This window comes from Copadichromis virginalis, linkage group LG22 (assembly GCF_057382275.1).
Source record: "Copadichromis virginalis isolate Kocher_CV1m ecotype Utaka linkage group LG22, C_Virginalis_male_GT1.1, whole genome shotgun sequence".
NCBI classification, from domain to species: Eukaryota; Metazoa; Chordata; class Actinopteri; order Cichliformes; family Cichlidae; genus Copadichromis; species Copadichromis virginalis.
Window position 1 is genome coordinate 7,091,822 of NC_140638.1, and position 72,089 is coordinate 7,163,910.

Here is a 72,089-nt window from a genome sequence, read left to right on the forward strand (position 1 = left end):
CTGGGTGTGCTTGGCAGTGTTTTCTTATGCATGCAGATGGGCCGGTGTCAAAAGGCCTCTCCCTTTACAGTTCTGTTGTTGAGAGTGCGTGCTGATCACTCTGGGTGTGGCTCTGCTACCATTTGCCCCCTCAGGCCTGTTTTCCATTTTCAAAACAAGCTAGATTTCCTCAGATAGAAAACACTTGGCTCTGAAACAACAAATAAGGACGCGAACGGAGCTCCATGTTGGCAAATGGAACAAAAAAATGCAAAAAGTAGGCGAAGGAAAAGCTGGAGCCTTTGCGTCTGAAATGGGTCGCAAACTTTACCTCATCGGCAGCGCAGGGTCATTAACACCTCTAATGGAGTGATAGTGACTCTGGTGATTAATTAGTCCCAATCACTCCACCTATTCACCCATATGTAGCGTCAGCTCTCCTGCTGGGCTTTTGTTGCCATTGCTTTTCACATGCAGTCGCGGTCTGCATCCCCCAACGAGACCACCCTCGACACTGCCTGTTTCATCAACAAACTGCAGCCCAGGTCTAAACGCTCGTCACAGCTCACAGACTGAAATTCTGTGGAAGAAATACTCTTTCACAGACATTTGTTCTCAAAGTCTGTTTTACCTTCTTGTGCTTTTCAGCTGCTTTCTGCAACAAATGACTGAACTGTCCTTGAATTTCTTGCTTGGAGCTTTGCAGATACCCACCGACAGATTTGCATGTAGCATTTGATAGACGGATACATTTTCCACGTTTATTTCCTTAGCCTTGATAAGAGGAGTAACCCCAGCATAGTAATTGTTTGTTTGAAGCTCGTTAAGGGCTTTGAAATATAATTATTCATAGTTTAACAGTTTTCAGCAGTGTACGAGAGCAACTCCTGAATAAATTTCCATTATTTCCATTTACAAAATGTATTATCTTTCTAATTAGACTCATTCATTAGGACCCATCCATCCATGCTTTTGCTTTAGGTTTTCGGGTTTGTTTGCAAAGGTAGGCAGAGTTGTTTGCTCGTGTGCAATCTTCCAACAGCACGTCCCCCAAACAGGGATGATGCTGTGTGTAGACTGAATCCCAAAATATTGCTTCCTTTCACCTGGACGTAGCATTTTCATTGGTGGAAACTTCACCTTCACCCAGCCCAGTACACTGTCTGTCCATCTCCATAACTTTGCACTAATCTGATGGTACTCTATATACAATGATTCTATCTCTTAAATAAGCAGTTTTCACCATTTTCTGGTCTCTGTTGAGAAAATAAAGTTCTCTTTTTTCACATGTACCACCTTAGAAACTTTCTCACCACTGGAAATACTCCACTTGGTTAAGGCGAGGGCAGGATACACCATGTCAAGTCGCTTACTGTGAATTCACCAAACCATTTCCTGCACTGGGGAGCTAGCAGGTTAAAGGATTTGTTGGAAATGTTTATCGGTTTCAAAGCTGCAGCTCATGTGTGAAAAGGCTTTGATGAAGATTAGAATCTGCTAAGTCACAGTGAGTGATGCCCACAGTGAGTATTTAAATTTTTCACACACTAAAGAGCGAACACAAACTACAGATTTTTAACGAAGGAACGAAGGTTTGGTGGGAGGATGTATTTTGATTCATATGGCATGTTGCTTGCCGTGCAGTGGCCTCTCCCCACCTACACAGCTAAATGCATTCTGTGGTTTCTCAGGACTAAAAGCTCACTGGCAAAATGAGAAATAGTTGTTTTTGCATTATATTATAATTCACTTTTCCTTCCAGTAAGCAGGGCAGTTTCTTGTAAATCAAGACACACTGTTAGCTCTGCACAGGGATCTCAAAGCAAAATCTAACTGAATATTTGCTCCTCATTCAAAGGAACCCACGTGGATTCCTTGTTTTTGTGCCGCGCAAACCAGATGCAACAAGACTGTTCACGCTTCACCTTGTTTGTCTTGATGCGTCCTTGGGTTGAACAAAAGTTCAGCAGCAGCAGCAGAGGAGACGCATTAAGCTAAGGGGCAAACTGAGGCGGAAACACTGTGTCATTATTAGGCCTTTCATCACAGCCGGCATTAGTGGGAAGAGCGCAGGTGTTATAAAAACCCCTCAGGATGTCGTGACAGCGAGCTGGACCTCAAATCAGTCAGCAAACATAAATGTTATTATTTACACCAGCTGTGACGTGTGAAAGCCTCACCTTATAAGGTGTTAATGTTTGCTTGTGTTTAACATGATTATTCTCAGAGACATTATTAGAGAAACACACACGGCACTAAAAGAAAGCAAGTGTGGTGTTAGAAGTACAACAGTGGAAAAACAGCCTTTTAACACATTCATTCAGTGGAAAAAACTGAAAATCTTTAAAGCGTTATTTAAATAAAATGAATATCCGCACATTAAAAACTCTCCGACTCTTATTCTCCAAAATACGACTTTAAAAAAATTCTTGTTTCTCACTGAAATTGAAACGTCTACGATCTTTGTCTAAATCTTAATTCAGGATTCTTTGAGTATCAGTTCTCCCTGTTTAACTGAGAATAACTCGCTATCTTGGCTCAACTCCAGTGATAAGGAATATTATATAAAAACAGATATACGCTCACCAGCCACTTCAACAGATACAAGGTTAAACTCCTTTTTGCCATAGATTCAAATAAGGTGCTACAAACTTTCTTTAGGGATTTCATTGCCAAGCGACATGTTAGCGTCGCACAGTCTGTGCAGATATGTTGGCTGCACATCAACGATTTTACTCTAGTTCCACCACATCACAAAGGTGGGCTACTGGATTGAGATCTGGTGATTGCGGAAGCCGTGTGAGTGAAGTGAAGTCAGTGTTGAGATTATTTGAGCCTCGTGACATCGAGTGTTATCCTACATGAAGTGGCTACATGGTCATTGTCAGCAACAATACTCAGGGAGGCTTTGACATTTAAACAATAATCACTTGGTACTAAGTGTGCCAAGAAACTCTCCACCACACCATTACAGCCCCACGCTGAACCATTGATACAAGGCAGGATGGATCCGTGTTGTTTACGCTAAATTCTGGCACCACCATCTGAAAGCAGAACTAAAGACTCATCAGATCAGGTAAAGTGTTAATTGTAACTCCAGTTTCCTGTTCTTAGCTAATGGGAGTCAGTCCTTGTGTTTTCTTCTGCTGCTGTAACCCATCTGCTTAATAGTTCAGTGTGTTGTGCATCCAGAGATGCTCTTCTACACACCTTGGTTGTAACAAGTGTTTATTTGGGTTACTGTTGCCCTTCTCTCAGATTGAAAGCTATTTTTCAGATCGTTCTCTGCAAACCATGGAGATCGTTGTGAGGGAAAATCCCAGCAGATCAGCAGTTTCTGGAAAAACTCAGACTATCACATCTGGCACCAGCAACCACTTTTCACATTCAAAGTGACTTAAATAAGGTTTCTTCCTCATTTTAATGCTCAGGTTGAACTCCAAGAGGTCGTCTTGATCATGCTTACGTGTCAATGCATGCCACAGACTTGCCACCATATTTAATAAGCAGGCCTACCCAGTGTGTGTTTTGGGGGTTTTATTTTTCATTTAACTACATACTGCACAACATTTCGAGATATGACAGGTTTTCAGCTAACAGTTGTCTGGGAATCACCTTTTTGCTGAAAAACTAGTATTTAAATCCTGTCAAACTGTCTTATCTTTGTCATCTGTCAGAGATTCAACTACATAAATGTGTTCCTGCAACAGGTGCTAGGAGAAAATGTAAAATTGGTTCTTTGTTGGGTGTCAAAATGTTCGGGCTAAAAGTGAAAAAGCAGCTAATGTCCAAAGTAAAACTTTGGAAGACCTTCAGAAAGCCTGGAGAACATTTCCTCGAGACCACTTTTAAAAACGATTAGAAGAAAGTCTGGCACCTTGGAAGCAAAACGCAAACAAATGAGGGGGTGACTCCAGACTTTTTCACATTTCACTTTTTTTTTTGTATGGGTGGCTACTTCAGTTTTTTGTATACAGTCTGCAGCTGGCGTTAGTGCGGGATCGTTCTCCTCATCTAACTCCTCACAAGAAAGTGACTCATCGTGGAGGGTTTTTGGGGGCGAAGGTGTTATGAAGCATCACATGGAAGTATTCAGGTAAAAAGATGATGATAATGATGAAGAAGATAAGGAAGTAAAGAGCACTTGAAGGTGAGGGGGAGGAAGAGGAGGAGGAGGTGGAGGAGGAGGGGGGTACATGTAGGCAAAAGTAAAAGTTGATGAGGATGAAGAAGGAGGAGGATGGGGAAGTAAGTCTTAGATGATGAGATGTTTTCTGTTGTACTGCTGATGTTATTATGGCTGTGTGTGTGTGTGACAGTCACCCACAGGATGCCCTTCACGTCCCACACACTGCCACTCAGAGTAAATGAGCAGAGGAGGAACGGAGATGGATGGATGCACGGACGGATGGATGTGAGGAGAAGACAGTGGGATGGCTGATTGGCTGGAAATAAGGCAAAAGAAAAGACCCACACTTTTTGTCTCGCCACTTTATTTCCTTCCACCCGCTCCCTGCTCTCCAGTTCACGCTCTTGAGTAATTACTGCTCCTTTCTTTCAACTCCCTCTCCCTCTGCTGCCTCCTCAGAGCCGATGTAAGTGCTGAAGGGCCCTTCATTAGAGAGGAAGAAAAGAGTGTGGGAGAACAGTGTGTGTGGATGTGTGTTAAGTGTGGCTGTATGAGCAAATAATGCTAATAAGCGCCTGATGGGCTCCAGTTGATGTCCACTTATAATTACAATCTATGTAAATTTCTCACCAGATCCCCGCGGGGAGGCGAAAAGAGCGCCTGTTGCTCGGCCCTTTCCTTCCTTCCCTGCGTGTATAAATAACGGATGGCGGCTCCCTGGCTGCCTCGCTGTCGCAGTTTACAGGTAAACACGGAACCTCTCATGACCCGCGGCGGTGATGGGTCTCCACAGCAACGCCGTGACGCGCCAACCGGGAGAGAGCGGGGCGACAAACTGGAGGCAGAGGCGGAAGCTCCGGGCAGCGATGAGCCGCGGTCCTCTGAGAAGATCGTCTATTAGCACGATGACTCACTCCACATCACCGTCATCTCCCTCTGTGATTCATCTCTGATTGCAGTTACATTAAAACAGAAATATTTATTCATCATTAAAATACGTCATAAGCGCAAATGGAGAATATCTGACGAAAATGTCTTCGGGTTGTTTTCTTGGTACTCAAACGCCACATTTCATTTAATATGTTTGGCTCCTTGGGCTTTGGGACAAACAAAAACATGCGCTGTCAAACATGCGGCCTGCGGACCAAAGTGTGAGCATTTGAAATTCTCTTGAGGGGGGGGTACCAGCATTAATATTACTATATTACTGTTGTTTTATTTCAAATAGTTGTATGTAATACATTATTTTAATGAGATATTTTAGATTTAACTTTGTTTCCCACTATAAAGCTTTGAATGTGTGATTTTGCAGGCTGGGGAGTCCTGACCTACAGTCGCCAATGTGTGAGCTCTAGGTCTGACCGAAAGAATGAGCTCACAGATACAATCAGCGAGAATTAGCTTTCCCCAAGGGGTGGCTGGCTTCTCCCTTAGAGATAAGGGTGAAGAGTTCAGTCATTTGGGGGGGACTCAGAGTAGAGCTGAGGTGGTTCGGGCTTCTGACTAGGATCCCTCCTAGGCGTCTCCTGAGTGGGGTGTTCCAGGCATGTCCTACTGGGATGAGGCCCCGGGGCAGACGCAGGACATGCTGGAGAGATTATATCTCTCAGCTGTCCTGGGAACACCACGGTTTTCCCCTAGATAAGCTGGAGGAGGTGGCTGGGAAGAGGGAAGTCTGAGCTTCTCTGCCTAGCCTGCTGCCCCCCTGCAACCTGGACAAGCAGCAGAAAATGGATGGGTGAATGGGAACCTCTAAGATCAGGAGTAGTAGTGTAGAGTGGGGAAGACAATTGCTCAGAAATAAAGATGCAGTATTGGATTCAAAATTTATTAAATAAATGAGGATATTATGTGTAAAGTTTAAATTTCCAGACTATAAAATTTCACTTGCTGAGCATTCCTGATTCTCGCATCTTCTCTCATCGTCCTGTCGTTCTTGCATCTTTCTCCCGCTCTCAGTGTCAGACAATAACATTTTTTTCTCTGCCAGTTTGATCACATTTGCTGAATTTGCCTTTAAAATGATCTGTCACTTAACAAAAATGTTTTTTGTTTTTTTTTATGCTTGATCCTCAGCTAGCTTCTGAAGTTACATCGATCGTAACTTTATTTACATCTGCACAGTGAACACACCACAGGGATGAGAAGGGAAAAGAAATGTGCTGAGAGTGAAAGCAGACTGTGGGATGTTATTATTTTCCTATTAATGACTTAGCATATCCACGCTGCACCAGGCAGCACAAGAAATTAACTCATTTGTTTGTAATATGCATTAATCTGCTTATCTGGTTTAAATGCTCATTAAATGAAGATGCCAGGATGCAGTTCTGGATTATTTCAGCCCATTTTAATTCCTGTTTGCAAAGTCAGAATTTAAAGTTTGGTAGTTTTAGCAATTTTTGGGGGGCCTAGATATTTTTTTTTAATTTAGATATAGTGAGTCTAAAAATACTCAAATTACCTTCTCTGGGTAAAAAAAAAAAAGTGGAACGTGTCAGAGTGAGTCGTGTGTATACCGTACATAATTGTTCATGCACTTTTTCCCTTGTTTTGTTGTTTCAGATACATTTTTTTTTTCATGTGTCGTTGTCCCACTGAAATATCAGTCTATTTTTTTTCATCTGATCTTTATGGTTGAAACAAGGGCATGTGATATGACAATAATAATGATGATTATTTTGATTATTCTTTCTAAAGGTCTGCAGGGGGCGACTCCTCTGATAGTAAAAAGAATGTAAGACTAAGTAATTGACCTCTGGGCTTATTTATTTAAATGCATTCATTCATTTCTATGATCTCAGAAAACGCTTTCCTGTTGAGTTGGCAGCATGTAGCAGCAGGTCTTAATTAAATACATTTTGTCAAATCCGGCCTCATTAGAGTTACAAGGGATGATAAAGCTGGGCCTGTTTTATGTTGGAGTTACCTTGTGAGTGAAAAGTCGCTGCTTTACATACTGACCCTCAGTTTTTAAGAACCACGCCTCAATCATCATCAAGTAGAAAGCTACAGCCTAAGGCTGCAAGATGTCATCGAAATATGGGTGACATTACAGTGGCCATATCCATGTTTGACATGCAGTCTAAGGTACTTGATCAAACACATTTAACCTCCTAAGACCCGAACTCTTTCATGGCATGCATTTTTTAAATTCTTTTTTAATTTGCTATTTGGGCTGATTGGGACCTGATAAATGTAAAAACAAAGAATTTTGTGTTTTGTTTTGTTTGTTTTTTCCTGATTGTTGTTTCTAAGAAAAATGAGATCCATATGAGGATATTTGCTTTAAAATTCAATAGGATAGTGGCAGTATAATGTCCTTATAAGTGGTTATCAGGCCCTTGTAGAGCAAAACTTTGTATTTTGGTCTAGACAACCAAAAATGTTTTGGTTTTTTTGGGGTTTTTTTTAACTATAGAGCATTATGTTGTCAGGTTGTCTACCAACATGAAATGAAAAGTGATTAAAATAAATAAATAAACGTCACTGTGGCCTAAACAAACATACACACAGTTCAGAAATAATAAGCTAATACACAAGTCACTCAAGATCGGTTCATGAAGTGATTAAAAGTTATAACAGAGATGATACAAGGAGGGGACGTCATAAATAAATCTAAGATTTAAGATTCTTGACTCAGGATTTAAGAATCCTAAATTAAAAACTATGGAAAATGCAGTAATAACATAGGTGGTGGTACTTTTAGACTTTTGATCAGATTTAACTGATGTTTTGTTCTCTTATCAATTGTGACACAGAGACCAGTACACATTTTAATGCAAAGAATATGATTGTATGCAGGTTTTACACTCTGGTGACAATTTATAGTTAGTTTAGATAAATCTTCAAAATTACTTTGCAAATAATAGGTGTTTATGATCACTTCTCCGTTGTATGACTTGCTTGTAGAAGGACAATGTCTAAAATCAGTGACTTATTCACAATGTCCTACCCGTATAGATAATTCTTTGTAATGGACTATAAAATGAGCTCAAGGTTATCATTAACCAAACTGAAACAAAAACTAGGTGTGGCAGATGATTTTAGATGACTGAAACGGAAATAAAAACAAGACTTCTAAAAAAAAAAAAGAACACGCTGAAATATTTTGTAAAGGGGCAAAACTAACTAAAAGAAAATATTCAGCAAATGTGGATTTGGGATATTTACATGATAAACATCCCGAATCCCAAATTATAATATTTTTAAAAAAGGTTAAAACCAATGTTTAAAATAACAAAAACAAATCTAAAACTGGACATTTTCAAATGATAAATGTAAACTGAAAGGTGCAAACCCACACTGGAAGCCGACTGAAACTAAACTAAAGTGAAAATGATGAATCAAAATCAGCATGTTGTATCCACTGTGTCGTATATTTTCTGTTGATACATAAAACGTACGCTGTGCCAGTTTATGTTATGATGTACCGCTCTCATTCCTCTCGTCTGTCCATCACTTTTTCTTAAGAGCAGCGCATCAAGCCTGGGTGGTGTAGTGGGCGCACGTCACTTTTTGCAGGGCATTGTGGGATGTTTTGCACTATATGAGCTATATTAATACTCTGTGCACTGAGTAGCCAAGATCATCGGCAGCTTCTACAGCTGCACTGTGGAGAGCACACTGACTAGCTGCATCACTGCACGGTACAGCAGCACTGGTGCTATGGATCGCAAACGCCTGCAGTGAGTGATAACAGCTGCGGAGAAGATCGTCAGGACTCTGCTGCCCTCTCTGCAGAGCATCTACCATCGCAGAGTCCAGAGGAGAGCTGCCTCCATCCTCAAAGATCCCACACACCCTCAACACAGACTGTTCACCAAAAGGTCGAAAGTCACCATTATTCAGGAGCCAAAGGTTAAATTGAGAGCATGTTTTACTTTTTATCAACTTTGGTGATGCTAATATTCAGTACACACCTTTAAGATGCTTTTAAAGTGTTTGCTACATATAATTCACAGGGGTGTATACAGAGGGGGGTCGTGGGGTGGCACCAACCACTTCTGAAATGTGACTGATGATTAAACTCTTGACGTATATACATACATCACAGATATTATGGAATGCTTTATTCACATTACATTAAAGCTCACTACATTGGATTTTTTTGAAAAACTTATGCTGATTTGAATATTTGATTTGATTTGAATGAGTGGGGAAACCCTTGTAGGCAAGCACAGCAGTAAGATGTTTCTTGTAGTTTGTTACCAGCTTTACACACATCTCATTGTCATGATGAAAGACTCATCCACAGCTCATCTTCAGTGTTCTCCATGAGGGGAGAAGATCCTCATCCAAGATTTTTTGGTACATGGTCCCATTCATTACCAATAGTGTTCTTTGCAACTGTGCTCCCAGCTGCCATCAGATCTTTAACAAGCTCCTCTGGCTGGGTAGTCACTCAATGACATGCAAATAGACTTCTATCAAATACTATCAAATGATTTTATTCCCCCCTGTATATAGAGTGGCTGTGCCTCAGGATGTAGAGAAGGTTAGTGGGTTGACCCTTGGTTCCTCTGAACCTGAACTGTGTATCGGTGTGTGTGAGACAGTTAGACGAGGTGAACATTGAATGAAAAAGCTGTGGTTAGAATGAGGCTTATAGTAAAAAGTGCTTCAGAGCAGAATATTTCTGTTCTAATTCACTACAATGAGAGGTTGTTAAAGCAGTAGGTGTTAAAATACCTGATGTTAGTTTGAACACGAAGCAGCCAAAGTGATAGCATGATGGTTTATATAAGAACAGTTTTATGTTTTATCTAAGTGTCCTCACACACCCATCTATTGCTGTCTCCTTCTGCCCTCGCTCTCTGCCGTTGACCTCCTTCTTTTCTCCTTTCATTAAACAAATTGCTGTATTCTACCAACTGCAGAGGGTCATGTTCGTGTCAGGATATAATTTTTAAGAAAAAATCATTCTCGTAAGTTTATTTCCGTGCTACTTTGATGGTCCATCAGTTGCTATATGGCACGTGAGTAACGTGATCCAGTTTGTGCCACCACATTTAAACAAAAAAAAACGATGGAAACGCCCCTGGCAGGCAGACTTTTTTTTTTTTTTTGCCTCGTCCCACCTTGCAGCTTTTCCTGGAAAAGGTAATCTTCCATAGACATAGACGATCTTCGGCACAAAGTAGGCGTTCAGTTTCTCCCTCCCTCCGTGGGTCAGCGTGGGCGGCCCCGTGTGGCAGGAGCAGAGCGAAACACGACACCCCGCCAAAGGAAGGGGGGCAGAGAGAGAGCACGAAGTGTCTGAGTGAGTGGAAAAAGTCTGAGGGAAGGAGAAAGAACAGGAGTCGGTACTTTTGTTCGCCTCTGAAGCACCGCTGTTGGACTGTTGCTGAGGATGAGGAGGGTGATGATGATGGTGAGGAGGAGGAATCGACCATGCGACATGGCTGCAACAAACGGGATGAACATTTAGACTCGTCACATTCCGTTGCTCCAGCTCTGAGCAGCACGGCTCCTCCAAACTTTGACCTGCGCCATTCAGACCCTGGCGGCTGGATTTCCCCCCCTCCTGAGACTCGGGGCAACTTTTCCGCACCAAAACCCCCGCAAGTGAACGAAAATACTCCGGCGCAAAAGTTTCTGGGCAGGCGTAGATGTGTCGCGTTATACCGCTAAACTCCATGCGAAGTTTGCGGCTGGTTTTCAAGTTGAAAGCGGAGCCCGTAATCGGCGCAGGCTCCTTCTAACAAGCCGCCTGTGAGAACAACACCGGAGGAAGGAGTGGGGGTGTCGCTGCTAACTTCGCTAGCTAACTTTGCTAAGGGCTAGCCAACAAACACTCAAAAGTTGACGGGGAAAGTGAGCGAAGCGGCTGCGGCTCACCGAAGACGACCACAAAGATGAAAACCCCGGCGGACACGGGTGAGTGAGCACCCAAACACACTTAATAATAGTAATAAAAAACTTTTATCACCCGCTACTGTTCTTCAAATGAAAACAACAGGGCTTAGCCTCGGCGGCTAAGGCTGGTTAGCACGCTAACAAACTCTCCGCTCCAGGGAAAGTGTGACAAAATTATGGCGCTAGAGAGAATCCATCCGAGCCTCTTGTTATTGTTTTTAATAACCCCAGAAAGACTCTCACTCATGACCGTTATGTTTACACGTCTAAGAGGATCGAACCATCCCCAAATGAGCTATTTGAAAACTTAAAACATTTAAGGTAAAATGAAGATGAGAGATTTACAGTAAGAGTTAGCCTAATTTTCCGGATCAGTGGTGAGGAGTCGGGGTCAGCGCCGAGGTTCACCGTAACAAGAGCTCTGCATTTGGTTTATTGTTGATGCCACAATAAGATAACCTTTATTAGTCCCACACGTGGGAAATTTGTTAATGCACCCAGTTTCAAATTTAATGAGTTAGTTTGACTACACGGGTCATTAACACTGCATGCATTGGCACTGATAGCGATGCAGCCACAGTTTTCATGCAGCACCTAGTCTGGAAGAGGTTCGCAACGGTAATTATAAGTTTGTTTATCTGCATTGTTGTGGAGGAAAGACACCACCTCGTTGTGGTTGGTGGGCCACATGCAGCCCAGTTTGATCTCCGGGTCCAGACCAGTAATACCGCATAGTAACCTATATTTTAAAGAAACACCCCTTCAGATTTTTCTCTTTTTATGTGTAAGAAATGGACATCTTGACCTTCACCACAGTCGAGGTTTCAGAGGGAAAAAAGAGAGACCCCTTGCTACACAACTAAAATTAACAGAACATATTTCTGATCAATTTTCTGGGTTATCTATAACAAAGGAAAAACATCACATCACAATGGAAACAGAAAACAAATCGCACGTAGTTCGAATTAAGTAACAATGTCGATATATATATATATATATATATGATTCAAACAGTTGGTCTACATTTAGAAATACTTTCTACACACTTTCACTCCTGTGTGGTTAGTGTGGGCATGACCACACAAAGAATAACAGTGAATTTTCACACTCTACAGTGGGCCAAATTGAGCCCTTTTGCTGGGCCACATGTTATGACCCATCTTGCTCCGACAGAGCAGTGCTGAGAAAATAAAGCAACTTTGAATTGAAATGTGTTTGACGCCACTGAAATTGAGATGGGGAATTTCTGTGTAGAGCCATTTAAAATCCAAAGCTTACCGAGCTTTGACCAAACTTTAACGTCAAGGAAGTGATGAAATGCAAACTACTAACCAGGTGTTTTGATTGTTTTAAGCCGAAGCCAGCCCACATTTCTACTTATCACTACATCAAAGCTTGAAGAGGAATGTGAAGAGTGACTACATAATTGGATTGGGAACTTAACTAAGGGTGCAACTGATAAGGGTGACCAGATCCAGACACCGTAAATGTGGGGCAGAGAGAATGTGTGTGAGGGTGATCTGATAAGTCTAAGTAAAGAAACAACACAAAAAACATTGCTGGTAACAGGTTTGGCATTAAGAAATGTCTCTTCAAATTTCTCATCACAAAACAAAACTGAAATGAATAGGTCAGCCTGCAGATCAGGAAGTTGCTTCCAGTGACCAATCTAGCGTCGTCAGTTAGGATTGGGCCGATATATTGGATTGTTGCATATCTAGACCATGCAACTCTTTCAGCCACACATTTCAGTCTAGTTTTAGTCTTTATTTGTTAGGGATCCTTCACAAAACGTCAATCTCATAAGAGATAAGATCGCTTATACCAGCGAATTCCCCAGGTGCACATGATATTACGTAAACTAAAATATCAATGCTGTGTGGGACATTGTTTTAATGTGTGGGATTGAGAGGACATTATTTTTTTACTTATTTTTAAAGTGGGACACCTGGTCACCCTACATAGGAATGAGGTGATTGTTAGCTGAGATATTTTAACTGTCCTGGTTTTGTGTCATTGTTTAGTTTAATGTGCTCTGTGTTTCCTGCAGGGCACTTTGAAAGTAAACCTGTCTGACACGTGAGAATTTGATCCGGTGCGGTTAACACCTTTGCTGGGACTTTAAATGGAGTTTAACCCAGAAATCTCAGGCCCTGCTATTTGAAATTCCTTTCATTTTTCTTCGACATGTTTAGTTTCAGCGAGATTATTATGATTTTCCATTCACAGGTTATGATTTTCTTCCATTGTGCATTTAGGTGCTCTTAAACTCAGTTTAGTCAAAAGTGCTTTGTGGTAATCGAGGGCAGGCGTGGATCCAGCTCCCATAATAGATGTTTGAGTGGGGAATGCCTCACCACAACACAACATCATAATTAGAAATACGACTTTCAGATCTCTTTGTTCCCCCAGATAACTCTTGGATCACAGAGTTATGAATAACGTGAACATTTTTTCCCAGTGGGTGCTCTTTAGCTATATGGATCTGAACATCGTGCTGAAATAAGTTTATGTAATCACAATGAGCAGCCAGTCCACTGCACAAAATGCTCAACAGGTGCAAGAAATGTATTTTTTGGTGCTGAAATTAAAAGTCTTAAACAGTGACCACTTTATTTTTAGAGCAGCATATGTGGCCTATTTCAGATGTCTGAACATTGTAGCCCTCTCTAAAGACTTTAATTATCCAGAGGATCAGATTGCCGAAGCTACATTGCATTTCCTTTTATTTCAAAAGAAGTGGACCAACGACTGTTTGAACCATTCAGCAAAAAGATAGCTACCTTTGTCTGTTTTCTGAATGATTTATTAATTTGGCTCTGCTGATAAGATTGCAAACAGCTTAAAGGAGTTCACACTGGTTGTTGGACTTGTTTTTAAGTTGTTCCTGCTCTTCGGCATTTATGGTCTGATTCATGCTGACTTCCTTTAGTTTCTAGGGATTGGAGTAAAGCTGGGGAATCATGGGTTTAAATGACACTGTCTGTAGCGTTTGCATTGTTATATGATGTAGGTCATTTTAGTCTAAAGGCCTCTTTTTTGTGAGGGAAGAGGGTGTAGTACAATGGGTTTAAGTACCAGAGCACACCTATACAGTTGTTTCCTGTCTGAAGAACCTAGACATACCTGTAAATAAAGTCTATGAGCTTCAGTTTGTATGCGTTCTCCCCGTTGCTGTGTGTCAGCCTTTAGGGTTATCATGACTTTTATCACAGAAAGCCTGAACTTTGTTGTCTATTTTTTTTTTTTTTTACTTAAAAATTACATTCTTGGTATTGGAAATAGTTTTTACCTGCATGAAACAAAACAATAAGAACACTTTGTCTACAAAGCACTTGTTATATATAAAAACCAATCTTCAGGACTTTACAGGACTTTAAAAACAGCAGAGCATTTTTTAGCCCATCCTTTTTTCCCTCAAGTCTAGAAACTCTTGTTTCATGTCTGTCATGATGTTTTCCATTGAAGTCATGGAAAAGTGATTTTGATTTTTTTAATCGTTCACTTCTCAGTGCTCTACCTACATTCTTCCTCCCTTGTATTTACGCGTACAGCCCTTTTCCATTAGTACCTACTTTGATCGGCTTGGTCCAACTCTACTAATTTTCCAGTACGATCGAGTACCACCCAACATACGTGGGGTCATTATAGCATGCGTCCAGAAGTCCCATAGCGCCATTTGTATGTGACATGAACAAAACAACAATGGAGGACATTGAGGCAATGGTATACCTTTTGCTTGGTCTAAGGCATTTTGTCAGACTCGGCGACGACAGTGTTGCTTGTTTGTAATCCTTTTCGCTCATTGCTGGGTTTCAGAAATGGCGGTTTTGAATTTTGTGGTGGAGATTCTCTCATGACTAGTCTGTTGACGTCACGTTTTCGGATCACCTCAGATGCGAGTAAGTACTAGTGGAAAAGGATGTTTTAATATTATCTAATAAATCTCCAAGTTCTTGAGAAATTGTCTCAAATTCACTGAGTCATTTAAAGGTGCTGGTAACTTTCAGGGTACAACGTTTTCTTGATGTGTTAGTTAGCTGGTGTGCTTAATAAGTCAAAGCGCTTTAAATGTCAGTATGACAGCTTTGCCTTTTGAATTTTGCTTTATTGGTTTTCTTGCATGAAATATGATTCACTGATGATTGAATTTTAACCAGATCACTATTATTTCTTCATCTTGAGTGGGGAGTAAGCGGTACAGCATCATTCTAGCACACTTCTGTACCAATGAAGGAGCCCCATGCCAATATTAAAGGCCCCAGATGGGAGCCATGATCTATATATAAATGTATACATGGGCCAACCTCCACTCTCTTCCTATCAGGAAGTCTGAAGTCTGGCCCCACCAGCACCAGCTCCAATTTTCCCGCTTGTGTTACTCGTTATATCAACAACACGCCACATTTGAGACGTCACAGCTGTAGACAGCGAGGACCAGCAGGCCAGCACGCTTTGTTGCACACTCTTATGTGTATATGTGTAGTGAAAGGAGCCATACATGAGCAATTAGCTGGTGTTAAGTCTGGTAAGGGCAGGGCTTCTGTTTATGACTGAGTGTATTTGTGTTTGTGTGTGTGTGTTAATGTGTGTGTATATGTGCCCACATGTCTGTCACTCTGCGGCCGTACCTGACATTAATGTGGTCACAACAAAGTGAGTGTTTGACTTTTACCAGCGTGTCCAAATTGCCCTTGAGGAAGACCATTTGGTTGTGGGCAGTTGACTCAGCTCGTTGTAATTACAGGAAGAACGACTTAGACATTTTTTATGCAGATTGAAATAGCTCTAATAACACTGGTTAGACCGGAGCTAATGAACCACAGGCTCATTTTGCTTTAAAAAAAATGATGCCGTTAGTTTCCTTTGGGAAGGACTCTGTCGTGTTACTGTCTCACCATTATACTGAATTATACTGTTGGCACCAGCACAATTACTGGCAGCACAATTGCACTACAAGTTGAGGCTCAGTTGTTTGTCTCGGGGAAAGTTTGAAAAGAGGAGCTGGCTGCTGATGTATAGCGACGCCGTGGTGCACTTTGAGTCTTAAGACGCCCTGTCTCTGCGGGATTTGTCAGAGGCCGCGCTAGACATTGTATGTCATTTTGACAGACAGGGTCATAAACTTGAATGCTTCTATGGTGAAACGTTTGCAAGAGCATATAGTAAAAAATCCAAATACTTTTTTACCTTTTAAAAAACAACTGAGTCTGTAGCTCTGAGATTCACTCTGTTGACCTGTCAAAGACTCATGTTACTGCTTAACTGTAAGAAATCAGACCATCTATGATGTGTTCTTAGCATTTGAATGATTTAATGTTGTGGTAGAGGCACCATTGGTGCTTTAATTAACTAAATTACAGCCAACTTTCAGACGTCTTTGTCACCGTTTTTAAGAAAGGAAAAAAAATCTCAGTGAATGAGATTTCTGTCACTTACTCCTCGTCCACTGCAGTGTGCTTCAGCTGAAAGAAGTAAGGCACATGGTTTTACGTGGGTGAACCTGTGGAAGGATTTTTAACAGTTGCCTACAGTTGCATTAGTCCTTGGATCACCAAGCGTCTCTCACTTATGGCAGCGTGTGAAGGAAGTGTCAGCTGGCTCTTTGCTTCAGCTCTCTGTCCATCTCCCCTATGTTTCCTGTGCAAGCTTCCCAAGGATCACAAGGCCACAGCAAACTGGGGCCTTTTTGTTTTTTTGCCCCTCTCAGAATAAACACACAGTGACATGGGCTTTACAATCATTTTAATATTAGAGTTCAATTAATTTCACGGTTAAATAATTGCAAGTGATTTCTGCCTGACTTGCTCTTGTGTGACTGATATCGGGCAATAAACTGGATGCCAGTCTCTCCTGTGGATACTAAATAAAAGCAGAATATGTTTTGGAGAGAAATGGCATTACAAAAAAAACCCCAAAACATAAATACTGGTGTGACAGGATGTACCTTTCTCTCATTTTCCTCCCATTATGTGGTTGCTGTGAGTGATCGGGTCGCCCCTTGAGTCGACCTGATCACATTCCTGATTACTGCTGAGCCAAGCCTGGGCAAGCAGACCCTGGAAAAACCACAGCAGAGTGACGTCAACATTTCTCTGGTGTGCTGTCAAGAGGCAGCTCAGGTCAGCTTTGCTGTGATCATCTCTCGATGTTACGGCGGGCCTCTTTTCCTGGAGGTGTGTATGTACAGTGGCTTTAGTGACCCATACAAAGCGTAGATAATAGACAACAGGTTGCTCGAGCTGGGACATGCTGGCCAAACAAACACAGAACGCTCAAACACAGGAAAACCTGACAGTCTGAGAGATGAGCGTTGACAGACATCCATGCCTGAAATAAATTTTTATTGTCCTATTACCTCAGGTTGTGTTTAACTATGCCATTGCTGTACTTTCTGCTCTTTCTGTCTTTGCTTTAGTGGATTTTTTTCCTCTTGTCTCCATGGTTGCACTGTTTGTTTTCCTGTCCTATATTTTACAAATCAAGCAGCTCATTTAAGCATTTTAAGTTTAAACTGCAAATGCATTCGAGCCTTAAACTTGTCTTTGGACTTATCTTGCCTTAATGATGGTAATGTTACCTGTCACTTATCTGTGGACCTGCTCTTTTTCCTTGATAGTTAAAGTAGAGTTACATTTTTAGCTAGTATCCCTCCAAGTGCACATCTTTGAAGCTTGTCTCTGTATGAGAGCGAGAATTTCTGATACAGCAGAGAGCCTCACAGAAAAAGCATGCCAGGTGTCATCCAGGTCAGGTGTCAGTCCACCCCTGCAGCACTGCTGGTGCAAACTTTGGTCAGAACGTTATGAGATCTCTGTAATTGTGAGAATTTACTTCATCGTAAATGCAGGGTTCGATTAAATTTTGTGCAGTAGCTGCAATCCCAAAACGAAATTCCAGCCCTGAGTGGTGAATAAATTGTGGCTGTATCGATCATTTTTTTGATTACGGATGTATACATGAGAGAAAACAGACAAAACAACATCAATCAATATATTGGTCTGCATATTCTTATAGATTTTTTTTTTTGTATCTCAGCAACCAGGCTTAAAGTTTTAGGAGGTTTTTAATTGCTTTGCCTAAGGGCTCGGTGATGGTTGTTGTGTAACAGCTTTATCGTCTAAAAGCCTTATCTATTCTCTTGTACTGTGAAGCCATTTAGGAATCAACAATTTGTAATGTTGCGCTATAAAGGTGACTTTTTTTTAAATAAACACTGATAATTTTCATTCTTTTTTAAACTTCATGTGGACCTCCTTTGATTTCTCCTCCTGCAGGTAATGATCTCCCACAGTTCCCATGCGATTTCTAACAGCACCTGTAGTTCAGTGCTCGAACTTGTAAAGTGCAGCTGTGGGCTGTACATGCTGGCAGGAAAGCTATAACAATCAACCAAACACATTTCCTGTGGAGATGAATAAATTATTGTTGCACCTCCGGGGCTGTTCTGTATTATGTTTTATTGAGGCTACTGACGGAGAAGAAATTGTTCTCTTCTCTTCAGTGATACATTTCTTCCTCAATGTGTGCGGTTTTTTGTTTGTTTGTTTGTTTGTTTTGTTTTTTAACCTTTTTAAACTGGTGTGATTTGAAAGACCCTTCTGTTCTGTGATGGAGAGGCTGATGCTACTATCTGACATATATGTTGAAATTTTATTTGGCTGACTTGTTTTTAGCTTGTCAGATGCTGTTGTTATATTAAAAATATCTTGAGGTGACGCCACAGCATGTTCAGTGGTTGCAGGGAATTGTAAAATGGAGCCCTCCACCAATTATTTTTCTTGACAGTTTTAAGCTTCATGTGAAATTGTAACCTTAGAAAAACACTGAAGTGTTGTCCAATTAATATTAATATCAGAATTTCAGTCAGTGATTGCCACAGACTAGCTTTAATTGGTATATTAACTTAACACCCACCAAGTCGCCAGTGACCCATCAAAGGTTTCCAGTTTAGTTGTTATCAACCTTGTTTTTTTTCTAATTGCTTTAACAGTATAAAAGATGAATGTTGTCACATCACCCGCTGGTTTTGAACTCTACATTATAAATCCTCAGTGTTCGAATTTTGGCTCCAGATATATATTTTTAAGTCAGAAAGAATAATATGTTGAAGAAAGGGTTGAGTTATGAGCTATCAACTATCCATCCAGACCAAAACTCTTTTGTAGAAGGTTGTAAACATGCTTGAATAGTGAAAAGTTCAACATTTCAAAATGTGGATCTGTGGGGATTGATTCACGTTGGGAGTCGACCTCCAGTAGCCACTGGATGAACTGATGTTTTTTGACTTTTTTTTTTTTTTTCCCCTTCACTGGGAAAGAGATGATGTCACTGTTGTGGAAATCTTTGATATCGTTTAACTATTCTCAAGATATTGTAGTCCTGCCGTCGGTCAGAGGGACTCTAACTCCACCTAACAGACCATCATGTGGCGGCAGTGCTAGGTCTTCTCTGGAGATCCGCTGCAACCTAGAAAGTCTATCTAACCAGAACCTGGCTCATCTGTTACTACACAAAGCTCATCAAGGCTTCAGAGCAGATGCCTGCTGTTCAATATAGTGGAGTTGAGACCATCCACAAAGTGAGGAACTGACTGAGGAGAAAAAAAAAAGCATGGCTACACCTTTTGCTTTCATGTGTCTCCTGCTTCCACCAAAAACAGTCTCATTCAGTGAGTTATGGAGCTTTCATCACTAACCTGATTTAGACATGGTGCATGCGTCTCCTGATTTATCAGTGCACATTTGTACAGATAGTATCACATGTTGCTCAAAAGAATGCGCTCATCTCTCAGTCAGCCTCAGTAACCGTAAGCATTTATGATCGAGTGAGTTTGTGTTGCCTCCTTGACAGCTGACCCCCAGTGGGGCAGATGAAAAGACAAAGCAGGTCAAGTGGAACCAACGATTCACTTCACCGAGCAGATAAGAAAGAGTTTTGTAGCAGGACAGCTATCGCTGGAGCACCTGACAGGATACAAGCTTTCCGGCTTCACTCATGTTCTCACATACGCCCGTGAATCTCTTTTGCATAAACTTGAAAACATGCATATAATTCTTTTGGCATTTTATATAGTTTGATTTTGTTTCGGTGTGTGGGTCATTATTCCATAATTAGGCTTCTCATATTTAACATTTAAATTTCCACAGTTCAGTAATTTAATTTTTTTTAATGTTTCTACGCCAACTATTTTAAACCAATGTGAATCAGCTGTGCCATTGCTAAAATAGGTCATTTTAGAAGCTAATCAGTATTTGCAACTAGTTACCAAATGAAAAGCTGATATCTTTTATATATTTATAGCAGTGATATGACTATTTATCTATATAAGTGCAGACAAATCATTTTCCCTTGAAGCTTTTTTGGAGACTGAGAAAGACAGAAGGTGAGGAGGTAGGGATGTGTTTTGTCAGTGGCTGTTTTGGCTGGAGTCATTTCGACTTAAAGAGGTGTGGAGAGTCATGCCGTGTGTTATGGCTATCATCTGTGGTTCGTGGAGAATGAGAGGAATGGGAGGCTTCCCTGGCTGGTTTGGTGTCATTTATGGCCAGAGGGATAGAGGTAGGTCTGCTTTCTGCACACTGCACAAAGGGGACAGACTAGGTGTGGTCCTGTATAGCTCTGTATAATACTGCCAGCATTACCGGTGCCAGTAAAATAGTTACAACCAAGTTGGTGTTGGAGCAAAAATGTCCACCAGATGCCATCTGTTTTTTAGGGAGTCTGTTTTAACAAAGAAGCATGGTTAGAGGTAGCTTGGCAGGTTATGTTCAAGCAATTAGAGTGACCTACAGTGGGTGGCAACATCTATTATTTTACAATAAAGTGGGAGCATTGACATGTATTAAATCCAGCAGTGGCATTCACTGGAAAGGAGCTGTGGTGCCAGCGGAAAGTCTAAAGTAAGGAAAAAAAGAGAAAAGAATCAGTGCTAATTTATAAAGCAGTTGTCAAATGATGTAAAGTAAATGAGACACTTTTTCAGACCACCTTAAGAGCCACCGAGGGAAAAACTCTGCAACAGGTTGCAGTGAGGAAAGAGCTCCATCTGGTTTTGTGGTGTTTGGACTTTGGGTTGATGCAGGCCAGACTTTTCCTGCCCCTTGCCCCTGCTGGTATAGCACCTGATTTTTTTTTTTCTCCTTATCCCACACTGCCTGATTTACAGTGTGACCTATACAGCTTCAGTACTAATCTTATTCATATTCTCACAAATATAAACCCTGGTACTTTTCCCAGTGCTAATCCTACAAACCGGGCTTGTTGGATATGTTTATTAAAAACACCTCCAAAACTCCCGAGTTCTTGTGTGGTGCTTTGCTGAGGTCATTACAGAGGAGCCAGACATTGATTCAAACAGCTGTGCATGGCTCTAACCTCAGAGGTTTGGCACACCCACAAATCAACTATTCAAGACCTCAAGAAAGGGACACTTCTTACTCACACCGCTCAGCAAATGTGGTCTCTTTAAGTTTCTGACCACCCCTGAATGCATCACTAGTATGTTTGCATTCACAGGTTTTTTTTGCAGACATTTGAAGAAATTTAGAAAACTGAGCAAAAATGGTAGAATTTGCAAGAAAGACAGCCTTCTACATGCAGCTCTGTTTCTCTGTTTTAAAGTGCATTTTATAGTATTAGCAGCACATTGCACAGTCTTGTGTTAAGAGCTGAGACTCTTTGTCATAGCTGTGTTCAGACCATTAAACTTTTGTGTGTAGACACCCCCGAAGCCCCATTTTAAGCCAAGAAGTACCCTGATCATGCTGAAGGATTATTAGGGATGCTTTGTCTGATGATCTTAAAAATATGTTGTCTTTTCCAGCTTTTTACAACAAGTGTAAAGAAAAATACATAAAAGTAACAGAGTCAGCATCACAAAATTGTTGATTTGAGATGCATGAGCACCTTCTACAAGAGTGCATGTGCATGGCAAAAAGACAGTGTGGCTGTAGTCTTTATAGTAAACACAGAAATCATTACTTGTAAAAGAGTCACTGTGTTCAGATTAATTAAATCCCAAGCTAAGAAGCATCTGAGCTGGCTCTTGGCTGTGTCTGAAGGACATATTTCTTATGCATGAATGGAACTGTTTCCTCCAGCTGGTCTTTAATGATTTCTTAGCAGCACGTAATGAAAAGGATCGTCTTTACTCACGACAAAGGCAGCAGCGCGTTAGCTGTATGTTGGCTTAGTAGGTATACGAATACTTCTCATCACATTCAGTGTGTTTGTGATAAATACATGCAAAGACAGGCAGCCATCCTTATCCTTATCCCCTACTGTGCATTTTGCAGGTTTTTCTTTTTAATTATTATCATTAAATGTGCAATGAGGTGCCCAACAGTTAGTCCGGGCTTATCCACATTTAAAGTAAACACAGGTTTATGCAGCAATTATCTGCTGTCACGAACCTTGGATTTATTCAGAAACAAGCAGTTATTTTAGATTTCAGTGGCTTTTAGTTGCTTTATTTCTAAGATGTTGTTTACCCCTTTATGTGCAATTTCTATTTATAGTATTTGTCTTTTGTGGTGACAGTCTAGTATAAAACCAATAGTATAAACTAGTATAAAAGCAGCATGGTAAGTTATGGTTTAAAGACAGTGGCTTTTGATTTTACCAGTTTATTGCAGTCGTTGCAGTGTCGCTGTGTGATGAAACAACGGAAAGGAGAGTGGTGTAACATTTTGGCAGCATAAAGTTAAGGTTGTGTCTGACTCCTTCAGACTCTAGAAATCTTTTGGTGAGTGGAGAAAAAAGTGAGCCCGAAAACAAAAGGGAGCGCGAGCAGAGCACAGTCTTACTTTTCCGATGTGTTTGCTTTAGTTATCGGTCTGTTGGGAATCCTGTGGCTTTCTCTCTCTCGCCTGGCTGTCGCTACTTGTCCTGGGAGTCTGTATGTGGAGCATTGATGTTTGATGTGACACTGTGTGAGCTAAAACATATGATGTTTGTGTTGCCTAAAGGCTAATAGCCTGAAAACTTTGTTCGTACTGCACATCACACACGCCCACACAGTGGAGATATACACGCACGCTCTGTCTCTCCCCCTCACCTACATTAAGACGATAACAAAAGTTCACCGAACCTCTATAACAAACATACCTACAGTTTTCTCCATCCCTGCCTCAAATGTGCACAATGTCGGGCTAAAAGGCATTGTGCACACATCTCACCCCTGGCCAGATCAAACCACGGAGAGGTCGATGAAGAGGAGAAGATGTAGGATGAATGATCTGAAGAAGGAGGGGCGAGTTTACTGGCTGCATTATACATGTAACAGAAAGTTTGGCTGAGCAGCCTGATGTAACACTAGCATTCATGCTTGAAGCTTGTTTGTATTTTTATCCGGAATCTGCTGGGATCAAGCACAACAGAGGGCACCTTCTTTTAATCACCCTTTAAAGCCGCATTTAATCACGGTTTTCCTTGCTAACAATGAGTCTTTGGGGCTGACTGTGCACAACAGCAGGATCAGAACAACGTGCATGTGCGCAAATGTTTTTTCCTTTTCCTCTGGCTAAACTCCCAATAGTTTCTCTATGCCTCTAAAACCTTATTACTGTTAAAAGGCTTTCAAGCATTAACTTGTCTTTGGTTGTTTTCACACCTAGTTTGTTAATTAAGTTCATTTATTCTGGTCCAAAGCAGTCACTGAGTTTGTGAACTTGTAGCTTTTTCTGTGATTTTGCTTCTTTTTACACAGAACCAATTCCAAGCAAACTCCCAAGTAAACCAAAATACGTCACTACAAACCAAGTGGCACATTCAGCCTCCTTATTGGTCAGATTTGTGTGGGACAGGAGCAACAAAACTAAATAAAGGAAGAACATGCTGAGTGTCAGACTGAGGCTGGATCGCTCTGGACTTTGCTTGGAACTGGACCGACACCAACTCCTCAAACGGGCTCGGTGCAGTTGTATTAGTCTGCACCTGTGCGATTACCATGTTCACATCTGCACAAGCGAAATGGAGCAGGGGGGAAATGAGTTTGATTTAAACAGACTAAACAGAGGTGTGAAAACAGCCTCACGTTGAGGTTGAATACATTTTAAAAGGTTTAGTCATGTCTCTGAGAATTTCCAGCACACAGTGTTGCTGTTTTCCCTTCATACATGTAGATCACACAAAGCCAAGCATTAAAGTTTGAATAAGCCTGTTCAGCCTTTTTAATTTTTAGGGAGAAGGGGCGTGTATTGTGGTATCAGTGAGCTGATTAAACGGCCTTTAGAGAAAGAGGTCATGGGGACACCAGTTATCTGCCCTTATCTCCCAATCTCCAGCCATCTTCTTCAGCTTCTCCTCAGGGGACACTGAGGTGTTCAAAAGTCACGCAAGACACGTAATCTCTTCATCGTGTCCTCGTGCATCTGGATCTCCTGAGTTGTACATGCCTGAAACACCTCACTGAGGAGGCACCCAGAAGGCATCATAGCGAGCTGCATGAACCACCTCGACCGGCTCAGTTTGATGTTAAGGAGTAGCGGCTCTACTCTGAGCCCCTCCCGAATGTCTGAGTTCCTCACCCTGTCTCTGAAGATAAGGGTGTCTGGACTCATTTCCGCCCCTTGTATCCACCATCTCATTCTTTGTCACTTTCCACTGTTCTTGGTCATAAATGAGGGCAGAACTGCAAATCAAGAAAATCAAGTTCTTCAGCTTCACCACAACGGATCAGTGCAACATCTGCATTTATGCACATTAATGGATATTTAAAATTTTATTCATGTCTGTCCATTCTGCACCCCCCAATCAACAAGACCCTGAGATATTTGAAGACGTTCACTTTGGGCAGCAATTTCTTTCCAACCTGAAAAGGGCAATGTTAACATTTTCCAGATGGGGAAAAATGGCCCTGGAATTGGTCCTAATTCTCATCCCAGCCACTACACATCAAAAAATCTTAAATATCCTCCGCCACCAAGGTTTTGGGTTAGATTGGGTTCTGTTTATTCTGTACACTAGTGAGCTACCAATAGACTGGTGGAAACCCACAAGAAGAAGGCCTTATGGAAATAGGGCCTTCTTATTGGATGTGATTATTGGCTTGAGAATGACTGTTACTCTTGGCAGTCTAACCCATTATCTGGCAATGATAATGTAGCAGAGTGCCCTGTGTGGGGGAAGTGTTTCAAATTTAGGACAAAGTGCTATGATTTGGGACAAAATTCATATTTTTTGGAATAATTTTCCTAAACTTAACCAAATATTTTGACTTTTTTACCACACGGTTCATTTTGAACTGAAACATTTGTTTACTTGGAAAACTTGTTTTTGTTTGGTTTATTTTCTTTTGTCCCTTTTGATTTATATTTTCATTTCAAGTTTGGTTTTAAATTTAGGGTTTTACCTGCATATATAATTGTTGGCTTCCACCACAGAGGTTTTGGCCTCCCATCAGAGGAAAATCACCAGGACTCCACAAAAATCCACCAAAGGTGGTTTAATTTACTTGAACATCATATACACTATCATTTATCAAATGGCCATAAATAACAGGAAAATGAACAAACTTCTGTTATGTAAGATGACACAGACCAGCCCAGTCGAGCTTACATGTGTGATCACCCTCAAAGGCCCATTGTAAGCCAGTAGAAACTGAAATTTCTTGCAAGAGGTATTTAAGAAGTCTTAAATTGAACTTATCTGTAGACACCCTGATAACAGATTTTATTTAACTTTTTCCTATCAGTAGATTATCTTCAGAGCCATTGTGGTTATTAATGTTAAGTATATAAAAGCATGAGTGATTTCAGACATCGTCTTGGCCTCTGTTCAGTTAACAGGTTTGTGCATTTTGAGCTGCCAAAACTTTAAAGGTGAACACAGGGTTGGACTTGTCCCGTTCTCTGTTTCAAAGGTAGACGTTAAATTTTATTGGTGATAAGAAAGGCTCCATTTGATCGGGCCAGTGCCATCGTTAAGGTCATAAACTTTTATAAAGTTTGTTCTTTTTGAGCTTTATCACCAGCAGCACACAAACTCGGTAACCTAAAGCGCAGTTATTTAAAGATCTTGGCAGTCTAAAAGGTTTGTGTATGTTTCCTCAGACAATATAACCAATGAGCCATAATGAAAAGAATGATCTAAGTGAGAAAGAATGCTGACTCATTAACTATCAAATAACAGTATCATTTTTGCATGTAAAATTTATTAGGTTGAAAGTGCTGTCCTTGTTCTTCTGGTAACTCATGTGACCCATTCAGTGTCCCTGAAGGTTGCTCGAAACCCCCGGGGCCACAGGCAGTGATGAATGAGACGGTTTCTGTTTTATTGAGACGTAAAAGTCAGTTAGTCCCTCAGACAGACACTCAGTCATCCCGCCCACTCACAGCATGCACACTTTATTAGGGGGCCTGGACCCCCCACATGCCATGAAAATGGGTGATATCTGGCTTGCATTAACATACGCACACACAGACACACTCTTCTAATTTTCTCACTAAAGCTCGTGAGCATGGCGTGCTCATTTGGGCTGCCATCTCCCTGCGGTGACGCCGTCGTGCCTCTGTCTTTTAATGTTTTTACACAGGGAGCGAGCCACTCTGTCTAGAGACTGGAAGATCCAACTTTAATGCAAAAGAGGAATTAAGACTGCGGTGACTCTGCCAATGAGGAAAGGCTGACTAACCCTCCCAGACGTCACACATGTAGAAAGTCCCATGCTGGCTGTTTTTTTGAGTTTTTTAAGAATTTCACGGACACACTCGTCCAGAGTGAATTACTGTCACTCTGACTGTACTATGAGCCACAAGTGGTAGATAAAGGATGTGAGCCAATGCTGAAGTCTGGGTCTGGCATCGATGTCAAATGTTCATATTCGGGTTAAGAAGAAAATGGAGAAGAACTTTTTCTGTTCAGCAAACTTCTGTATTTGTGTGGCTGAGGTTCAGGAGCAGTTTGAGGTGAATTGGGTAGATTTTCTCCAGACTGTCAGTGCCTGTGATAATATTATCAGAGTAGCTCAAAGTCTTATTTGCATTTAAAACTTTTTAATCTTCATTGACTGTAGTGGATCATAACGCAAGTCCAGCTGAATTTGATTTATATAGCACCAGATCACAGCAACAATCGTATCATGGCGTTGAGATAAAGCTGCTGCAATCAGACAGTCCAACAAGCAGGACGATCATCTACCTCTCAATTTCTGTAACTACATGGAGGTGCTGTGGCACGCACTTCTGAGTCCTGTTGTTGTTTTACTTTATCACAATTTTAATGATATTTGAGCACAGATATCTCTTTGTGCTTGGATAAATGTTACAGAGATCTGGCGGTAGCTCTCTAGGCAGATTTTACACTTGCGGACAAAAAAGTAGTGACACTGAATTGGTGTCCGTGCTGGGTTGATATCAGACAGTGTTTCCTATTGAATTGGATTCTAACCAACATGCCAACTCCAGTCTTGAACAGTGATTAATATACCTGGGTAGCCCACGTAAGTACGCTTTATGTGGGAGATGCCTGTAGATATCCGGACTTGAGGTGTAAAACTGTTGCAGACATGGGCAGCTGGACAGCCAAGCAGTCATTTGTGTTATACTGCTTTGAAGTCTGCTGCATGGAGCATATGCTTAGTTGGTGATGTAATGTAAATTCTCCACGAACAAGTCCATGCGGTCACAAATAACTGAGAAGCATGCGAATGACCGTAATAGAGTAATAGAAGGTTGGTTTGATGTGCAGTTTGGTTTAAATCTCAGTTTTTAATTTATTTGTCCAGTACTGTTTCTTCTGCTCCCGGCTCTCTCTCGGTGTGCATGACACCTGTTGTATAGTAAGTCCAGGACAAGCTTTTCATTTGGGCATGGAAGTTTTTCCTTATCCACATAAGGAGCTTAACCAAGTGTGGCTTAGATCATGTTAAATCTCTTATCGGTAAGAGTGTAGTAAAAATGTATCCCAAGGAGTCGCTATAGAAGCCGACACATGTATAGCTTTGAACTACAGGTGTTAATAATTTTCCAGACATGCACACACATATCTGATTAGCTCTTGGCATCATTATCTACTCCGCAAAGTTTTATGGCTTTAGGGATATTAATATGTTTATTTCAGATGGAAAATCAGAGAGGAGCAGTTTGTTGATTCTTCATTGCTTTATTTTCTTTTTGTCGCATCCATAAAATAAACCTTTAGCATTGTTGTAATCAGCAGTGGAGCCTCCTTGTCTGTATGGAAAGATGCTGAAAGGGAAAGGGGGTGGTTGGGGCTGTGGAAGGAGGAGATGGAGTTTGACTGGCAGGGACTACGAGAATGAGTCACTCATCCGGCTCCCTGAATTTGGAGCTGTAGACCTATTCTGGGCTGCGGTGACACGTGTATGTGTGCGGTTGTGTGCATAGATGCATGCACACTAATGTACACACATGGTCGAGTCCAATAGCTAAAGTCACCAGATTTGTGCTGTTAGCCTTGCCGCGCTCTGTGTGCGTGCGCGTTTGTGTGTTGGAGGAAAATGAAAGTAGTCTGGTGACCAAACCACAACACAGAAGCCAAATTTTAAACAGATATTTATCTTCTCTCTCCCTCCACTGCACTAAATTCCCTTCAGTAACACCACCACCAGTCTGCAAGTGACTCCAGCTCCACTGTGGCCTCCATCGATCGCTTCACATATACGTTTTATAAGTGGTTGAGCAGTCAGGTTCATAAGCATTTCAAAAGTAATGTAACTTTGTACTTTCAGTACACCACCATCACACTGGATTTCAAATGAAGTAAAGGTCAAGGGTTTTTCCTGCATTCAATAAATGTTGGCCTTCCCCCAAAGAAAAACTACCGTAATTGTAATAAAACTGTTATTTTTTTTTTTAATTGTTTTAAGCATCAGCTTATCATCAGTCACATTTTTGTTAATCAGATGACCTAAAATAACAGGAAAATTCAGACTTCTGTTAAGTAAGTAAGATGACTCAGTGTTGTAAGTATATGTGGAACAGCTGGGAAATAAGACTGGTTTAATTGTGAATTTTAGCTTTAGTAAAATAATATAATTATCTAAAATTAGCAAAATGGGCTATTTATTTATTTATTTATTTATTTATTTAAATAACTCACCTAATTTACATGGATTTGTCCGAATGTAAATACGTACATTTACTTGTAGCGGACATTTCAATGAGATTAATTTAATCTGTTTTGATTACTTAATAGGGATTCACTTTTGTTGCATGTTCAATTTCCGCTTCTTTTGATCGATCCCTCTTTCCCCTCTCCCTGAAATGAAAGCAGACCCTTGTGATCTGGCTTGATGACACTCGTTGAGGCACGTTACTTCTTCTTTTCTGTGGTTTACCAGCAAAGCATTCATGCTAAAGGGCAGGTTATTTGTGCATTTTGCCAGCTGACCGCTCAGTTTGATGTTATTAATCAGCAAAGCAACTTCCTGAATGTGATGCTTGCCAGTTTGTTGGGCTTAAGATCAGCTGACTTTCCTTCTGACAGCACAATGTTTCATTCTCCATTTGTAACTCACTGCTATTCGCAGATATTCAAGATGTCCTTCCAAATTCCACAATAACTACAGGAAGAGATCTTCAGTGAAGCAGTCAGGTAGCCAGGTGCTCATCACAGCCAAATGTTTTACAGTGTTGTCATTTTCTGGAAGGAAGGCATGCTCAGACGAGTTTGGGAGCATGCGTGCATGCATTTATGTGTTTTTCCTCTCTGGGAAAATAGGCCTAAGAGTGATAAATCTGCAACCTTGGCTCAGGGGCTGCAGATTAGGAGATAGAAGTTTGAGCTCTGAGATCATCACTGATGTGCCTGTTCAGGATTTTGTTTCTCATTATCACTGCAGTAATAATCATTTCCTGTGAAGATTGCCTACTTTGCTGCTTTTAATCTGTTCAGCCTTTTTTTATTTCCCACTGGCAATCCTAGTAGTTAATTATTTGTCTTAATGAGATTGAAAGGTGCCAAAGATGCAACTGAGGTACCTCAGGAAGACAGTAGTGACATATTTAAATCGGCTGCAGCTTTAAAGGAGCTCCCCCTCACATTAGAGTGTAATAACTGTCTCTTGACTGCACACGTTTAAACCGACCCAGGGCCAGCTTAATCACAGTTTTGGCTGACTTCGAGATAGTTTGGACCTTCAAGACGGGACAGTTTTCTGTCTGGCTGATTCCCAAATTAATGTGCTTTAGCTGTCTCTGCTCTAGTGAAGATGGTCTAAACATTCAAAAGGGTTTTATTAGCTTTACTAATGTGACAAACCTTCAAACTCCATACTTTCTATTGAGATGAGCATTACTAGTCAACCTTTTCGTCTTCTTTTAATAGTATACTGTCAGGTGAAGGCCGTTTGTACAGCCAACATCAGTCAACAAACACAACTTAGCCTATTATCTCCTTCCAGCTCAGCTTGTAGAACATGATTTCAAACTTTGAGTCTTTGGGTCAGCACCCATTTATGATGTTTGGGAATAATAAACAAAAAACACAAACCAGGAGAGGTCATTAAATAAAAACATGCAAAATGACCATCAAATATTTGTGATTAAATATTTACATTTTAAATAGAAACCTGAACTAAATAAAAATAAAGCCTTGGGATTTCAGTTACATGCTTCATTTATTTGACCTTTGTCTGATCTGGCATTTATTTTACATCTTCTCTTCGATGGGAAAAGGGAAGAGTGGCTGCTGGTTAGAAGAATGAAACAGAAATCGCAGAGGAAATGTCAACTAGTTTATTAACAGGAGATCAAAATGAGATAAATGCTATTTTTTTGTGGGAAGGCTGCAAAGTTTTCGCTTTTAAATCAAGTTGTGATATTCCTAAGTTTAGGAATGACATGTCATAAAGCAGATTTGTATTATGCTCATTGTTTAGATTTTTTTTGTTTGTTTGTGTAAGCAGCTTTGCTTCCTCTTTGCTTTTTTTTTTTTTTTTTTTTTTTCTCAGTTCCTCCATACAAAACGTATTCACCCGACCTTTTATATCTCATTTCCTTTATTCTCTCTGATTCTCTCTCTCTCTGGAAAGCTTTTTGGTTTCCTTTGGCGTCATACTACTCTTTTTAGTCTCTTTGTTCCTTGGTGGGGAAATGAACATGTAAGGACACATTTCAGGCTCATATCCGTACCCCATTATAAGATTAGATTAAGGGTTTTTTTCCTTCTACTTCTTTGGTAAATGCTCATCCTGTCTGCATCTCCCCAACACTGACCTCTTCTCTTACAATCTCCTCCTTCCTTATCAGTGTGTTCAGTCGTCTGTCTCTTTATTAACGTTATGTAATGGAGGATCATGTGAGAGCGCAGGGTGAAGGTTCACACTGTGCACCTGCGAATACTCGTCCTCCTTTTCCCTTTGATCTCTGCTGGATTTCTTTCTTTTCTTTCACCTTTCTTCCTCTTCCTCACTCTCTTGTCTGCGTTTCCACCTGATTTCTTCCTTCCTCGTCCCATCCGTTTTCCACGACTCCTCCCTGCCTTTAAGCCGCTGGCTCCTCGATTCTGAACTCCATCCTTTATGGGTAATTATGAGATCAGCTCAGTGAGGAGCGGAGTTTTTAAACAGTAGTTTAAGGCTCAGGACTCCTCATTAGAGCAGAGTTAGACTGTCTGTTGTGTTGAAGAGGGATAGTTAACTTGGTGTGTATCGTTAATAGTCAATCACCTTAAACTCAAGTGATTTAAATTCACTATCCTTTTTAATATAGATTCTCTGCATCATTTAAATCCTTTAATTTGGAGATCCTATAGAGTGGCAGTTAAGTGTTAAGTGAAGTTTAAACTTTATCTTAATTCTTTTCGCATGTGTTTATTTGCGTTTTCCTCCAAAATATGACTTTCTGCAGATGCCAGTGCCGTTAACGCCCAGCAGAGATTCCCCGTTTCCTGCTCTGTACCCATTTGTTTCCTGCCTTTATGTGTTATCCTGATCCCTGCACTGATTTAAAAATAAATAAATAAAAATCCAGATTTCAGCAGTGAGCCAGCCTCCTCAGAGATTTGAGCCTGGTCAGCTACCTCTGTGGGTCTCTCTCCATGGCCCTGGATCATTACCCTGCAGACAGACACACACCGACCTTTCCAGTAGCTAAATATAGGTCCGCCAAAGAATAGGAGGAAGGGAGGGAAAAATAAACGGGGGGATAGATGGATAGAATTAACAGCATGTTAAAGAAACTTGTTGGAGAGAAAGAGGCAGCCTGTGTTTGGGCTCAGCGGCTGCAGGCCTTTTTGGACAATACCCCAGTGATGGTTATCGGTCATTATGAGTACCGTTCCAACTGGAGTGACGTCAGAGTCCGTAAGAAAAGCAGACCTGCGTGTTAAACCCGCTCACCCTGTGATTATTGCTGCACAGATTGTGTGTTTCTCTTGGATGGGAGCACGCAGGTGGCTTGGGACTGCAGGCTAATAGTAAATGAGTTTTAATGCCCTGTACTTGGCTATATATAGACTCCAGCGAGGCCTGAAATCGTGTGCTTCCCCCCTCTGCCCGACAATCAGAAATTCTTCCTGTCTGGAGCAAAGTTTGCCAGATAGTACAAGGGTTTTTTTTCCCTTTGTCTACTTAAGTTTTCACTGACTTGTGGCCTCCTGCGCCATCAGCCGTGGACTAAACCAGAGCAGCCATAAAACAAGCTGCATAATAGCTCAGACATGTTAACACTTTACTTGCTGCTGAGGAGTATTTCTCTAAGCTCGACGAGTTTCACGTGTTGGCATTATGTTTAAAAAAAGATTCCAAATTTTTTTCTTTTTAAGAGTTTCTCTGGAATATGGCGTGTTTACAGTCCCATAACACTTCTCTAACACTTTGTACACAGCTCTAGTGTGAATAAAAACAGCAAAACTGCCAGCAAAAGCACACACAAGACACATTTTCTGCATATGTTTTTACATGCACACTTAACAATAGAGATCAGTAGTGGAGGATCTTTTACTTGAAGTACAAGGCTTTGCTCTTTGGGCATGACTGGTCGGTTGACTTCAGGTTTTTTAAATTTTGGTATTACGTCTCTGAAGTTATACTATCAGGCGTGGCCAGCCGGATAATAAAGTCTATGGGTGCAGCGGAAGCACAAACTTCTTGGAAGGACTGTACCACTCTGAGCAGACACTGATTACTTGTCATTCCCAGTGGCCACGCCCCAAATTCTACGAAACAATTGGATGAGTTGTAAAAACTAATTCATTGCACAGTTTTTTATGAAGGGGGAAACTAAACAAAGGTTTAGTTTTTGTTAGTTCGTTTTTGTTAATATACATTTTAATGCTGTTAAACTGGGCCTAGCATTAGATTTACTTGCTTTTGGAGCCAGCTTCAAGTGGCCACTAGAAGAACTACAGTCAGCCTAAGAGTCTGCAGTAGGCGGCTCTCTAATACTTGCAGTTTGACAGGGTTCTTCCTGCATGCACAATGACATTTTGGTTTTGGCTTTACCAGGACTGTAATAAGTCATTTTAAACAGTTTTAATTGGCTTAAATTGAAAGGAGAAAAAATAACAAAATGCTGAGCAGCTATGGATGTGAAGTCGGCCCTCAAATGGCAATTTTTGAGCCAAAAAACTTTCTTTGTACCGCTATCAGAAGCAATTGTGCTTTTATTACTAGTTACGTGAGGGGGTCTCCTTCATTATTATTTTGAAACCCTAATATTCTTAAACAAGATTAATTAGAAGCGTGTCATAAAGTTTAGGGTGCGCTAGATTCCTAGGGGTGGTCATAGTTTGTATGAGTCAAAGTTTTATTGCTTCTCTAGTCTTTTTGATCTCCACCTCTCTGGCTTTTAGCCTCAGTGTGTGTTTTTACTCGCACTGCGGTAACCACCAGCTGTAACAGATGCACCTCCAACTGGACCCTCATTGGTGCATCTGTTGAAATGCTGCACCATCAGCGGTGCTTGCTGTCTGGCTTTCTGGGTCCGTCTGTGTTGCTTCTGAATCAGTTTAGGAGGCGTGAATGAACAGGTCTTGTGTCTCTTTTGAACTGAGATGTAAACTGTGTACAGTACTTTTAATGCAGATTTATCGTTGTGATGGTAAAAGCGTGCCTCTACAGTGCTTTCAGGACAGGCCAACGTGTGTTTTGTAAACACGGCGTGACAGTGAAGCAGGGCTCTTCTGGCCAAGCGGCTTTAGACAGATCACACCCTCACGCTGCAGCTCTCTGACTCTGCGCTGCAAACTCAAAACTCTTTTGGCAAGTTTCAGTAATCGAATCATATTTTGTCTTGTTTGTCGTGACTCGGCCATTTATTTTTAGAGCTAAAAGCTTTTGTTGCTAGGAGACTGTGTGTCTTAGAGGCTGAGTGAGGGAGGGAGGGAGGGACAGTATGAAAGAGAAAAGAAATGAAGAAAGGAAGCGATGGCTGCGGCGTTGAGGGGGAGAAAGGCGGAATCTGTGAAAGGCGAACGACAAAACGAACGAGCTATGAGTCAGCAGGGACATCTGCAACACATGCAGTGGGCATGGTTGCTATTTCTGTGTTCTTTGTCTGTGTGCTCTGTGCACCCACGCATGGAACCCACTTACCTCTCGCCACTAACCTGTGTTGTGTATCTGTGTACTTTGCGAGATATTAGCTCGCCCACTTTGATTCAATCCCCTCCTCCCCGCTGTGCGTTGTATGTGTCACCGGGCATCTGTGCATGTACTACATGTGCACATGTGTGTTTTTCATCGGCGATTGTGTCACAACGCCTAACCTGTCCCCAGTGACAAGAGCCTTATTGTCCGCTGTATGAATCATATGCTTGTACCCCATTAGTAATCTGCCTTCAAATGGCTGTTAGCGACTATCACAGCCAGCTCGTCTGTCTTTTGGCTCTCTCTCCGAGCACCATTGGAGATCAGATAGCAGCATGTTGTTTATTAGTCACCGGGAGCGCGCCTGTTTTTCAGGATATTTTTTACTCTTCCTTACGATTGCTTGAGTTTTTTAGCTGCCAACTTTAAAAAAAAGAAAATACTTATAGTTGTAGCCAGTATATTTGCAGATTTGGAGAGTGAAAGTCACGTCAGAAAACTTGCACTCCTTTAGTTTCTGTCACATGTATAAACAAAGTTGCAGTGTTGGTTACTCGTATTCAACAGGACCAAACTTTCTCAAGCCCCCTTTTTTCTTTTTGTAACTCCAAAATCTGTGTGAGATAAGTGAAGGCAAATAGCTGAATTATATAACTGTTGTACCACCTACCTATTGCTGAAACATTATGTTAAGAGGGGCAGCCAATCAAAAGAAAGGTTGCTAAAACGAAGGTGGTATAGCTAGTATGGCTCACAGTCAATGAACTGAGAGGCTGCAGCGAGGCCCGACTGCAAGTTAAAGATTATTTTGAACCGTGAATCATGCAGAGCTACTCTGACCGTCCATGAATAAAAAAAAAAAATGTTGCAATACAAATTTAGATGACTAATGCGCTTGGTTAGGTCAGTCAGTTTGAATTCATAAAATGTCTCCATCACTGTGATGTGATGACTCAGGCTTATGGATTGAACCCCTTGATGCAGGAACATTTATGAAATATCACATTCATTTGATGGGAGAGAGATGGGGGGGCGTGATGAGTGATAGCATGTATTACTTTTGGTTTAGTAGACGAAGCAGTGCTGTGAAGTTTTCTTGCAAGATTTGGAGTGTGCTGAACAACAAAATGTTCTTAAATTTGAACATTACTCAACTGGTGTGTCTCCGTTACTTAGCCAGATGTTGATGCACAAGGAGCTTGCACCAGTGTGGCAGCATGCCGGTGTTTGCAGAATTTGAAGTCCTGTGATGATATTATGAATAGTTTTTCATGCTCTAAAGGATCTGCTTCCATGGTTGAGTGGTATGTGTATATGACTTCTTGTTATGTGGCTGCGCTGTGTATTGTAAACATCAGCCAAGTGCCTTTTTGTGGCTTTCTTTCTCTCTGTATGACTGATGTCTCCATAGGTCTTAGTTTACGCACTGTCTTTTGTTGTGGTTAGATGTTGCCAGTTTTGGTCGGTTATGCATTACTGATACGGTCTGCTTCTGCAGCTGATACTTACACCGCCATTTCCCTGACTTATGTATTCATGGTGAGGCCCAGCTCCACTTTGCACACCTGATAGTGGACTTTGGTTTCCAACTGGGTTAGTTTTTCCATGACTCACTTTGACTCCATTTACACCTGCTAATAAAATGTGATCTGTTAGAGAAAACACATGTTAATTTCAAAGTGGATTGTAAACACAAGCACCGCTGTGGTCTGAATTTGAATGTATCGCAGCACTGCGAACAGTATCAGCACAGGCAGTTGTATGTGAAAGCAAATCACACGGTGTGTTGAGGATGTGCTACCTGTTTGTGTGTGTGTGGTTAGGGATGATGTGACCCACTGTAGAGTTTGTCATCCACTCAAGCTTCACAAAACACCTTCACACATGATTTGTTTCTGTCATTTGTTGCACTTTTAACTGGTTCACAGTGAAGGACTCAAATAGATACAAACACCTCTGTAGCAAAAATGACCTTTTGACAGAAACACTGTAAAAAGCCCCTTTCTGCTCCGATTAAAAAAAGTACATTTTTTGATAAACTGGCGTCTGCTGTTTTGTTTATTTCAAAGAAAAGAGCAAGTGTGCACAGATCCAGGCTAATTATTTTGGGTGCCAGACCCAAAACATAATATGTCTGCATGCTGTTTGGCTCGGTTCGTAAAACATTCATACAAAGGCAACATTCTGATCTCTCTCTTCTAGAGAAGGCCAAACCTACAGCCTTGGGCCTGTTTTAGACTTCTGCAGGCAGACTTTGTAGGGCCTACGACGTAACCTACGCAAGTGGCCGATGTCATTGCTGGCATTTGTGCTGGTGCATTATGTATTAATTACCTTGTGGTCCTGGTGTTTTATGTGCAATGCCAGCTGACAGAAACTAATAAAATGCTCTGACTTCTTTCCCTCATGGGTCTCTACTCTTTTCAATCTACTTCTTTGTAGATTCCCTCATGTTCATTACGCAATCGCCTTCCAGGAATTTGCTGACATTTGTTAGTCTTGATTTTGATTCTATGGTTCTCATTCATTACATAAAGACAATGATTGTTATTTTCTCACTGATAGGTGAGGTGCACATAAGGTTACAGCGTAGGGCTTCAGATGAGTTTGCAGTTATTATGTAGCTACAGCATGAAGGACATAATGTTTGGACTTTTAGGAGTGTGAGCTCTTGTGTTGTAACTCATGAATGCAGTTTCCTGCAGCTATGAATGAAGCACCGTTAAAGAGCCACAGGTCTGAGCCATCATCAGATTTACAGCCATTTTCCTCAGACAGTGCTGTGACACTGAGTTTCTTTGATTTATTCTCAACATGGCTTCATTTTGGCCCATGCAGCCGAAGGGCCAGTGAGCTCATTCAATGGCAAGGCGTCATCCACAACTTACAAAAATCCCTATGATACTACAGTTTGCAACAATAACTAAACCTCTAATAGTGTAACAACAGTCTTAAAGAAAACCTATTCATAACTGATCCCCATCCCAGTAAACAGTCAGTGAAGACAACAAGCGAAGCGCAATGAAAAAGTCCTAATTGATTTGAATCAACATCTGGACCCCAGGTCCACATACTGGAGTTTAGTTACCAGGTGTGCACCTTTTTATTGATTCTCACAGCTTATGCCCCTCTTTTCTGTTTTAATGTCATCTTATCTGGTTTTCATCTGGTATTTCGCCTATTTTGTGTGGTTGTTTTTTGTGTTATTGGCTGCTTTTATGGTGCTGCCCCAGAGCGCTTTCCTCTCACATGTTGACAGGGCCATAAAGGATAAAAAGAAATAAGTATTTCCCAGTTTACTGCGCCAATTTGTTGGTTGCATACTCTTATACATCGCATGGCTTTCTGCATAGCATGGTTATGCAATGGCACCTACCTTTCAGCATGAGTGTCTTGCAGTTTAATCAAACTTGGTTCAACGGGCCACGTCACACAGCGTTACAGTCCAGCAGCCTTGAGCATATCGTTGTTAACAGTTCGCCGTCATTGCTGTATAGATATGACAGACTTTGTAGAGTGTGGGAAACTGATTGTAACCTTGGTATTTAGGATAGTGTGTTTCTTTACAGTTACATAAACACACACACACACACTCACAAAATTTAACATTGTTATATTGTGCCCATATGTTTCCCACCCTCAGCTTTCTCAGCCTGATTGCCAAGGCACATCTGGTCCTAATAAGATGTGTTTGTGTGCGTGTGTGCGCGTGCCCCTTTGCTATGCAGCCTTTCAGCCTGGCCTTCTGTAGAAGTGGTGTTGAGTCTTTTACTGCCACCCACTGCTTTACAACACAAAGCCTATACTTTAAACTTTCGGGTAATAGTGCGTGTGCTCTGGTGAGATTGTGCTCTGATAGCAGTTATAAAAAACCACAGCTTATATTTTGTCTGTGCATATTTCAAGGCCTGTTAATCTGTTGTAACACTGCTGATTTTCCAGCTTTGATGCTGATAGCAGGGGAAGATTTGATATGACTGCAATCTGTGGGAACAGATTTAACCGAAAGTGCTCATCACCAGCTTTCGCTGAGGCACCAAAGCCTTGCAAGGAGATGTTTGGGGATTTCTTCAAGTTTTTTTTTTTTTTGCTCCCATCAATCTTGTGTCTTATATCCTTTCTCAAATATTCCCCTCCCCTAGCTTAGCACAGTTCCTTTGTCACCTGTTATGCTCATAGTTTAAAATCCTGAGGGGTATTAGCTTTAAACAAAAGCAGTTTACAGCTGTTGTGATGTTGACCCTGGCAACAAAATGGCCGCAGTCCAGTCCAGTCGACAATTAAAGGCTTCAGAGGGATCATAGTTAATCACATGCAGATCACCAATAACATGACTCAAACACAAGACTTTTCCTTGTCACGATCATCCATCTGAACGCCTCTCTCTTTCACCCCAGGGTTTGCCTTCCCAGAGTGGGCCTACAAGCCAGAGTCGAGCCCGGGCTCCAGGCAGATCCAGCTGTGGCACTTCATTCTGGAGCTGCTCCGGAAAGAGGAGTACCATGATGTCATCGCCTGGCAGGGAGACTACGGAGAGTTTGTCATCAAGGACCCAGACGAGGTGGCCCGCCTGTGGGGGGCGAGGAAGTGTAAACCGCAGATGAACTACGACAAGCTCAGCAGAGCACTCAGGTGGGACTAAAGAGTGGAGGGATGGTTTTAACACGGGTCTAACAGGCGTCAGCTTCTCAAACACGGTTCACTTTATATTTTGAAACACACCTTCAGCAAGACTTTAACCATTCAAACAAGACTGCAACTCGCATTTATGAACAATATTTTCCACACATGAGATGAGTCTGGATTGTGCTTTAATGGTTCCCTCAGTTTATTTTATTTTTATTTTTTACTCCTTTACTCTCTTAGAGGAAAATACATTATGCATTACACCCTGCAGTCATTCTCAGGGATGAAACTTGCTGATACTACCAACATGAATTACTGCGTGTTTGTAGTGGCTCCCCTTTTGTGCCTCAAGGGTTTAAGGTTCAACTCCAGACAGGAACTTTTGTCCTCGATGCTTCTAATTTTCACTCATTATCTGGTCACCCAATACTTGACTCCGGATGATCGCAGGTCCCTGAAGTCTTTTAAAATAAATGTGATACATAGTTGGTTTAAAAAAAAATCCCTTAAAATTTGTGTCTTTGCTCTAAATTCAGTTTGAAATGTGTTATTTTCATTGCACATGGAGAATTTTTGCCACACAATGCCACTTATTTCACACTCTCACACTTGGATCAGAAACAGTCCCACTCACCAACAGGCTGCACCCAATCATGGTTAACCTTGTTCACATATAGTCAGTGAATACTTAACATAGTTGTTTATAAGCAGAAAAGATAAAAGTATATTTAAACACTTGTTATTAAAACAGCTTTTGTCTTTGTAGTTTAACCTTTTTGGTGATGGCTGCCTGTGTAAATATATACAGGGATAGTTGGCAATAGACCTAAAATGGTTTGTTTGTTTGTTTTTTAAAAGAAGTGCAGAAGTCTTTGGCTGGCAAACACTCAAACAGAGACACCTGAACCTGATGATGAAGAAGACGTTCGGCAGCCAGTCTGCTCATTAGTTTACGGAAATGAAAGATGCAATTTTAACAGCAAATGGCTTGAGGATAATTGTAACTCCTGATGATTAAAAGTGTTCCTGGAAATGATGAACAACATACTTTATTTTATCTGAAGTGACCTTTTCCCCATTTGGAAAGTGTTTAGTTTTGTCCTTGATTTAATTAAAAGTGTTGCTTAAAAGGTCTGAAAGTGTGAAATTAAAAAGTTAACCTTTGCTGTGCTTGCTAGTTGGCGCCAGGTTGGTTTATTATTTTAGTAAATCATAAGCACAGTTACCTGTTGTTTCTAAGATCAGTCCAGTTCAGATCTGCACTACTTTAATGAGCTTTAGACTGTGTCGGAGTAAGCTGCAACACATTAGGTTAACCCTTTAGAGCCGATCGGAGCGGGAATGCTCTGTTATGCGTAACTATTTTTAAATCCCAGTAGCACTGCAACCACGTAAGCTAGCGCAAAAATTTTTTTTGCATATGAAACCGGAGGAGTTGTACTTACATCTGATGCCATCAGCTTGTCCTAGGTCACGGTTTCCTTCCACATAAAGCTTTGCAAAAACTGCATAAAAAGCGCTTGCAGGAACAAAAACATAATATTCCAGAAACACGCTTTACCGATCTGATCAGCTGTTCAAAACACTTCCTACGTTGGAATAGACGTCAGCGCGAACTTTTGCATTTCCGCCATTACCTGCCCGAAACCGGAAGTGACGTCATTTTCGCGGAAATGTAGTCTTTTTTGCGATCAGGGCCTCAGGGCCTATACTGCTCTTTTTAAAAGTTATCTTTGACTTTATGACTTTCTGTGTCGTTTCTGGGATTCTTAGGACTCATATTGCACTGCTGGAAATAGTTTATTTTGATGCATATGCTGCTTTTTTGCAAATTTGCAGTATAATATTTATTTTCATTTTTCCTGCAGTGTATAAAAATTGGTGTATTTCAAAAATAAAACTATGAAGACACTCAAAATAAATTTCCTGTGGTGGGAAACTATTTTGTGCAACTTTTTTGTATTTACAGTTTTGAGGGATAAGACTCTTAAATTTCTCTAACTACAAATATATGTTAAAAAATCAAAAACGATTTTCAATTTTTTTGTAGTTTATTGCACTTTTTTGCAATTTATGTAATTACTATGCACTTAATGAATACATATTATTAAAATCTGGGCTATAATGGTTGTATTGATGTATAGCAACTTGAAATGCTCCCAAAAATGGCTCCACAGCATGTAAAAATATAATATAAGCTCTGGCGGACTTGGTTCTATGGTAGGTCTTAAAGGGTTAATGATGGTTTCTATTTACTTTAAATTTATTTATTTTTTTCCCCCTCTAAATTATTCAGTTGGTCACCACTAACATCCCAAGTAACCAACCTGTAGCTAAGCTTAAAGTAAGCTTAGGTCTACTCACTTTTCCGTACTGCTGTAGAAGCCTTCATCACCAAAGCCGAGCCTCGTTACACCTGAGTTTTATCCATTCCACATCAGGACTGGAGAGCTAGGATGGCTCGTATTTGTTGATCTATTAACACCAATGAAAAACAGCCAGCTTTTCCCAGCTAGCTGATACTAATGCTAAGCCATATACAGTGGAACCCCGACTTATGAATGCCCCATTTAACAAAAAATTCAAGTTACGAAGGCACTTGACGGCAATATTTCTGCCCGTGTTACGGCAAAATGCCCGTGTAACGAAATCCGCTGGCTCTGATTGGCTGAGCCCAGAATCCCTACAATGCCCACAATGCCTTCCGAATCATGTGACAACTTGTGCTTTGTTTTATTAGCCTATAACTTATCGTTCACTCAAAATGGGTGCTTCGACTTTGGAAAATTTTGTTTTTATGAAATCTATTCACAACGCAGGAGGGTAGACAGTTTCATAAATGTTAAGTTACAGCAGCTTGAATCGTGTTGTTTTGAACCTCGGGTGAACAAACTCAGTAAAGTGTGCTGGATTGATTTTTCAAATGGATCCTCTTTGAGGGTAGTAAAGTACATCAAACCACAGGGTTAGGATAACGGTCCATTCACACACAACAGAATTGGACTATGATTTATTTTTAAATTATACCGAGTCTATTTTTGTTTTCTGTTCATTTGAACTTGCAGGTGTTGAAAACAAACTCGAATGATATTTGAAAAATTGGAGCTGAAGAATAGCTTTCATCATAGTTTACCATGAACTGTGCTCTATTTTACAGTGAGAGACAGCAGACAGACTCTAAACTATGGGGGGGAAAGCTTTTTTTCTTCATAATTCTTTTCAGATTTCTGTTTATTGTTCAGTAATAATTCATCATAAAGACATTTAGCTACATTTCTTACTTAGTTTGAGCTCTTTTTTTTTTTTTTTAATTTTTCTGCCTTTTTCGTAACTTTGATGTAGATTTTGTTTGATTTTCAACAGTTTGCGAGGTGGAAGAAAGGGGAAAAAAAAAACAACTGGTGTGTAGTCGTGATTTGTGCATCTGCGCGGCATGCTGAAACTCCAGGGTGTCAGCCGATTTAGAAACATACACCTTCACCCTCTGCAGAGCACATGTGGGATGCTGCAAATTGTTATTTAGCTTCCAGTCTGTTCTTGTGAACACGCACACATCCAGTCACTGGTGTCGCCTCCTGTGTTGTAGGTTGGTGTGGGATATAGTTTGCTATGGTGATGACTAGTTATGCTGCCTCGTCACCACACATACACACACGCGCGCGCTCCTACAAACACACACAAACACTTAACACCTTGTTATATGTCAGCCCTCCTCCAGCCCATCTGTGTTGTTTGTTGCTTCAACTTTATTTTTTCCAACATAACTTCATATGCCTGCATATTTAAAGCGATGCTTTCCAAGCTTGAATTCAGATATCAACACCAGTTTGTTGATCAGAAAGGGACGATGATGATTTTCAAATTAGAATCAAGTATTTATTTTGCAGCATTGGTTGGCTGTTAGTATACCCAACAATAAAGATAACCAGTGCAACACAAGTTGGTGTTTCTGACTCATTTTAACTTCCGTTTGAGGTTGTATGGGTAGGGTGGCTAGCGCGTACACACATCCGCCACAATCCCCTAATCTTTTTTTATTTTTATTTTTGCTGACTACTTTTTTGTCGAATGCATTAAGCGAGACAAACAACAAGCACCGCATCGATTCTTTCGAGCTCCAGCGCAGCTAATTGCACCTACGCCGGATAATGCTTGCATTTCAGAAGAAGCAATCGTCTGCATGTTGCTCAATAGTGTCCGAAACAAAAGCTTCATAAAGCTGCGCAGAGCGTATCAGTACAGGAAGTCACACTCAGGAACGGCAGAGAGTCCGGTCAGTTTTCAAAATAAAAGACTTGGAGCAGACAAAATGTTACGCTTCTGAAATGTCCACATTTCCACCTTCTGATAGTTCTTGTTATTGCACTGTCCTGAAGAGTTTGTAACCCCAACTCGAAGACAAGATCCTCTCTAAAGATTCAATGATGAGGCCATTGAGCCAGGCATTAGGGAAGACATAATGAGAGAGGCTGGGACTAACTAGTTGGCTACCACTGAGCTTGGAAATTAAGAGAGATTCAACCACTTGCAGCCAAATACACAACAAATCCATCACTAAGAAGTCATTGTACATCATAAAGGCTCGGATTTTAATCCCCACTGTAGGAGCATTTCAAGCTTAACATGTTTAAAAGACAATCAGTACTAGCAGTTTTTGGTGAAAGTGTGGTTGCATCAAAGTCAAGTCACCAAACTGTATATTCTTTTTTTAAAGTTAGGTTTTATGAGTAAATGAAGCCATTCTGTTTACCAAATGGCCCAAAATAACAGAACACACTAACAACTGCTAAGTAAAGCAGCACTCATTGCCTTAACTCTGTGCAGGCCAATGGTGCCCATGTGTGCTGTTACCCCCTGCAAAGACCTATTTTGAGCATAGAGGAAAAACCATCTGAAGTGACAACACATCAGGAAATATTTGGCAGCATTGTCCTTTAAGTTCAGTCTGAAACCACTGGGTGATAAACTGGGAGCCCCTTTGATGTCCTCTGTGAACTGAAACTTATTAAACTTGTTGCTAATACACAAAAACAGACCAAATGTGAGTGTGGGCATTACAGGGCTCTTATCCCCACGAAGGAACTAAGCCACAGAGAATTAACAGTATATTAACAGTCAGTTTGATATCTCAGCAGTTACTTTCTCCCTGCTCTCAGTGTTTCACATCAAGGAGCAGCTGGAGCCAGGCTCTGCTGTGAATGCCTTTTCTGTGGTTTTCTAAACCTTTTTAACAACGAGCTGTTAATTAATTCTGACGTCGTCAGAAGAAAGTCCTCTTCATCTTTGATTGATGCTTCTCGCCGCCTTTTGAAGCAAACACGCGCCGGTACACACATGAACGTTTCTTCATTCGGTGCGTGTTATCGAGCGTATGTGTTTTTGGGCTCCTTCATATCTGCATGTGCGTTCGCTGCACAGAAGTCGCGTCTGTACGGTCCAAAGTCCTTTCTAGTTTGTTTGAAGGAAGTTCAAAGACCACGAGGCCTCGAGAGAACCGGGGCCCCACGATGTGAGTCTGGCTGCCCCATGTTGACTCGGTGCTGTTTGAGATTGTGTATGCGTGTTTCTTTCACACATATGTGCCTGCCCTTTTCCCCGATTTGTTCAAAGTGCCTTCCATTTATCATGTCAGCGAACATTATGTCCACCAGCTTTCACAGCACGCACAGCCCTGATATTATTAAGACCCACACACAGATCCTGCCATTCAATGCTGTGTGTGTGTGTGTGTGTGTGTGTGTGTGTGTGTGTGTGTGTGTGTGTGTGTGTGTACTGATTTGTTATGAGTTTTTCCACCTTTTTTGTTTGCACTGGGTTTTGCCTGCACGCTCCTGTTAATTTTTCACCTCTACATAGTTCTCAAGTGTGGAAACAAATAGCAGTAGATGCCATTTGATTGTGATTTGACTTCATATTTCAAATCAGCTACTTTACAGAAGGAGGAAGGAAATAAAAAAACTTTATTGTTGTGAGGCTGAAGGCTTGCACAAAAGATTGAGGCGTCCACCAAAATCTTTGTTTTTCTTAACGCAAGGTTTAATTTACAGAGGTTTAATACGTAATTTGATTTATTAAATGGCCAACGAGTAGAAGAAAGGTAATACTGATTCATTGCCTAGTCGCACCCTGAGAGGCGTGTGCACCCAAAGCACTAACTAAAGTATTTCTTCTTAACACCTTTTATTGTTAAGTTACTGTGATGCATAAAGGACAGTAAAGCTGTGTGGAAATGAGCCGTCGTTTGGCAGCTCCGTCAAAGTAAACTGACAGAAAAAGCTTCTTTCAGCTGCTCCCTAATTCACATGATTTCTCTATAGATTTTTATCCTTACACAAACCCAACGGGATTTAGAAAACCTAAAATGATGTGTCACACATTTATCTTAGATTTTTTTAAAGATGTCCTGATACATAAAACCTGAGCGTTGAAAGGTGGTGTCCCTTGTTTTTCACCTTTTTCTGTTTTCCCTCTAGTTTGCTGTGCATGTCGGTAGTTTTTGTTGTTGGCTTGCCTGTTTTCTGCCTGCGTCGTATGTTTGAGCCTTTGTGCCTGTTGTATATCTGCCTGTAGTGCTGTGTGTGTGTGTGTCTGCGTTACATCTGCGTGGGCGTGCGTAGCAGTCGGCTGTCAGAAGAGGCCCTCCACTCATTGAGTCGCTGAGGGGCTGGGTGAGCTCCTGTTTCACTCACGGTTGTTCTCACTTGTTCCAGACTCCTCTGACTAATGCTCACACAGGAGCAGCTTCATTATTACCACTAATATTACATCCATGATTATTGGCTTTCTGTCACTTGCAGCGTGACTCATTGATTGGAAGAATATTTCACTTTGCAGTTACATCACTGCACAGTTAATATAAACGTATTCCGGCTGTTTCAACTGCACGTGTTTGGCTCTTGGGTTATGTATGCATGTTATTTGTCCACAAATAAACTATTGATCTTTCTACGTGAACGGTTATATATGGATCAATGGCCGCATTAGAGGCAGGCACACAAGCAAAATACTCGTAGCGTTTTATATTCAGCCACCTTCGACGCCGGAGAGCAGCTCAATACAATTTATTAACACTAAGAGGCTTATTTTTAGCTCTGTATTCACAGAAATCCATATTTCTCTCTTAATATGTAACCACTGAGCTCATCTGCACATGATGCCTCCGATAATGATGAACAGCTTCTTAGATTTCTCACATTGAAGTGACCGGTCACAGCTGAATGAGAGACACTGATGCCCAAGTTTTTTGTAAAGAAATATGAATGTAGTTTGTTCCCGAGGCTATCGGTGAGTCACAGGGAGCCATTTTATCGTCTTTCAGAGCTCGCTATTCACTCCTCTGCATCGCTGTGTGTATTGACGATGACTAATACAGCCTTACTAATGGAGCCGCCTGGGTAAGACGGAGTCTGAACGGCTGTCTCACTTCCTTAAGTAATCCCAGAGAGAGCTGGAATTTAACTGCGAACAGCTTGTTTAATTGTCTGCTGTACACTGAGCAGTGTAAAGCTACGACGCAGGGAGGGCTCTGAACAGCCACACATTGGGCTTATTGTTTGTCGGTTTGATTTAACATGGCCAAAAACACCAATTCTGTAACATTAAGCATGAAAATCAACATTGAACATGAAAGTCTTGGTAAGTTGAAAGCCTGTTTGTGACCCTGAGGTTGAATGCAGCGGCTGTTCGTGTTTTATGTTCCTGTAGTTTTTTTCTCTCCTTATTTTAAGAGCTGAAAATCTTGTAATGACTCTAAACATCTTTCCGCTCATTTTACACCACTATGCACAACTTCTAGAAGACAGCTGAGCTTTGATTTGGTTTTAATATCCACAAAGGGGCTGCAGACTTAGTGTTTCTGATATACAGGCAAACATGTTGGCTAACGAGTGAGTTATCACTGGTGTCTTATCGTTCTGTGGCAGCTCAGCGCTGTGCTTATCCGTGCTTTCACACTCCTTTAAATGCGAGACTACAACAAAAGCGGCCACAATCAAAGTTTTACTACATGTTACTTAAGATATGTTAGCGTGCTGGGACATAACATTGTTTTTTGTCATTCTCTCTTCAGATACTACTACAACAAGAGGATCCTACACAAGACCAAAGGGAAGAGATTCACCTACAAGTTCAACTTCAACAAGCTAGTGCTGGTCAATTACCCCTTCATCGACATGGGCTCTGGTACGTACACATCACATCACTTTTAATTCAACCACAGGGTTGTTCCTGGCTCAGCAGGTCCACATGTAAGGAGTCTGTTACCGGGCTTAACTGAAGTGATGTTATATTTTTCCCATCTGATAAGAAAAAAAGCATTTTACGTTTTGAGTAAAGCGAGCTTTGAAAAACTTTTTTATTTTGGTGGAAAGCCAAAACGTCTTTCATTAGCACCACAAAAAAGTGATTTTCAGTCAAGGTGGGGGCTGTGGGAGGTTGGAGACACTTTACGAGGTGAACTTTAGTCTTAAAACACACGCTAGTCTGGGAATAAATCCCTACCTGATGGCCTCTTTCCCCACCAGCTCCACCTCCTTTTTTCCCCTTGTTTTCTTTTTCTTTTTCTTTTCCTTTTTTTTTTTTTTTTTGGATTTCTACTTAAAGTTAAAAATTCTCATCATGTTTTGATAATTTAAGCTGATAATCCTGTTAAATAATTAATTAAATTACCATAATCGATCAGATTAATTATTACTATGTTATTATCCTAGCTGTGCATCCCTACATGTGCTCTTTTCTTGTACACATGCTTTCTCAGCTGCTGCAGCAGGAATTTCCAATAAATGAACTTTACTTGATGGCAGGAGGCGAAATTCTTAAGTTTTGCAGGAGCAGTTGGGCATTAACGTGTTTTTGACGTGGCAAAAGAAACTGCAGCTCCCGGGGAGGCGGTGTTTGCTCCCACCGAGCCTCCGCTCTGACAGGTTTACAGCAATCAGCGACTAGCTGAGTTCATCACTGTGTTGTAGAGCTTGCGAATGTGGTGCTGAGACCTGCTACAATTCCTGCATCCGGCACATTTTCGAGCTCACAGGCTGCCCCAGCACCCCTTCTAACACTTCACTGACACCACCTCGTGTTGCAGTCTCTGAACCTTGTTTATGTAGTAGGATGTTATCCTTACCTGTTGGTTAATTTGGCGACAACCTTGAGGGTTCAGCAGGTATCATGTCAGTGAATATCTGCTCTTCTCGTAGACTCATGGATGCTCAGCTCATCTCGTCTGAGCTTGGTTAGCTCACGTAGTTATCTGGATTTTATCTCAATTTATACTCCGGGCCCTTAAGCAGGATTTTGGGTGCTCAGAATACTGAAAACAGAGATAATTTCCATTTATTTAGTGACATATAAAGATAAAGGGCTCAAGCTGAACATGGGGCATGTTTAAGAGTGTTATTAAAAATAGTTTTCAAGTGTCTGTGATTTAAATAAACGTGGCTTGTTGGCTCACCTTCTGACAGCTACTGCGAAATATGACTCGCATAGTTTTTTGTTGTTTTTTTATACAAAACAGTTTTTAGGTGTCGATTTTTCTCTTATTTCTCAGTAAAGATACCAGCAACGCGTTTGCCATGAACAGAAGATTATATTCTACTGCAAATCTAAATCTTTTTCTTTTCATTGCCCTGACTTTGGTTTGAAATCGGAGAAAGAATGCTTTTAAAGCCAACAAAGCCCAAAAGAGTGTATATAACAGACATTCAAATATTATTGTCTGAGAAAGTTTCCAGTCTGTGCGGTGGGGGGCCTCACTAATTTACTCGCCAAAGACAAATATTGTAGGTAAAGACTCGAACGTACTAATCCACCCTGCCTTGGTTACAGATGACGTTCACTGAATTTAATTTAATTTTTTTTTCTTTTAGTCTGAGCTGGATGCCATCCTAGTGAAACGTACAGCGTGTAAAATTTGTGCGCGCACGCCTGAGTGTGCCACGTCCCAGCTTCGCCCCGGTCTCGAAGCCGACTCTCGTTCTGGTCCCGGCCACCCAGTGTAAACACAGCCCATATGGAGCGTTAGATCCTGGGTGACATAAGTGCAGCACGAAACTTTAATTATAGCCTCCGTGTGATGTGGCCCACACACTGACATGTTGTGATATGATGGTTTCATGCGACGGTTGCACGCACGCCCACGTCAATCTGGATCGATTGGTGAGCACAGACGCGGCGAACATACATGCACGCATGCAGTTTTTCTCTCTGCGCTCGTCATCGCTGACACACATGGCAGATGTGCTCAGAAACCTCACTCAGCAGCTCTGGAGGGGAAAAAAAAAAACAGAAGAGCCCAACCCATGTTTGTGATGGCAGTAAGAGCAACTTTTCCAATATTTAATTCTGGCACGTGCTCGGATGCCAAGAATTTATTGCCGTGCCACAGTCTCCCTGGCGAGGAGAGGGAGAGGAGGAGGGGGAGCGAAGGAGAAGGGAACTTGTGGCTTAGTGTGTAACCCGCTGTTTTTTTTGTGTGTGTGCGCCTGTGACCCTCTGGTTAAAATAAAACCTCCTGTCATTAGTGACTTTTCCCATTCTCTTCAGGTTCAGAGTAGGGCTGGGCCATATTATACCGTTCACGGTAATACCGGTATAATGTTAGGCAACGATAGGAAAATGAAATATCGCGATAGAATGGGAGTAAAACGCGCATGCGCAGTGCCTTTGTTTTCATACGCACATGGCCGATTGTTGAGTGAAACAGATGAACCAGAATTGGTTTGTAAAAATGGTGCAACTTCAGTGATGTGGAACTGGTTTGGTGTTTGTCCGTCAGATACACAACAAAGCACATTTTTTTGCAAAACATGCAAGCGGCCGTTGTTATTGTCATATTTGTCGGACTAAGATGCTCTTAAATCTGGGAGTAATCTGGGTCCTAAACTCCGTATGCTTCAGGTCAAACAACACTGCAGCATCACTTAGAGTTAAAAACTGTCTAAATTCTTTCATCTTTAATAAAACGATCAGCATTGCTGCTTTACCAGGTGTAACTATAAAGTTTAACTTCCAGGCATCCATGAAAACAAAAGTTATTACATTTAACGGAGTTAGAAGTTAGCAGGAAGCTAGCGGAAGTTAGCTCGCTAGTTTCGCTAGTTACCTAAGCATGATATAGCATGTTCTGACTGAGAGATTTCTGAAAAAAAATCAAACGTACAGCTCTGCTATCACTTCCAACATAAATGAAGACAGGAAACTAAACAGCAGTGACGTTTGTAGGGTTACTGAAGTTGGGCTAGCTGGTATATAATGATGTGCTACGTGATCGCTAGCGACACAGCTATGTTAGCATAACATAAACAGTGAAGCTGGAGGACGAACACTAACACTTTTCCACTTATAAAAGTTAACGTGAAGGTTCTTCATGGTTAGAGACAAATGCAATCGCATGGCAGGATGCTGTAAACGGACCAAACTTCAGTCAGGAGAACAACTGAGATAATCCATCCACAATACGAGGTTAGTCATTAATATACTGCAACAACATGGGAATAGAACAGCTGCCAGAGAATTCAACATTAATGAATCAATGGTACAGAAGTGGAGGAAGCAAGAAGAATGAGTTTAATAAAGTTTGATTTATCTGACTGCTTTGTTTCGCTTAATGTGCCTTATAATCCCGTGCACCTTATGGTCCGAAAAATACCTACTGCACACTGCAGTTTAATGTTGCAAAGCACCTCTTTTTAACTTCAGTGGATATTATACATGGTTATGCTCAGGATATGTCAGCCCATTTGTACTGGAAATGCCTTTTGGTTAAACTTTCAGCAAGGAATTTGCATTTGCACTGTTACATTTTTATAAAGCTTTAATGTACATAAAAACCAGCTTCTTGTTTAAGTGAAAATAAATGGAAGGTTGTCTTTTTGCGCTAGTAATGTTGTGGAGTTGTATTTTGTCTCGCATCAATTATATCGTCGGTTATATCGTTATCGCAAATTTTCAAATATATATCGTGATAAATATTTTTGGCCATATCGCCCTGCTCTAGTTCAGAGGGTAGTTTGTGGAAATTTTAGAAATGTAAAAATCTAAAATAAGTCAGCTCGATGTTTCAGCCAGTGTTTTGCGAGCTAGACTGAGGTAACTTAGGCCCAGGGAGGATTGGGAAAACTGTCTTCAGATAGTCCACAGTGCTTTCATATTACTCCTGTGCATCCATTCACCAGCTTCCAGTGAAATTCAGAGGTTTTTTAAAGCACATTATTTACATGAAAGCTCGAACATGGCCTGTTTCTGTAGCACACCTGCTAAGATCTTATTCTGGCATTCGCTCTTATTTTTAATCCAGTTCACAGACGAAAGGATGTATATGTAAAACTTGGTGACATCTGTTTGATTTTTGCTTCCTCACAGGCCGAGGAGTCCCCCAGAGTGCTCCGCCCGTGCCGTCCGGAGGCACCCACTTCCGTTTTCCCCCCTCCACACCATCCGAGGTCCTCTCATCCACAGAGGAGCTGCGCAGCCCGGGAATGTTCAGCAGCGTGGGCCGCCGCATGGCCCGCGGCTCCGTGAGCGACTGCAGCGACGGCACCTCCACCAACTCTGAGCTGGAGGAGGCTGTGGGTGCAGAGGACAGGGTTGGGGGTCCTGAGAGAGCTTTCAGGAGTCTCCTTCCCCCCCGCATGCCTCATGAGTCTCTGTTCAGGGTCTACGGTGGAGCCCCAAATCCTGGGCTCCCCAGACCTGCTCCCAGAGTCCACCCAGAGCCTCTGTCCCCATTCCCCATCTCACCCCTACCCGGCTCTGGAGGTCTGCTGGCCCCAACTCTCTCCCCAGCCCTGTCTATGACCCCCACCCCTCACCTCTCTTACACCCCGTCCCCCTCCATGTCGTCCCCCATGTTGGGCTCCCACTTCTCCTTCAACCCGGAGGACATGAAGCACTACCTACAGGCTCATACCCAGTCCGTCTACAACTACCACCTCAGCCCCCGAGCATTCCTCCACTACCCCAATATCGTCATCCCACAGCCCCACCGCCCCACCCCCGAGAAACCGGCCGCTGCACATCACCTCCACGGCCCACCCATGCCGCTCTCTCATTCCCTCAGTCAGCAGCCCGGAGGCGGAGAGGAAGGACACCAGCATCCATCGCCATTCAAGTTCAAGCTGCAGCCACCTCCACTCGGACGCAAGCAGAGGGAAGCGGGAAGCTCAATGGCCGCTTCTTCCTCCTCCTCTTCCAGCCAGTCCTCCTCGTTTACAGGGTCCAGTCAGATGACCAATTCTCTGCTGAGCAGAGGGCCGCCTAATATCAAGGTGAGTCTCCAAGCACACGTGCATGAGCCAAAACTGAGTTTGCATCACATCTCGTAAGACTGAAGGTGCAACTTTGTGTCCAGAAATTTCAGCCCGGCAAATCCACAAAAGTTACAAATATCTCTGAAATATCCTCTTCAGCTGGGTCACATTACAGCTTTATGTCATTTAGTTCAAACAAACTGTTTAATGTGTCACCAGAAATATATTTAAGAAATTCTTTCTCTCCAGGTGGAGCCCATTTCAGACATAGAGTCAGAAGAAGATGTGGAGGTGACCGACATCAGTGAGGAAGATGAAAAGAATCATAACGATGAGGACAATGAAGGCGATATCTTCACACCGACAGCTGGCCACAACAATCACCATCAGCTAAACAACCATCACCAGGCTAACGGAAACAGCAGCAGCCCCTCTGCTCCTCTTCCTCAGAACAATAACCCCGACGATGACCCCGACGATGAGGTCTTCAAGACCCCCGCCACGCCCCCTATCGGTGGGGGTGGTGGCCTGGCCTTCCCTCTGATCAGTCTGAAGAGCGAGCCGGGGAGCCAAGCAGCTCCCATCAGCCCCGGAGGCACACGCTGCATCCCGCTGAAACTTCGCTTCAAGCGCCGCTGGAGCAAAGACCAGAAGATGGAGGCGGACGGAGAGAGGGACGAGGCAGAGGACAAGAAAGTGCGGGCTGAAGGCGAGGAGGAGGCGGAGAGAAGAGGAAGCGAGGTGGAGAACGGAGGAGGACGAGGAGAGGGGGTTATTTTGGGGCTAATGCTGCCGCCGCCTCCCACCCAGCGCAGAGCGAGCTCGGAGCTGCAGAGGGCCACAGCGCAGCTGTCTCTGGAGAACTCCGGCTGCTGAGCTCCACGCGTGCACAGGATCTGACTTGGAGACAAGACCTCGGATAGTCTCGTCGGTCCTCGCCAGCAGTAGTAAACGTAGCAGGATTTGATTTGACGCAAGAGTTCGTTTGATGCTAAAATGGAGACAAACGCTTAAAGGTTTAATGCGCTTTGATTTAGCTCTTCAGCTTCTATGTGAACATGCGTGTGTATCATATGCAGGAATGTGTGTTTTTGTGCAATAATTCGAGGAGTCGTTGGTCTCTTTTTCCTCGTACACTTCTTAAATTGCAGAACAAAATATTTTCCTTCATATGAAACACCAACATGTTCAAATAGAGAGAAAAATTTGGCGGCTTTGTTTCCGTTTTCGCATCGTCACGTCTTTTGGCGGTCAGTACTGTCAGCAGGTAGCTGCTCGGCATTATGATGTATGTAAAAGCTTGGGTTGCCTCTAATGTACAGTAAGGCGAGACGCCTCGCATCTCACCAGATGCGGTGGACGCCGTCTCTCCTGTGACTCGAACACTAAGAGATAACCAAACTTAGATTGTACATGGATTTTTGCCCACTTCTATTTCTTTTAACATTAGAGTTCTGCAGAGAGGGCGTCTGCTCTTTAATATCCATTTGCACACTGCCTCATCCATCCCTCCACACCCTCACAGTGCCAGTAAGGTCTGCCATGGTTCCCCCCACATCGCATCTGTGCCCAGATTACGTCTTTGATGGGATTAATGGGTCCTTCTTCTGGAACTCTGAGACAAAATACAAGGGTGCAAAGATCCAGGTTGTAAGAAAGTAGAATTCCCCTCTCTCCTTTGTACTCACCATAACAGACAGTTCCTGATTTTAAAAAAGGAAGAAAAAAGAGACTTTTAACCGCCCTGATGGAGATTATAGAAGTGCCTCTCTGTCTGCACCCGTCACCTTGCAGTTCCTTACAGGACGGAGAGCTGCGAGCTAAAAAAGAGCCGACCTCGCTCCGAAGGATCTTACGGACTTGAGGTGATTAGAAAGAGCTCAGCAATCAGCGGGGACACCACGGGACTGAGGGGCCTCCTCGTCCTCGGCTCGTTCGCTGTACAGACAAGAGATGAACGAAGCTGAAAAGGAGAGGACTGTTTTCCTGACCCGTCGCACAAGATTGTTTGCAAATGAATTCGACGTTGTACAGCAAAAAGCATCCGGGTCTGGGAAGAGAGCGGCGGATATTTCTCTCCAATTTTCTCTTCGGTTGTTGCGGAAATGAGGAAGCATCCACTAGCAAGGCTGTAATTACACACACTCCCACAGAAACAAGTGTGTGTGTGTTTGTGGACCCAAAGCTGGTGCACTAACCTCGAGGATACAGAGGGTTTCTCTGCTTTTTATGTCCCTGCGTGACTTCGCACAATCACCGAGGGGTTTTTGGAGGTTTGATGGCGTCTGATTTAAAAACTCTCGTCTGCATTCCCCTGATTTGTTTTTAGGACTTCTGTCAAAGGACGTTTGTGCCTCTTGAGGACGTGGACAGTATTTTAGGGCATTTTTGCAGTGATCTGAGGGCTTTCTGTGTTTTGGATATAATCTGTTCACGTGATGTTTTGTTTTTGTATTTGAGAAGCAGCGATTCGTCTAACGGCGGGGTGGGTGGGCGAACAAGAACGGGAACCATGAAATGAATGTCGAGCATCAAGGTTAACTCAGGCAAACCTTCACTGAGATGTTGCTATAACAGCTCATTTTTATGTCGTTTTATTCAGAGTTTTAAACAGAAATGTGCCCGTTTTAAAGAACAACAGGTAGATTGTGCCTTTTTTTTTTTTTCTCGAGTTTTATTGACCTACCCCCGGCTTAATGTTTTATCTCACACACTCACAGAGTACCACCATGCCTTCTGCTTTTGTAAAAGATACAGAATAAGTAAATCTACACATATATATTTTATTCAAATATATATTGAATTCAAATATTATATTTCAATATGGTCATTTGATACAAATCAGGAGAATCCTACTATTTTTAATGGTAAAGATGTGTGTGTATATACTCTAATGGGCATATTATTACCAGTATAATTCAGCCTTTGCCTTCTCACCCTTGCCTTCTCTTTGACCGTTGAGCTGCAGCGACAAAAGGCCACTGGTATCAGAGTTTTATATTTATATTGTTCAAAAAAACGGGGGGGAAGCAGTTATTGTGTATTCAGGGGACGGAGGGTGTGACTTGGAGAAAGGAGTGAACTTTTAACCCGGTGGTTCTCGAACTTAAAAGTTCACACCTCACACGTTTTTTTGTTGTTGTTTTTTCCCTTATCAAACTTTCAGGCATCAAATTTGTTCGTTTTAGTTCCACTTCATGTTCCACAGTTTGAGACCTGCTGATTTAACCTGACCCGGGTTAACTCATTATGACTCTGTTATCTGGTGTGTTTGTTTTAATGCCCGTGGAGTGGCAGCTGGGTGGAGTTTAACCACCACAACACGGAGTCTGTCGCTCTCCACCCGCCTCAAACTTAAAAATCAGCTTAAAAGAGGTGAAGGTCGCAAAACAGGGAGCGGGGAATGGACTCGTGTGTTCAGGGCGCTTTCTGATTGGACGGCACAGGTATTCAGCTTCATGTCGCCACATGAGGTCAGCAGGGCCACAGCTGTGATAGGACTGGACTTTGACTGAGGATTCGAAGCTTTGTGTGTCTGTGCTGATCTGAAGCCTACACACACACACAGTACGATGGTTAGCGAGGCTTTACTGTGGCTACAATAAAGGGAAACATGACATCACACCTGACATCAGACGCCTCCGCAGTCTTTTGGCACTGCCATAGAAACTGCAGCCAATCACACGCAGCGAGGAAACTGCATCAGTAAACCTCAGGGCAGAGTGGAGAGAGAGAGAGGGACTTCCCATAATCTGACTCGCTCATTCTTGTCTGTGTGTGTGTGGTTTCTATGGTTAAGCCGTTTATATACACACACACACACACACACACACACACACACACACACACACACACACACACACACACACACAGAGCTTTTTAGCCCAGTCTGCAGAGTCTTGGTGCAGGTTTTAGTCCTGTTTGTCCAACCAGCTCCAGTCTCAAATCCATGTCCTAAACCAATCATCAGCTGTCTCCATCAGGCACGTGGTACGTGTCCACAGGGGTGTTTTGGACACACTTTTGAAGTTGATGAGCAAAAATCCCACCAGCTCTGATGAAGGACCCTGACAGCGTAGAGTCTGCATATCTGCTCACATGCATACATTTACCTAAAGACAGAGCACCTCCGGCTTTCTCCATTCATTGCGTACAGCCTAGCGGGATTGCCTGGAGCTTGATTTGCTCTCACAGGTGTCACAGTGCACCAGGACACCCCTGATTTGTTTAAAGCAGCCTCATCCTGGTGTCATTTGGAAATGACACCACCTTTGGCACCAGAAACACCTGTGGCCTCATTTTCAGGGCTCTTCTCTCGAGCAGTGTTGCTCTCTTAAATCCCACTCCTCCTTAAATTTGATTGGTCAGAGAGAGAGGTCACAGTGATAGGGAAAAACCTACACCGTAAACTCTGAGGGAACTTCAAGGACAGATGTAGCAGTTAACACGAGTCTGGTAGAGGAAAATAAAAACACCCGAACTGTTACACCTGTGCTGCCTTACCTGACAACAGAATAACAGTTTCCCACCAGCTTCACATTTTCACTCCTCAGCCTCATCAGTGCTGTTCTTACCATTTTTCTTCTGTATTATTTCAGACGTATTACTGTTACTCTTGTAATTATTATCTTATTAACATTAATAATTTTTTTTAAATTGCATTGTATCCTCTCGCCACGACCCGGCCTCTTCTCCATTAATTCCTGGTTTTCTGTGAGTTTGCGCTCTTTCCGTAACTAGTCGGCTTCAGTGCAGTCTTTATTTTTTATTATTTTTCTTTTAATTACGCTGATTTTATAACCGTGTTACCGTGGACAGGAGCGGGGTCACATTAACCCCCCACGTGCTCTACAGCGAGGGGGTCAGACACAGTCATTTTCATTTTATGATGATATGTATATATATTTTCCCTTTTTTTTTTTTTGGAGGACTCTGTAAGAAAAAGAGCATTGTACTGTTTAACCATTTTATTATTTGCAACGTTTCCCCCTGTGTTTTCACTCGGGTCTCTGTCTCTCCTCTCATGTCCACCTCAGCGGTGAGCGCTCACTCCAGAGGACAGACGGAGACTTGTTTTTTTTTTTATGTCATGGAGGATCCACATGTACTTCTGTTTCACTGCTATCTGTTCATCTTCATTTGTAATTAAATAATAATCAGGGTTCATTAAAAAAAGGTCAGTTTCTGTCTTTATTTCATGTTTCTGCCACTTGAAAACACAATGGGGAGTTTGTTTACGGACTTTGATGTTAGCTGGAGTTAGAATTCAGGAAAATTTTAAATTTACTGACATTTTTTGTAGATATTTTGACTGTAGATGAGTAAAATATACCCAGATACCTGGTTTGTTGTACCATTATCTAATATTTTCAGTAAAAATACACATTTAGAGTGGTAGATGCTCATGTAAAGTATATCCAAAACCCTATTTTGGTAAGGGGCAGGCAATCCATGGAGTAGGCTTAGGAAGTAGGTGGCCCGACGGTGCTTCCTTTTGTCAGAGGTGCTGCACTGTTGTCCAAATAAGCATCATTTTAAACTGTGAATCATGCAAAGCTACTGTAGTAGAGTGTAAATTTTTATGATTGCCGCCCCCTTTTTTTAAGGTTGGGATAAAGCAGTGATTCTAAGGCATTTTATACTATATTGTTAAAAAAAACAAAAAACTGCGCAAGCACTTTGCAACAGTGGGAAGGAAGAACGCCCTTTTAACAGGAAGGAACCTTCAGCACAGCCAGGCTCAGGGAGGGTTGAGAAAACCGACATGCTGCAGTGGCACATAAATTCGTCTGGTGTTGTGCTTTGTAGCGTACAGTCGCTACGAAGATGGCTAGCACCTAGTCATCCACAATTTCATCATTAGATGGTAAGCCTCGTGCTCACTATCTGATGATAAAGTTTACATTGTGCAGATACAGAACTTATAACACCTCTCAGGGGCACATGTCTATGATTCAGTTCCTTATAAAGATCATCTATGCTATTGAGATCTGGAGACTGGCTAGGACACTCCATGACCTTAATGTGCTTCTTCAGCCACTCCTTTGTTGCCTTGGTGGTATGCTTTGGGTCACAGTCATGCTGGAAGATCCAAACACAGCCCATCTTCAGTACTGAGGGAAGGAGGTTCTCGTTGAAGATTTTACAGTACATGGCCCCTAAATGCAGTGAAGTCGTTTTGTGCTCTTAACAAAAACATAAAGCCAAACTGTAATGCTTCCACCTCTGTGCTTGACTGTGGGGGTGGTGTTCTTTGGGTCATACTCAGCACTTTCTCCCAAGCGTTATCGGAATCATTTAGGCCCGGGGTGGGGAACTCAAGGGCTGGAGTCCTGCAGATTTTAGATCTCACCCTGGGTCAACACACCTGAATCAAATGATTAGTTCATTACCAGGAATTTTAAGACATGCTGAGGAAGTAATTTAGCCTTTTAAATCAGCTCTGTTGGATCAAGAACACGTCTAAAACCTGCAGGACACCGGCCCTAATAATCCATTTAAAATGGTCCGAAAGGCTTCAGCATCCCAATTTAGTAGAGGCTTCACTTAGTTATTTCGCTGCTAATGGTCTAGTTAAAAAAATCTAACTGCGCAAATGTTACAGAGGTAGAAACTATTCAAAGAGAACAAGTTCTCCCCTTGTGTCAGCTGTAAGCATGTTTACTTCTGCTGTTTACCTGGATTGACTCACTTTTGTAACGAGCCTCAGGTGGCCATTAAAGGAACTGCAGTCAGGCGCTTCACGTGGGCTTTGTTTTTCATCCCTGGAGGTTTCTGCTGGGCTCAAAGCTGGTCTGCAAATGTTTCTCTGCTGTTCTGAACAGATGTTAAACTTGAACATGTAGCGGCTGGAATAACAGAAAATGTCTGATTCGTCTTCACAGTCAGGTCTTTTAACATTTTCCAGATAATTAATGAACAGATAACGAATATAATCATTAGCGACATCCTGATTGGCTGTTAAAAGAGGAGAATTTGAAGCTGCTTGCCAGCTTTTACTCACTCGCTGACGTGTGCCAAACTATTACTGAGTCAGATCGTTTTGTTTTCAGCAACCTGCAGCCTCTGAATGCTTCGTGACTCAACCGATGTCAACAGCAAGTTAAGTGCTTTGTACTCGTCTAAGTCTCTGCACATTTTATGAAAGAAAGCCATCCATGGATAAACATTCCCGCTTCTGTTCGCTGTAGGCCTGCAACACTGATTAAAACCAGTGTTTTTGTGAGTTCAGGTGCAGAAAGGTCTTTAAAACAAAGACAAGATGTTAAATTAGGATTCTGGTGAAATGACAGGAATGAGTCAAACATCCTGTTTATTGCTTTTCATTTATGTTTTTTTCCATTAAATTTCAGTATGAGTGCAGCAGCAGTGCACATGGCCAGCATTAGTCATGACTGCCCTGAGAGTTTTAATAATTATGATGCTAATCGTGTCCCAAATGACACCTCGGTGATCCGCCCACCTCATGTTTTCACTCCTGCCGACATGGAAGTTCTAATTACTCACCCGACTGGCAAATCTCTCTCATAGCCCGGTGTGGGCTTATCTTTCTGCTGTGCCTTCTCATGATTTGAATCAGTAACGTTTGTGCCACCTCACAAATTTTGGGTGCACTTTGCTCTGCAGCAGCAGTGTGGGTTCAAGTAAAAGGTCAGAATTCACTTTCTTACTTTCAGATCACTTTCAGGCTTTAGTTCTTGAGATTCAAACAGAAAGATGTTGATAACAGCGCAGTTTTTGAATACAATGCCAAAGCTAAGGCTGAACATTTCTTTGTCCAGTGCAAAGTTAGAAAATAATATTATTCGAGTCCCTTAAAAAAACTTTTTACCTATAAAACCATAAATATTGGATTTACCGTAATTGAGGCTAAAAAACTCAGACCTGACACTAAAGACTCAAAGACTAGTACTTCCTGACTTTTGAAAAAAGAGACTTAAATTACTAAAAGATGATCAACCCTAGTTTGACAGTTTCCAATTTGATAAAGAGGAACGGTGTATGAAAAAGCATCCAGTAAGAAAAAAATGTAGTTTTATTGCTTTTTTTTTAATTGATTGTAAGACAAAATATAAATATGAAGTAGATCTAAAAACCAGGTATATTAAAGTGACGTGAAATGTTTAGTTTCCACTTTTCTGGGCTTTAACCCAAAGGTTTTCCACCATGACTCACATTTTGACTCAAATAAAGCATCATTATGTTTAAGTATACAGTCACTAAAAGAAACATATAGCCTAAAGAGCTGTTTTCTCTCACCTGTTTGTGTAGCTACCACTTTCCAACCATTAAAAACTGCCTCTCCCAGTGTTTCACTCCTGGTTTCTTTAGTAAAACTTTGGCTCCCCCTGCTGTCTGAAGTCAGAACTGCAGCTTTGATTTTCCAGAAAACCCTCCTGGTTTGCTGAGTTCCCAGCAGAACTGGACGGGATGAAGGTGAAACCTGAATGACTTTATAATTAAATGTTTCCCTGAAGATTGTTTACATACAAACATAAACATGCATTTAAGGCTGGGCTGATCATTTTGGAAACTGGCACTCAGGGAAAGTCCCACTGTGGAAGGAACTGGAATAAAAAAATGTCTTTAGTTTACAGGCTTTGTAATTTTGTGTTTCCCTGAACTGTGTAATTTACAGCAATTCAGATGGTTTTTTTCTTTTGTTTATCATCTGCTTCCCAGATGTTGGTCGGTGGGTTAGCACAGTGAGATTTGCCTTTAGGTGGACAACAGCCTGTTGGCTTTGCTTAGTTAAGATAAAGACCGGAAACAACATCTAGACTGGCTTTGACTAAAGTAAACACTGAATAATATTAAAAATTATTTTTTAGACAGTAAAATATTAAAATTTAAAGGAAACAATGGCAATATGAACATAAAGTTTTTTTTCTCAAACATGTTTGCAGCTTTGAGAGAAAACCCCACAGTCACAGTTGTGATGCTCCTCTGCTACAGTGCTGTGGGTATTGTGAACAGAGGAGTCTGAGCCTCTGTGCTAACTATGAAATTTCACCACTATTTCCATAAAAAGGACCCTCAGTTATATTTCTCACTGACTTTCTGTAATTTAAGCAGCAGCTGTGTCACCCATCAGTTACTGCAGCACCACAGCTCTGTCAGCAGGCACTCGCATCACGTCTTACTTTATATCAGAATCAGTTTTCTTTCTTCTTGTTTCTGTTAATCATTCCATCATTTGTTTCAGTCCGTCTCCCCTGCAGTGCTCTTCGGCTGCTGCTCCCGTCGGGGGGACGGGCAGTACTGGAAGGAGGCAGACTGACAGGCTGTTTGGCCTCCAGCTGAGAGCGATTGTAGTCTGAGGTCAGAGGTCACAGTCCAGGGAGTCCAAGACAGAAACCAGATCACAACAGAAGGCTAATTATCATGCATTGTAGCTGGCCTCCTGCTGGGACGGCATTCGCTTTCACCAGCAGGCCACAGTGAAGCTTCTGGACCTCCTGCATTTAAAACAGGGTGAGACGCATGTGAGCAGAAACACTTGTTATTAAATTATGCACTTACACTCAGAGTTAGAAATTAAATCTTTGTATTAGAGGAAAGGAGTATACCAAACTATAAATGAAGCTAATTTGCACATTTTATTCTGCTTTTCTCATCAAAAAAATTGTTAATGCAAGAAAAATATCCAAATATTAACAGAAAAAACTGAAACCAAACTCTTACTCTTACCACCCCTCTGTAAAAATCAATATTTAATATCAATGACTTACATGAAAAATACAGTTAATAAAATGATGAGAAAATAAGTGAGCACTATTGCATATAAACCTGACTAGATAAGTACACATATACACTTGTGCTAACAATTCAAGAAACATTTCCTATATTTTATATCCCTCTGTTCCCTCTGTCCTTTTTTCCGGATCCTTGTAGTACTTTGGTAGTAGTATTATGATCTTAGGAGCTGATGTGTCAGTGGAAATGAAAACAACTAAACTGTGACAGCAAATTCAGAAACAAACTAAGCCTGCTCGGTGAAAGCATTTATCACAAGGTATCCACGAGAGTTAAACTTAGTATCTGAACTCAGAAACAGCAGATAAGAAAACAGCTTTTCACAGGGTTCCATTTGGAAGTAATGAACATGATGTATTGAGATAAACAATTTGACTATTATTATGCTGTTTGATGATTAAACTCAGTTGACCCATCATAGCAGGCTGGAGACCAACAATGATAGGAATTAGGAACCCCAGAGTCTAGATGGTGGTAATGAAGATGAAGGGGGGAATGATAGAAAAGCAGTGAGATTTACAGTAGACAGAATAGCGGCTGATTGGCTCACAGACGGTGGGCAAGAAAAAGACTGGAGTAGAGTAATGATTGAGTTTGCAAGCGTGGGAAAGTGGAAGCGATGAAGACAAGCATCTCGAACACCCAGGAAAGCAGGCGGATGACTGATTACAGCTCTTCCTTATTGAACTTGCGCATAAGCTTCATTTAGATTCATGCTTGTATATGTTTATGTTAAGAATACATATTCTTACCCAAGGTGGCATGCTGTGACTTTTACAGAAACAGAGGCGACCAGCCAACCTCAATTTTTAGAAGCACTCCTTTAATAAAAGTAGCAATGAAACCACCTTACTACACATGAATCTGTATTATTGGCAAATTGCTCTTAAAGTATCAAGAGTATTCTGCAGAACACATTGTTCCCCATCGGTGTTATACGGTTATAAGGTTGGTCTGAATTTAAATGCTTCATATGCTGTTTGAGCTACAGCAGGGGTCCCCAATCCCAGTCCGCGAGGGCTGGTTTCCTGCAGGTTTTAGATGTGTCCTTGATCCACCACAGCTGATTTAAATGGATAAATTACCTTCTCAACACGTCTTGAAGTTCTCCAGAGGCCTGGTAACAAACTAATCATGTGATTCAGGTGTGTTGACCCAGGGTGAGATCTGAAACCTGCAGGGACACCGGCCCTCGCGGACTGGGATTGGGGACCCCTGATCTACAGTAATGTATTATATTCTAAAATGATGCTAAATGATAAAAATGAAGGTGTTGGCAAAACAGCTGGTTAAACTATCTTCAGCTAGAAACCTTCTGCTAAAGTAGACAGTGAATAATTTCTGTTCCATTTCTGTATTAAAGAGCTGTAAACCATATCACTGTCACAGTTTGGGGGGTGTGGGGAAGGAGGACCCAGGCGCGGTGCTCTATGTACAAGCAGTACGTTTATTTACAGTGTGTGGAAATAACAACAATAAATCCCCGTGGTTTCCCCTGACTCCCGTGTCGTGTCTCTCCGTGACTAGTCTGTGTCTCAGTGCTCTCCGCTCCCGTGTCTCAGCACTCCTCGTGCTGGCTGCTGTCTGGCGCTCCACACTTCTCCTGGGGACACAATAGACGCAGCCGTCAGGACACATAACCGCGGGCATACATACACTAACTCAGTTCAAATGGATGACTAACGGGGAGACTCACGCAATGATCCCGCGTCGGTGGGAGCTCCAAGACTCTCCTAAGTAGCACCCCCGACGAGGCCTGACCAGCAGCAGGTGTGTGGCTTCGGGTGTGGCCAGACCATCAGCAGGGCCACACCCACCAGGCCTGAAGGCGCCCACTGAAACACACACACACACACACACACACACACACGCAAACAGGGAGAAGGACAGCAACACCAAATATACATACAATAACAATAATAATATAATTCATAACTGCTCAGGGACCCTGACAATCACTGATGAATATCACATTATCAACTTTGATCTTTTTAAGTCTAGGCCAGAGTTTTATGAACAGCCGTTGGGTGATGGCATCAACTTTTTCAGTAGAGGAAGGTGAACTGGCATTTTTATTGACACGTGTCACCACCTTCTTGATACAGGCTTCCACAGATAACCTGTAATTTTCAGCCTCTTCAGCATCACACAGGGCTGGATTCTGCATAGTGTCGATCAGGTGATTTTTAATGATATCTACCGTCAGTTTTCTCAACACTGGGTCCTCGTCGTTCAGTAACATCAGTAAATGTTTTTTCTTAACAGAATGTTTTCTGACGTAGCTCTTGGTAAATGGCCCGGTCGAGATCTTTCAGTTTATATACATGTATATGCAGATCTTTGATCCTGTTGTCAGACAACATGTGGTTTTTTGTGTGTCCCGTTTGGATCTTTAGCCATAAGAATTGTTGTCTTAAGGCCAAGAAAGATGCCAAGCGGCTTTATTTTACCAAGTGGATCATCATGGCCTTGCCATATTGGTCCATTTGATTGACCTTTATTATAATTACAACATGTGTTTTAACAGGTACCTGTGGAGTTTTTTTTTTTAGAAGGTCTGTAGTGCGAATTATTTTCAACACGTGTGAGCACAGCATCAATGAGTGCGCTCACATGTTCTTCTTCATCATAATTGCTGACAGTAATGCCAGATGATGATTTTTTCTCCACTATTGGAAATATATTACTTTTAAATTCTTCTAAACGTGTTTGAGAAATGGCTTTAGTTTGTTCGTCCTCGTCATCCTCGGCTCTAACGCACCACGAGAAGAACCTTGCAGGCAGGTTTTTACGGACGAGGTGATCTTCAAATATGGAAATGATCACCTCTAGGTACGGCTGACCTACGGCTAGCGCAATGATCACGAGATCAGGGCTAATGTCCAGCCACTTTGATGTCTTAAAAAAAAAAAAAAAAAATCACCTTTTCAAGTTTTTTAATCCCCCTGTGTGTGATTTTGAGAGGTTTTTGCTCAACTTGTGCCCACAGAGCTGTGAAGAGGCGCTGCTGAATCATGTCAGATGGCGACACCTTTGCCTCTTTGGAGGCACGTGAAAAATCTAAATTGCCCATTGTTTTTGGAAAAATCTAAATTGCCCATAGGTATGAGTGAATGTGAGTACGAATGTTTAGCCCTGTGACAGACTAGCGACCTGTCCAGGGCGTACCCTGCCTCTCGCCCTGAGATAGCTGCCATAGGCTCCAGCGCCCCCTGCGACCCTGAAAAGGAAAAGCGGAAGTTAGGGGTGGGCAACTCCAGGCCTCGAGGGCCGGTGTCCCTGCAGGTTTTAGATGTGTCCTTGAACCAACACAGCTGATATAAATGGCTAAATTAGCTCCTGAAAATGTCCTGAAGTTCTCCAGAGGCCTGGTAACGAACTAATCATGCGATTCAGGTGTGTTGACCCAAGGTGAGATCTAAAACCTGCAGGACACCGGCCCTCTGGGCCTGGATTTGCCCACCCCTGGCGTAAGTGAATCGATGGATAGATACATACACATATACACTGTGCTAACAATTCAAGAAACATTTGGAATATTTTATATCCCTCCCCTCTTTGTCCCTTTTCCCTATGTCCTTGTAGTACTTCTATTGTGTGCCCACAGAGCTGTGAAGAGGCGCTGTTTAATCTGCAACAGCATCCTGCCATGCGATTGAATTCGTCCCTAACCTTTGGGAACCCTCACATAAATTTTATCGAATGGAAAAAGGTTAGCTTTCATCCTCCAGCTTCACTGTGTTTATGTTATGCTAACATAGCTGTATCGCTAGTGATCTCGTAGTACATCATTATGTACCAGCTAGTCCAACCTCAGTAACCCTAAAAAAAAAAAGAAAAAAAAAAGTCACTGCTGTTTAGTTTTCTGTCTTCATTTATGTTGGAAGTGATAGCAGAGCTGTACGTTTAAATTTTTTCAAAACGTCTCTCAGTCAGAACATTATATATTATGTTTAGGTGGCCCTTTCGAGATTTTTTTTCATTGATGTGCAGATCTTTGATTGTGTCGTCAGACAACAGGTGTTTCTTCAAAGATACCTGTGGAGTTTTTTTTAGAAGGTTTGTAGTGCGATTTCTTTGTAGCCCGTGTGAGCACAGCATCAACACTGTAAAATTAATAAATACAAAAATAAAAAATTGTTGCGAAAACTTAAACTCAAGGCAACCCACTGCATTTAGATTTTTAGGTTCTGATGGATAACTTAGTTGAAGCAACTTTTCTCCTAAACTTGAAACCTAACATTGTTTTAAAAACGCATTTAGTGTTGTTGCTAAAAAAAAAATTTTATATCAATTTGGGAACTTCAGGTTCATGCACAAGTTTTGCAAACAAAGTTATATGGTACTATTTACCTAAAAATGCAGCCAAGGCCTCAGGCATTTTTTATATAACCATCTAAATCTATTTACAGAACAATCAGGTGTTCTGCAGCAAATAAGAAGGCACACAAATTATTTGTGCCGGTCCAAAAAAAAAAAGAAAAAAGAAAAAAAAAAGTTTGTGTTCAGTATAAGACAGAAGAGAACAGCACAGGCCTAAACCCTGCAGGTCTGACAACAGGAGGTGTATCAGTCCTGTTTTCCCTGTGGGAACAGCGTTTACACTAGAATCTGCTTTTGATGGCTTTTTTGGAGCAAATGTGACATTCAGCAGTATAACTGACACAATACAAAACAATAACTACACTACACACCAACTCTAGCCTCCAAAAACGCTAAACATCACTAATGTCTCACATATGAAAACTTGCGCTCTCTTTCTTTTGCTCGCCGCTTTCCGTCGCGGGTGTCACTCCTAAAACTGCACCTTCTCCCTAAACAACCAAGTGCCGCATGTTGCCATATCATTTTTTTGATTGGCTGACATGGTAAATTCTAACACCAATCCGGTTGTTCAGTCTGACGTCACTAGCCGTGTCTGGACCTAAACTCCGCTGCAGGTTCACATATCAAACGATCACTATGGCATTACTGAGAGTTGAAAAACTGTCTAAAGTCTTTCATCTTTAATAAAATGATCAGCGTTCTGTTCTACCAGGTGTAACAATTGAGTTTAGCATCCAGGCACCCATGAAAACGGAATTTATGACATTTAACGGAGTTAGAAGCTAGCGAGCTAACTCCCTGCTAACTTCTATCTAAATACAATATAGCATGTCCTGACTGCGGGGTTTTGGAAACAAATTAAAACCTACAGCTCTGTTATCACTTCCAGCATAAATGAAGACAGGAAACTAAAAAGCAGTGACGTTTGTAGGGTTACTGAAGTTGGGCTAGCTGGTATATAATGATGTGCTACGTGACCGCTAGCGACACAGCTATGTTAACATAATATAAACAAGCTAACTTTTTTTCCCACTCGATAAAGTTAACGTGAGTGTTCTCGGTGGAGGACTCCACCACCCCGTTCACACAGAAACTAAACCACATTTTTTTTGGCTAAATATGATTTGAACAAATTAAACAACATGGCAGCGGGCGCCCCCGAAATTATTTATTTATTTAAGAATAAAAAATAAAAGGGGGGGGGGGGGGGTTGCCGCTGTTGGTCGTCAGCCATGAGCGAGCTAGCTTATTTTGTCGGGTTTCTTTCGTTCGGTGGTATGGCGAACACCCCCTACATGAAATACACGTAGGGGGTGTCGCGGAGGCTTGTCAGACATGAGCGCGCCTGTTTGGAAGGGATGCTTGTCGGATTTACATTATTTTGTGACATGGCGATTTTTATACGAAAACTTTAAAGCACTATTTCATGATGGAAAACATTAAAGTTGCTCACGAGGGCATTCAAGCAGCACGATTGAGTAAAACAGTCTAGGGGGGATCTTAAATGAGGTAGTAAACACATATAAATGCACATTAAAAGAAACAGTACTTGCCTTCAGAAAGTTGAGATGAACACCTTAGCTGCATCCAGCTCCTGGCGTAAAAAGCCTCGTGTTCGCATTAAGGCAGACGGCCAGGTGGCTTTCAGTCCTTGCAAAAGTGCATCGTAGACCCCGTAGTATCCAAAAATATGACATGCGCATGCGTGCTCAGGCACAGAAAGGCGCCAACAGCTTCAACTCATGTAAAACTTGAATTCATTCATTTTGCCAGCAATAAAGTTCATGTGAGACCAACTTTTGCTCCAAAACGTTAAAGGATTAGTTGAAACCCTTAATGTATTTGAGTTTATGGGGCAACTCAGCTTTTATTGTTGAATTGTGAAAGAAATGACTGTAAGCAAGTTTGATTTTTTACAGTGAATGAGTGCGCTGACACTAATGCCAGATGATGATTTTTTTCTCCAGTATTGGAAATATATTACTTTTAAATTCTTCTAAACGTGTTTCAGAAATTGCTTTAGCTTCTGCGTCTTCATCATCCTCGGCTCTAACGCACCACGAGAAGAACCTTGGCAGTAGATTTCTTTTTTTTAGGGAAGAGGTGATCTTCAAATATGGAAATGATCATCAAATCAAATCAAATCACTTTTATTGTCACATCACATGTGCAGGCACACTGGCACAGCACATGCGAGTGAAATTCTTGTGTGCGAGCCCCACAAGCAACAGAGATGTGCAAACACAACAACACAAACGAGCAAAATACAAGAATGGCCAACCTGAAACTAATAAATATATGTACAATATATAATAGTGTATGCATTTCTGGATGTGTATACTAAATATTTTCCTACGTGTGTGTGTGTGTGTGTGTGTATACACATTTTTACAAATTAAATAGTAAAAAAAAAATAATAATAAAATAAAAATAAAAAAAATAAAATAATAATAATAATAAAATATATAAAATATACAGAGTTGAATATGTGCAAAACAAGTGGCATTTATATACAGTGTGGAGTGCATAATGTTGAAGTTCCAGTAGTGAAGCTGAGGTGTCTATGACGTGTTCAGCAGTCTGATGGCCTGATGGAAAAAGCTGTCTCTCAGTCTGCTGGTACGGGACCGGATGCTGCAGAACCTCCTTCCTGATGGAAGCAGTCTGAACAGTTTATGGCTGGGGTGACTGCCATAAATATATATATATTTATGGCAGTCATATATATATATATATATATATATATATATATATATATATATATATATATATACACACACTCTTGGCATTCTTAAAGTTTGGTTTAAGAAAGTAACGTATATAGTATTGTTAGCAAAATGCATTGTACTCCTAGAGTAATGTGATGACTGGTTATTTTGAAAGCAGGATTTTTAAAATGAAGTTGTTAATCCAGCTGCTAATCCAAATGGCAATCCTTGAGCTAATAATTTTTAAAAAGCATTTTGAGAATCAGTTTAATAATCCTCTACGGAATAGCGTGTCCCTGAGGCAACAAACCACATTTTCATGCCTCACACTGACCCTTCAAAAAAAACAAACAACTGTTTTTCAAATAATGAAGTTTTTTAAAAAAACATTTTGAAAATCTATAAAAATCATGGCATCAACTTTTTCAAAACAGGAAAGTGAACTGGCATTTTCGGTCACCACCTTCTTGATACAGGCTTCCACAGATAACCTGTAATTTTCAGCCTCTTCAGCATCACACAGGGCTGGATTCTGCATATTCTCGATCAGGTGATTTTTAATGATATCGACCGTCAGTTTTCTCAACACTGGGTCCTCGTCGTTCAGTAACATCAGTAAATGTTTTTCTTTACAGAATGTTTTCTGATGTAGCTCTTGGTAAATGGCCCTGTCGAGATCTTTCAGTTTTTTTTATGTATATGCAGATCTTTGATCCTGTTGTCAGACAACACGTGTTTTAACAGGTACCTGTGGAGTTTTTTTAGAAGGTTTGTAGTGCGAATTCTTCGCAGCCCGTGTGAGCACAGCATCAATGAGTGCGCTCACACATTCTTCTTCATCATCATCATAATTGCTGACAGTAATACCAGATGATGATTTTTTTCTCCACTATTGGAAATATATTACTTTTAAATTCTTCTAAACGTGTTTGAGAAATGGCTTTAGTTTGTTCGTCCTCGTCATCCTCGGCTCTAACGCACCACGAGAAGAACCTTGCCAGTAGGCTTTTTTTACGGAAGAGGTGATCTTCAAATATGGAAATGATCACTTCTAGGTATGGCTGACCTACGGCTAGCGCAATGATCACGAGATCAGAGTTAATGTCCAGCCGCTTTGTGATGTCTTTAAAAATCATCTTTTCAAGTTTTACTAACCCTGTTTGTGTAACTTTTGGAATTTTCTGTTCAACCTGTGCCCACAGAGCTGTGAAGAGGCGCTGCTGAATCATGTCAGATGGCGACACCTTTGCCTCTTTTGAGGCACGTGCAATAACAGCATTTATTAGCTCTTTAAACAAGCAGAAATTATATATATACATATATATATATATATACACACACGTCTGTGTATTTAAACTCTTGGCATTAAAGTTTGGTTGAAGAAAGTAACGTATATAGTATTGTTAGCAAAATGCATTGTACTGCTAGAGTAATGTGATGACTGGTTATTTTGAAAGCAGGATTTTTAAAATGAAGTTGTTAATCCAGCTGCTAATCCAAATGTTAATCCTTGAACTAATAATTTTTAAAAAGCATTTTGAAAATTAGTTTAATAATCCTCTACGGAATAGCGTGTCCCTGAGGCAACAAACCACATTTTCATGCCTCACACTGACCCTTCAAAAAAAACAAACAACTGTTTTTCAAATAATGAAGTTTTTTAAAAAAACATTTTGAAAATCTATAAAAATCATGGCATCAACTTTTTCAAAACAGGAAAGTGAACTGGCATTTTCGGTCACCACCTTCTTGATACTGCTTTCCACAAAAACCCTGTTTTTTCAGCCTCTTCAGCATCACACAGGGCTGGATTCTGCATATTCTCGATCAGGTGATTTTTAATGATATCGACCGTCAGTTTTCTCAACACTCGGTCCTCGTCGTTCAGTAACATCAGTAAATGTTTTTCTTTACAGAATGTTTTCTGACGTAGCTCTTGGTAAATGGCCCTTTCGAGATCTTTCAGGGTTTTTTTCATGGATGTGCAGATCTTTGATTGTGTCGTCAGACAACACGTGTTTTAAAAGATACCTGTGGAGTTTTTTTAGAAGGGTTGTAGTGCGAATTCTTTGCAGCCCGTGTGAGCACAGCATCAATGAGTGTGCTGACACTAATGCCAGATAATGATTTTTTTCTCCAGTATTGGAAATATATTACTTTTAAATTCGTCTAAACGTGTTTCAGAAACCGCTTTAGCTTCTGCGTCTTCATCATCCTCGGCTCTAACGCACCACGAGAAGAACCTTGGCAGTAGATTTCTTTTTTTTAGGGAAGAGGTGATCTTCAAATATGGAAATGATCATCTCTAGGTACGGCTGACCTACGGCTAGCGCAATGATCACGAGATCCAAAGTCGTATTAACACAATTTTTGACAGATTTTTGAGCACCGTGTAGCACATAAAATCGGTTCCAGGTCAATAAGCACAACCAGAATTCATACATAAGGCGCACCGGATTATAAGGCGCACTGTCAGTTTTTGAGAAAATTAAAGGATTTTGAGTGCGCCTTATGGTCTGAAAATTAGAGTACAAATAGAGGTCAGAGGTCAAATTTACAAATTAGTACCTCTTATCTGTGACCTACTCCTACATAAGGTTTGTGTAATCAGAGTAAAACGCCTGTGCAATGTTTTAACTGTTTATGTAGCTTCACTCATTCACCTGCAGACACAGACGGCTATCAGAATGGTCACACGTCTTCTTAGAGGACGTTCCAGGTGAACACGCGCGGTGAGTTACAGCCAGCGAGGAGTCACGCAGTTTTTGCGTGCATGTCTGTGCTCGTGGACATTTGTGAGCAGAAACACTTATTATTAAATTATGCACTGTTGGGGGAAAACTCTGTAAAAGACCCAGGAGAAATAAAGACACAATGAGACAAAGTTACTTTCTTTATCAAACGTGTACACGGGTGAGCTGCTAAGAACAACTCACCCCATGCACAGTGGCTTGGTAATTTTTATAGGAAAG

At 41.5% G+C, this 72,089-nt stretch overlaps 1 protein-coding gene and 1 long non-coding RNA gene across 2 annotated transcripts; one reads left to right on the forward strand and one right to left on the reverse strand.

Moving 5' to 3' along the window:
• The first annotated feature begins 10,206 nt into the window (after nucleotides 1-10,206).
• Nucleotides 10,207-57,518, forward strand: erf (Ets2 repressor factor). Its single transcript, XM_085446664.1, has 5 exons — nucleotides 10,207-10,984; nucleotides 38,855-39,089; nucleotides 47,152-47,264; nucleotides 51,441-52,345; nucleotides 52,577-57,518. The coding sequence occupies exons 1-5, from the start codon at nucleotides 10,963-10,965 to the stop codon at nucleotides 53,201-53,203; spliced, it is 1,902 nt and encodes a 633-aa protein (XP_085302790.1). The 5' UTR covers nucleotides 10,207-10,962; the 3' UTR covers nucleotides 53,204-57,518.
• A 5,992-nt stretch (nucleotides 57,519-63,510) lies between these two features.
• Nucleotides 63,511-68,820, reverse strand: LOC146682583 (uncharacterized). Its single transcript, XR_014917656.1, has 3 exons — nucleotides 67,963-68,820; nucleotides 63,780-65,303; nucleotides 63,511-63,686 (listed from the first exon to the last, which is right to left on the reverse strand). It is a non-coding gene; the product is annotated as an uncharacterized LOC146682583 (long non-coding RNA).
• Nucleotides 68,821-72,089: the final 3,269 nt, after the last annotated feature.

Bases quoted from the DNA above. Each gene is read 5' to 3' on its own strand.
- erf (XM_085446664.1), top strand. From the start codon at position 10,963: ATGAAAACCCCGGCGGACACGG. The intron at 39,090-47,151 runs GTGGGACTAAAG...TTCTCTCTTCAG, and splicing joins AAGCTCAGCAGAGCACTCAG to ATACTACTACAACAAGAGGA. The intron at 47,265-51,440 runs GTACGTACACAT...GCTTCCTCACAG, and splicing joins CTTCATCGACATGGGCTCTG to GCCGAGGAGTCCCCCAGAGT.